The 60,948-nt window shown below is 38.0% G+C and overlaps 2 protein-coding genes and 1 pseudogene across 4 annotated transcripts; all 3 read left to right on the forward strand.

Moving 5' to 3' along the window:
* Positions 1–16,115: 16,115 nt before the first annotated feature.
* LOC148584472 (uncharacterized) lies at positions 16,116–21,046 on the forward strand (annotated as a pseudogene).
* Positions 21,047–28,783: 7,737 nt separating this feature from the next.
* Positions 28,784–33,411, forward strand: CAS (calcium sensing receptor). Its single transcript, XM_059597797.2, has 6 exons — positions 28,784–29,120; positions 30,428–30,673; positions 31,928–32,120; positions 32,277–32,418; positions 32,782–32,913; positions 33,055–33,411. The coding sequence occupies exons 1-6, from the start codon at positions 28,899–28,901 to the stop codon at positions 33,293–33,295; spliced, it is 1,176 nt and encodes a 391-aa protein (XP_059453780.2). The 5' UTR covers positions 28,784–28,898; the 3' UTR covers positions 33,296–33,411.
* Positions 33,412–36,933: 3,522 nt separating this feature from the next.
* On the forward strand, positions 36,934–58,482 carry LOC132185776 (hexanoyl-CoA synthase). Of its 3 annotated transcripts, XM_059599561.2 has the most exons (14): positions 36,939–37,244; positions 41,770–41,899; positions 42,009–42,277; positions 48,817–49,021; positions 49,494–49,534; positions 49,633–49,758; positions 50,610–50,683; positions 53,806–54,026; positions 55,501–55,595; positions 55,759–55,975; positions 56,234–56,359; positions 56,438–56,536; positions 57,935–58,147; positions 58,237–58,482. In XM_059599561.2, exons 1-14 carry the CDS (start codon positions 36,991–36,993, stop codon positions 58,336–58,338), a joined length of 2,172 nt encoding a protein of 723 aa, XP_059455544.2. In that variant the 5' UTR covers positions 36,939–36,990; the 3' UTR covers positions 58,339–58,482. The 3 variants fall into 3 exon arrangements, with proteins under 3 accessions (XP_059455545.2, XP_059455546.2, XP_059455544.2); XM_059599562.2 differs by lacking the exon at positions 58,237–58,482 and having other exon boundaries at positions 36,934–37,244; positions 57,900–58,028; XM_059599563.2 differs by lacking the exon at positions 58,237–58,482 and having other exon boundaries at positions 36,934–37,244; positions 57,873–57,962.
* The last annotated feature ends 2,466 nt before the right edge of the window (positions 58,483–60,948 follow it).

Genomic DNA, 60,948 nt, shown 5'->3' on the forward strand with positions numbered 1-60,948 from the left:
ATTGACTGCCCTTTTGGAATTTTTGGTGTTTGAATGGGTTTTGCCGTTTTGGATGTGGGATTGATTGCTTTGGGTGTGTCATTGTAAGATTTTGTTATGATCGATTTCTCTTTTATTGATTTTTTGTTTTTTGTTTTTTCTGTACTTTTGGTGGGTGTTGTGGAAGTGGAAGAAATTTTTCTTTGGTTTAGATGGTGTTTGGATGAAAAAAAAAAAAAAAAAAAAAAAAAAAAAAAAAAAAGGTTGATTCTTTGTGTTTATGTTTTTGCATTATATGTTTGATGAAATTTCCATGAGAAAATAGCTTATCAATTTTCAGGTGCAATTTACTATAATTTTGCATTATCATTTGCAACCCAAGGATTCGTAGCAAGGATTTGAAAGATACGATGCTGCCACCCAGGGATCAAATCACATACAAATTAAATAAGCCTTGCAAGGAAAGATCCATTACTAAGAAGGAAATCATCTTAGCAAAGGACTATGACACAAACAAGGAAGGCAACTCACACTCTGCAAGAAAATTAGACTAGAATTTTGTGTCTGTAAAATAGGACTGTGACACAAACAAGGAAGGCAACTCACACTCTGTAAGAAAATTAGACTAGAATTTTGTGTCTGTAAAATCTGTAATTGACAGCACATTACTTGTAGACATTTAACGTCTCCTTCATGTATATATATCATGTACTCCTTTGTGAATAAGATACAATAATCTTTTGTTGTTTTCATGGTTTTTGGTGTTGTTTGTTATTTGTGTTGCACTTACTAAATGACCATTGTATAATTATGTACTTTGACGTATGTAATGGAATTATATACTAAAAACCACGCAAAGAATTATCTCTATTGGGTCACTTGTTTATAGCCATTTAGAACACTTCCATCACAATGATGCTTGCAACTGCTAGCGAGCCCGCATATGACAACTACAAAAGATTATATAGATTTAAGATACAATTGCCAAAAGACAACCGCATAAGTCAGCAAACTAGAAATAATTTTGAAAAGAAACACCTTCAAACAAAGAAAGACAAAGAACACCACTGAATACTGAGGAATTTTCTGAAGTCGAAGAGTGACTTTTGTCCCACCTACTTATGTAAGGTTAATAGCATGCCTTGCTAAGGGTTGCATTTTTGTCCCACCAACTTTCTCATTCTGATAGCAAAAGGCATTTGTAATTATACATTACTTAACTACATAAAATACATTACTTTACTGCCTCAAACAACCCTTTAGAGTTGCTCATTACCCAAAAACTAAAATCATAAGCAACACATATACATCATGTAATTGTAGACATCATGTAATTGAAGACAAACTAAGTAATTATAACATTAATCCAAAAGTTACATCTAAAAGTAATAGCAAAAGTATCATTGCAACAGTAAACCCTTACATCCATAATGATCCAAAAAATTCAACATTGTTTGTTTCTAAGTCCCTTTTAAACATTCCAAAATATGATTTAGGATGACTTTTGGATGGTTTTCATAACCCTACGGAGTTGCACTATATTACCCTAAACGTGATCCTGTTCCTCCAACCTGCAACACAGAAGAAGAATATCACTAATTTCATTCACTTACATCCTCAAAACATAAAAACTTTACGAAAAAAAAAAAATACAATCAACTTGAAGCATTAGCCCCAGATTGTTTCTTAGTGGAACTTTTCCTGTTTTTGCTTGGTTGTGTAAATGATTGAGGGATGTCCATTGAGCCTAATGATGTCTGTTCAAGGCACAAAAGCATCAAGTTGTGTAATTTACATTATATATTTAAGCATCAAAAGAATCGAGTTAATATAATTACTCACCCGGTTGGTTGGCTAATTGGGCGTGTGTTGTGAACTGTGGTTGCGGGTTGTCCCGCCTCCGACGATCCCCCCTACCACACCATATAAACAAACAATTTCATAAATAAATAAAAAAAATGACTCACCACATGAAGTATTAAATTAATATTTTATGAAACAACTCACCACATTAGTTATGTTAGGCTCTTTCTTCACAATCCTTTTTGGCCACTTCTTTTTATTTGGATTGTCAGGTTGGCGGCAGCTCCTAGCATTGTGACCCTTCTGACCACAGTTTCCACAACGTACATCATATCCCTGACGAGTCACTTTGATGCTTTCGTTAGGTTCATTTTCATCCTCTCCTCTTCTTCTCAGCTTTTTTGGCCTACCACGTTGTTTCTTTGGTATAGGTGGTAGTATAGGCTCCACATCATGGTCAACAGGCCACGCATTAGCTCTGGGTATCGGAATAATATCTGAGGCATATGACTTCTTATAAGTGTCCATTAGATACCACTTACTAACATAACTCTCAGGGACATGCCTATGTGCATAAATTGCACAACATGCATGAGGGCATGGAATTCCATTGAATTGCCACCTACCACATCCACATGTTTTCCTCCCCAGATCTACAACCCTCCTAGGTTCATGACTATGATCTACCTCAAATTGTAACTTATTACTCCATCGAGAAATATAGTTTCTTGCAGCTAACTTGTTTCTGTCCAATTTCTTCATAATCTTAGGGCAAATCACATTTTTTGAAGTTTCTGCTCCAGCCCTTTTTTGATTGAACCTATGCATTAGTAGCAGCCTTATTGTATCCATACAGGTCATAATAGGCTTATCTCTTGCTTCCAAGACCCATGCATTAAAACACTCAGCAGTATTGTTAAGTAAAATATCACTGCAACTATTATCTTTAAAGGCATGCCTTGACCACATCCGAGGGTCTATTTTGTTAATGTAATTGAATGCACCTTCATCCATGCCTCTAATGACCAACAGGTAGTGGTTGAATTGTAACACATTAGCTGCCTGAGCTGCACCCCACAAAGCATCCTTGAAGGCCTTACCCTTGTACCCTATTCTTTTGAAGTTTGCATGTAAGTGTCTCAAGCAAAATCTATGCTCCAGGCCAGGCATCAAATTCTCCATGGCTTCAAGCAGCCCCTGTATCAATAACAAAACAAATAAAAAAAACATGTTAAAATTCATCATAGTTGTAATAATAAAACTCAACAACTTTATTACACCATTGGCAAATATAATTTCCATTAATTTGTACCTTTTGTCGATCAGACATGAATGACCACATATGTTCTCGCGGATAACCAATATCATCCAACAAAAGTTTTAGAAACCATGTCCATGTATGTCTATCTTCGCACTCACATACAGCAAATGCTATTGGGTAAATGTCATCATTTGCATCTCTTGCAATGGTTGCATGCAGCTGGCCACCATACCGGCTCTTTAAAAAACAAGCATCTACACAAATCATGGGCCTACACCCATCCAAGAAGCCCCGCTTACAAGCTGCCAGTGAAACATACATCCGTTGGAAGAACATTCCATCACGTGCTATATAAGCTGATGTGCCAGGATTCCATTCGATTAACGCACCTGCAAACTCTCGTATATGTTTATATTGTTCACCTTGTCCTCCTAACAGAATATCCAATGCCATCTTCTTCGCTCGGTGACAACTTAGCAAACTTAGCTCAACATTATAATCCCTACGGATCATTTCCTTTAATGCACTTGCTTTCAAATCCGGTTGGTCCCGAACATTGTCCATGTATCGGTGTGCAGCCCACTTTATTGTTGCCCTCTTGTTGTAGTAGTGACTGCCACAATTATGCTCTTTAATGAAAGTCTTGATCTGGAAATATTTAATGGCATTCATCCAAGATGCATGTATTCTCCACCCACACTTTGTCTTACAAGAGGCGGTTACCCGCGCTTTATCGTTTCGCAAGTAAATGTAGTCGAAACCATTTTGAACTGCGAACAGTTTCAATACTTCCTTAAACTGAGTGGGGTCAACAAACTTCATCCCAATTTTTAACTCTACCTTCTCTTTCAAGTCAGTAATTTCCCTCCATTCAGGATACCTCCTCCTAACACGTCTTGGTTCACCTTCACTGTCGTCACCCTCACTATCTAGGCTCCAAAAGCCATCACTCTCTGCAGGGTCCTCATCTGGATCGTACATATTATCCCCCATCACCTTAGATTTGGATGATTCATCCCATGTCTGAAACCATTTCATTGATGCTTCTCTAGCATCACGTATACATTCATCATACTTGTGTAAGAAAATGTCTTCCTCCTCACCATCAGTTACTTCAAAATCACTTAGTTCACTCTTCTCTGCCTCATCTTGTACAATATCATCTTCCTCCTCATTATGCTGCTTTTTTTTTTTAGTCACCTTTTCCTTGTTCACTTTTTGCGTGTTCACCTTTTTATCTGCATCATGCACCTTTGTAGCCTCTTGTGAAGGCTCTTGTGCAGCTTGCTAGGCAGCCTCTTGTGGAGTCTCTTGTTCAACATCTTTTTGAGTAGGTGAATGAGAAAGCATCAGCAAGGGTTCTAATACTTCAATCGGGGCTAGTTCAACATGGTCAACAAATATGTGCAATTTGTTTCTCCTACCATTACCCACTTGTTTTAGCCTGGTGACGATATCTTCGTCTTCACTAAATATATGTACATACTCATTGCTCTCGTCATCAAACTTGTAGTACAAAGTAGGAAGATTGTTGTATTTGTACCCCAAGTATAATTCCAATATGTTGGAAATATCTGAAAAGCATAGTAGGTCCGCATCCAACTCTTCTACAGTCATCACTTCACCTCCTAGATATTCCATTCGCAGTCCACTCAAGGATCCATGATGGTAAATGGCGAGATCAATAAGAGTTGCAGTCATTTCTGTATAATGACAATAAACATGTGTAGTTTAGACAAATGCATGTATTAACAAAACACAAAATACTCCACAAAATACATGTGTAGTTGCAGCCATTACTGTTATGATAAATTGGGTATATATATATATATATATGGCGAGATCAATAAGAGTTGCAGCCATTTTCTGTATAATGACAATAAACGTGTGTCGTTTAGACAAATGCATATATTAACAAAACACAAAATACATGTGTAGTTGCAGCCATTACTGTTATGATAAATTGGGTATATATATATATATATAAAGAGTATTTTTGGGCACCCAAAAACCCTAAATTGCAGCCACAGTGACATAGTTAACATCAACCCAAGTATTATGGGGATCCACGACTAAATGCAGCATCAAAGGGAGCAATTATTAACAACTGAAAACCAATTGAAAACCAACTAAAAACCTGACAACACTAAACCCAAAATTCAAGATAACAACAAAAGTTTTTAACACTTATGACACATGGAATAAATTCCTTTCAAAAAAAAAAAAAAAAAAAGACACATGGAATAAATTATTTATAAAAGTTCAATATTAGTGGATGTGGACAACCAACTAAACAAAAATCCAATAAAGTATTCTATGGGAAGGAAGTAGACACTTTATTGTTTGCCTAACAACCGACAATATCACGTGCAGTAGATTACTACAAAATCATCCATGTACAACTAACATCTCTCTCCCTATCAACGATATATAAGTGGCTCAAAATCAGTACTTTCCCCCCAACCTTCAATAACTTTATTCTTTAGAGGCTTGAAAAAAGGACACTGGACATACCTCTTTTGCTTTAGAGAATGGGCTTCGACTACTTAAAACATTAACATTATCAGCATTAGGAGAGCTTCGCCGGTGGAGGAAAAGCAACGACAAGAGAGAGTGGTCTAAACCTTACGCCGGAGTGATAGATACAAGAGCGAGGGAGGGAGGGAGAGCTTCGCCGGTGGCCGGAGACGTGCCGGAGTGAGTGAAAGGGTGAGCGAGGGAGGGAGAGCAGCGGGAGAGAAAATTAGGTTTCTGAAGGGTTTTTTCTTTTCTTTTCTTTTCTTTTTTTAAGAGATTCTGAATGGTCTTGAATTTGGGGAAAACCACTGTATTAGATTTCCTTCTTTTTTTTTCTTTTTTTTTTTAAATTGACAGGTAGGAAATAAGTTGGGCAATTATTTTGTTTTTTATTACGTGGCAATTATTTTGTCCAGTCAGACGTGTCTATTTGGCAGTGACGTGATTTTCCGTTAATTTTTTTAACGGCAAACTAACGGAAGTACTATTTCAGTTTTTATTCATAACCCAGGTACCATTTATGATACGATTTAAAACTGACAGGGCAAAAAATAAAGTAGCTAAACCACAGGGAGCTAAAAGGTATTTAACCCTTTATTTTAATAGAGAAAATATGCATATTTAAGCTATTATTAGTTTTTTTTTTTTTTTTTTTTTTGTTATAAGAACAGCTTCATTAGTTAAGTTTGCACACAATCAAACACTAAACATTAATCTTAGGCCGCGTTTGCACACAAACAAACACTATATATATATATATATATATATATATATATATAATTCACTCATTAAATTTTAAATTACAATAATGTCCGAGGGTGTCTCAATCTAGTCCTAGTAAATTCTTGACTAGGTCCTTGTTAGGTCCCAATCGAGTCTCGACGGAGACCCAATAGGGTCACGAGGAGTCCCGATCGGGTCGTGGCAAGGTCCTGACGATGTCTCGGCTAACTCTGGGTGATGGCCAAACCGGTTCTCAGCATGTTTTGATTGGAACTCACGAAGGGAGGAAATAAGAAGAAAGACCCCTAGCTAGTCACCCTCTAAAAGACTAAAATTTTATTGATCTCCAAAATTGAATTGGAAAATAATACCTACCATATGCCTTTATATAAATTGAGTTTTAGTAATTTCAAGCAAAATACTTGGAGAAAAAGAAAGAAATAAAAATACAAAAGTATCTCTAAACTTAGAGACAAAGCAAAATTCTTGTAAACAAAGAAAAAAAATTATTCTATTAATAATCTTCAAATATTATGTCTGATTCTTTATATTATTGTGTTGATCGTATTCCAAAAATAATCTTCAAATATTTTGGCTGATACTTGCTATTCTTGTTCTGATTTTTTGTCAAGATATTTAAATTCCATTGATTTAGTATCTGATAACTCAACTATTGATTTTCATTCACCAATGTCTCTCGAATTGAATAGAACTCTCGACTTTAAATTCAAGTCATCACTATTAACATCAACAAAATAGGGAATTGTCAATTGAACTGAATACCTCTCAATGTGAGGGTTGCTTGTATTATATAGGAATTGTATAGTTAATCACAGGCTGTATCTCAACGATTACAACAATCTAGGAGAACAAATAAGGTAACTAAAATCCACCTATTAATTGCAAGATACAATAGCTATAATACAAAAACATGCCATAACTAGAGAGACTAATTATGGCTAAATATATGTGATATATATGCCGTATCTGACTAACATCCCCCCTCAAATTGATGATGGTCGATCAAGAAGCATCAATTTGCCCACAAGGAACTGATGACGCTGTCGTGTCATGGCCTTCGTGAAAACGTTAGCTATCTGGAGATTAGTGGGAACATGAGGAAGAGAGATAACACGAGTGTCAAAGGCTTCTCGAATAGAATAACAGTCTACCTCAATATGCTTTGTACGTTCATGGTAAACAGGATTAGCAGCTATTTGAATGGCACTATTATTATTAGCATGAAGGGAAGTCGAATCATATTGAGAAAAACCAAGCTCAGCCAGAAGCCCACGAAGCCAGACAATCTCAGAACAAGTAGCAGACATTGCCCGGTATTCGGATTCAATATATGATTTAGAAACGCGAGCTTGTTTCTTACTCTTCCAAGAAATCAAAGACTCACCAAGAAACATACATCAACCTGTGACAGCCTGCCAAGTATCAGGACATCCAGCCCAATCTGCATCACTATAAGCAACAAGGCAAAGAGGAGAGCCAGTTGGAAAGAACAACCCACGGCCAGGTGACCCCCGAAGATATCGAATGATACGGCGAACAGCAGCTAAATGAAGATGGCGTGGAGTTTGCATACACTGGCTAACCTGCTCGACAGCAAAGGAAATATCAGGCCGAGTAATAGCCAAATAGTTCAAGCTGCCTATCAACTGTCAGAACACAGTAAGATTAGAAAGAAGATCACCCTCCTCACTTCGATATTTCACATTAACCTCCATAGGAGTATTCACCGAAGAAGAATCCTGAAGACCAGACAGGCTAATCAAGTCCTGGGTATATTTGTGTTGATTCAAGAATATACCTGGAGAATCAGTGTGCACCTCCAACCCCAAAAAATATGTAAGAAGACCAAGGTCTTTCATACGAAAAGAAGCTTGAAGATTCTGCTTGAGATGGGCAATCAAACTGGAGTCAGTGCCAATAATGACAATATCATCCACATACACAAGTAAAAGAATGAGACTAGTCGGAGTCTTGCAAAGGAACAAAGAGGAGTCATATTGGCTTTAAACAAAGGAGAAGCGAAGCAGAGTAGACCTGAATTTTTCAAACTATACCCGGGGAGCCTGTTTTAAGCCATAGAGAGACTGCTTTAACTTACACACAGCGGTAGATGGAGAAGAAAACAAACTCGGAGGAGGAGTCATGTAAATATCCTCTTTGAGATCACTTTGAAGAAAAGCATTTTTTACGTCCATCTGGTGAAGTGGCCATCCTTGAGAGGCGGCAATAGAAATAACTGTATGCACTGTGGTCATCTTTGCCACTGGAGCAAAAGTCTCCTCATAGTCCACCCCATATTCTTGCATGTTCCCAAGAGTAACTAATCGTGCCTTATACCAATCCAGAGTCCCATCAGAGTGAAGCTTAATCGAGTAAACCTATTTACAACCCATGGCTTTAACATTAGAGGGGCAAGAAACCACGTCCCATGTATGATTGTCTAGGAGAGCCCGAAGTTCCTCATCCATCCATTTCTGCCAACATTCATATTTAACAGCCTCGGAAAAAGCATGTAGGGATGGAAATAGAAGACAAAGTAGCATTAAAAGAAGTGTGGGAAAAACCATACCGATCAGAAGGACGTGATACTTGGGCAGATTGTCGAGGACTAGACTCAGGAACTGTCTCAAATGGCGGGTCAATTTAAGGAGAAGTTGTCGGAATAGTTTCAAATGAAGGGTCAATCTCGGGAAGGGGCAAAGTCGGTAGACATTGAGTATACACAATTCCAGGTTTGAACCATTCAGGCAGAGGAGGCAATTCATCAAAACAAGGTAGAATACTAATCTCAGGCAATGATGCAACATGTGTAGAAAAGAAACATTGATTCTCAAAGAAAACAACATTACCATATATACAAAATTTGTTAGAACAAGGATCATAGCAAACATAACCTTTGTGAGAAATACTATAACCCATAAAGGCACATTTAACAGACTGAGCAGAAAGGTTGTGACGTTCATGAGGAGGTAAACGAACAAAACAAACACATCCAAAAGTATGCAGATTAAGATAGCTAGGATGCTAATGCTACAAACAATAATAAGGAGAATCAAAATTCAAGATTTGAGAGGAAAGTCTATTAATTAAGTAAATTGCAGTAGATAATGCCTCAACCCAGAATTTAAAAGGAACAGAGGACTCAAGCAATAAGGTGCGAACAATGTCCAAGAGATGTCGGTTCTTTCGTTCTGCCACCCCATTTTACTAAGTATAAGAACAAGAGCACTGAAAGACAATTCCTTTGTGGTGTAAGAAATCATAAACTCGTGGGACATGTATTCTCCACCAGAATCAGACCTCAAAATCTTAATACCTGTAGAAAATTGGTTCTCAATATATGCTATGAAGGTCTGAAAAACAGACAGGACCTCAAATTTGGCCTGAAGAAAATAGACCCAAGTATACCGACTGAAATCATCTATGAATGTCACAAAATATTTATATCAAGCATGAAAAATTATAGGAGAAATGCCCCATACATCACTATGCACAGTATCAAAGCATTTTGAAGCACGACTACCATGAGAAGAAAATGAAAGAGTCTTACTCTTACCAAGTTTGCATACAGAACAGTCAAATGACAAATTTTTAGAAACTCGTTCTTTACTGCCTAACAAACCAGAATTTAACATATGCGATAGAATAACAGAGTTTGGATGACCAAAACGTTTGTGCCATACTTTGTTCGAAGTGTTAACTGTCCTACAAGCCAAAGATAAACAACTAGGAATTGAAAAGTGCAGTGGAAATAGTCTGCCAACTTTAGGCCCCTTCGCGAGTGTCTTCTCGAACACCTAACCCTGCACAAGACAACCATCACGAAAGAAATGGACATCACAGTTTTTTTCAACTAACTGACCAACTGAAAGAAGACTATTAGAAAGTCCAGGAGATACATAAACATCTTTGAATGAATGATTAATATCTCATACTTCATTAATAGCTAAATGACTCTCATTAGCTACTTGAATATGGGATGAACCATGATATGGACGAACATTGCAAAGAGTATCAGACGATCTGGTCATGTGATTGGATGCAACAGAATCAATAAGCCAAGACTTATATGAAATAGTACCATTACCTTTGAGTCCTAAGGCGGAAAAGGCTAACATAATCATCTGCTAGACCATTTCAGGAGTAAGAGTAGCTAATCTGGCCATAGAAGAAGAAACTGACATCACTGGAGCAGAAGTGTTCACTGCAACTTGATAGGTAGTAGCTTGACGATTCTGAGGCCGAGTGAGACATTCTTTGATAAAGTGGCCCTGTTTCTTACAGTAGTTGCAAGATTTCTTTGCACAGTTAGCGGCAATATGACCATACTCCTTGCAGCTGAAACACTGGACCTTGCACATATCCTTACCCTTCCATTTCCCATAAGCTACTGGATTCGAGTTGAAATCTTGTTGGAATGTAGCCTGTATGAGAAGACGCCGCTCCTGACGAAGTAATTCTACAAAACAAACATCCAAAGATGGAGAAGGATCCCGGTTCATTAAATTTGAGCGAGTTACCTCAAACTCAGAGAGCAATTTCATCAGGAATTGATCTCTCTTGCTCTGTTCATGAACAGCCTGAACAGCAGAGAGAGATGCAGCAGGTACCTTCACATAAACCATATCAGAAAATTCTCCACACAAATTCTGAAAACCAAAAAAATACTCTAGAATTGAGAGATTGCCTTGAGTGTAACTAGCAATCTCATATTCCAATTGAAAACGGCATGTAGTATTGTCCTGGTGATAAACCTTCAGCAAATACTCCCACATGGTCTTAGCAGTCTTATAGGGCTTCAGATTGAACACAATAAGAGGATCAACAGAGCCTAAGATCCAGGACATCACACGTGCATCCTTGACCCTCCACTTAGCCAATTCCTTAGTCTCCGTAGGAGCTGGATCACTACCATCAATATGGCCCCACAACTCTTTTCCTATGACAAACAATTGAAACTGGAATTCCCAAGCAGAATAATGTTTTACAGTAAAACGGATCCCAAAAGTCTCGCTAGAAGACATGATGAAATAAAAAATTAGAAAGTATAACACCTGATAAAGGAGTAACAGGCCCACCAGATATATTGAACAGCAAGCCCAAGTCCACGCAAGTCAAACAGCACCAAACAGCAACCAGCCCAAGCCCAGCAAGTCCAAGTCCACGCAGCACCAAACAACAAGCCCAAGTCCACGCAGCCCAAGCCCAGCAAGCCCAAAGTCCACACTCATCGCACCAAACAACACCAAATACCAAGTCCACGCAATCAGCAACCCACCCAGAAATCCCCGAACAGTAACCCAAGTCCTCCAGAAATCACTGGCAACCCCAAAGCCTCCACATGCAATAGCCCCAACTCCTCTAGAAATCGCCAGCAGCCCCAAAACCTCCACGCCAACAGCCCCAACTCCTACAGAGATCACTGGCAGCCCCAAAGTCTCCATGCTGACAGGTCAAACTCCTCTAAAAATCACTGATAGCCATTCCAAGACTGCTCTAGCAAGGAATAGCAACCACAAGACCTACCAACAACCTCTACAGAGTCTGCCAACAGCCACTAAGGAGAAATTCTGATAAGAATAAATTCCCTACCTTCAACAGAAACTGCTAAATAGCAGTTTAGACCCTCACTAGAATTATCTACAACTTCCCCTGAAATTATCGATAGCCAAAGAGACCAATAACTCAGTCCTGACCCAACTCAAAAAACTCGAATCACAACCCTAATTTAGATGATTTTGGCTCTGATACCATGTCAATTGAATTAAATACCTCTCAATGTGAGGGTTGCTCGTATTATATAGGAATTGTATAGTTAATTACAAGTTGTATCTCAGTGATTACAACAATCTAGAAGAACAAATAAGGTAATTAAAATCCACCTATTAATTACAAGATACTATAGCTATAATACAAAAACATGCCATAACTAGAGAGACTAATTATGGTTAAATATATATGATATATATGTCGTATCTGACTAACAGGAGTCAGGTGCTTTACGTTGAACACATCAAAGGTCTTCAAATGACTTAGAAGATGTAGTCCCCACAAAAGACGAAATAAAAACACAAAACAAAACAAAACTCCATTGTAGACAATTTGTCAACAATGTATGAATGTTTATTATCTAGATGGGTGTGCTCTAATAGATGCATCAAGGAAGATGAGGTAGGTGGTATTTCTTTTGGTAAGGATCAAATGAATGTTTGGATTGATGCATATGCCTTATCTTCATCATTGTTGACTAGCTAAGAGGCTCAATTCTTTCAATAATCCCTACAATGTAGGTAGTAAGCCACATATTTGTATTACATAGGCAATTAAGCGCATTTCAAACCATGTTTAATTGAACAACAATAAAAATTCAAATAAGATTGCAATGCTTACATAAATTATACCAAGGACAATGATCCTAGTGATTCTTGACTGGGTCATGGCCAATTCCCAATCGAGTCCCGGGAAGGTCTCAACCAGGCCTCGGCAAGTTTCGACCGAGTCTTGGCAGGTCCCGACCAGGTATCGGCGAACTTTGGGCAGTGGCCCAATCTGTTTTCAACATGTCCCGATTGGGTCTCATTGCAGTCCTAAACGGGTCCTAGTAGTGTCCAAACTAGGTCCTAGATAAGTCCCAATGTGATAAGCGCCGAATGTTGCACATTCAAGCCCCTTAATTTGCATATGTTAATTCCTTAGCATTGTTATTTGTTTGATTTTTATTTTGTTTTTGTGTTTTCAGGTTATAAATAAAGATGCAATTAATTCCATTGATTTTGGGCTTAAAAGCACACGTTGAGATGATTAAGCGTAGCCAATCATAACAGAGGACTTATATGTTGTGGTTAAGTTTAATCAAATAAAGGAAGGGATTAATTCGGAATTGCTCAAATTTGAGTGAAAATCGGATTGGATTCAATTTTGGATTCTGCATATATCTCGGTATTTTGGCCATAAGTTTCAGTTCAAATATCTGATTGAGGTGATTCAAGCGGTACTGGAAAGCTAACTCAAATGTCTACAAATCATTGTGAAATAGTATTTTCCTAATTCGGAGCGCCGCATTGCCAAAATCGCCCCGTAAGATAGGCACGCAATTCTGGGCGAATCCTATTCCGATTTGGACTTAGGTTTTCTTTATCCTAATTGGACTTGGACTTAAATCTCCGAAATTTATAGGATTACTAGGGCTTCTAGGACTCTCCTAAGCCCTATAAATAGGCCTCTAAGCATTGAGAAAAGACACACCGCTTCTAGAGCAAAAATTCAGTAAAATAGTCTGTGGAGCTTAGGAGATCATGAGTAGCTAAACCCAATTGTGGGGTATTGATGTAGCCCTTTCCAAGCACAATGGTTTGATTGTATTTAATTTCTAGTCTTTCAATTTATGCATGTTGATTGTATAACCCTGAGGATTGCTACAGTTGATTTCTGTTCTTCATATTAAATGCAGTTGTTCTTTAAATTCCAAATCAATATTAGTAGAATTCTTATCTTGTCTTAGAAATTATTTTACTATTATTGAACTCAAATCATTCTTATTTTCTGTGATCATAAGAATGATGGTTATACAATGGTATTTAATTGGCATGCAATCAATAGCGTTAGATAGACCATACCTAGGGAAGACGGATCGTACTACACCTTAGTTTAGTGTAATTTAGGTAGACGGTCCGTACCAACCGAAGATGGGTTATGCTATTCCATTGATTGTATGAGATTATTTTCTTGTTAAAATTATAACATGCATAGAATGAATTACTAGAGTTAATTATGGTTAAACATTTATGTGCGGATCGTGGTGAAGTCAATACCCTACTCTCTCTTTCATAGATTTACTCCCTTTTATTTCCGTTTATTTTATGCACTTTAAATTCTCACAACCAATTCACTCTCTTTTAATTAAGTTAATTTTGATCTTTTGATTTTGATAATTAAACCCCTGCAGTCCTTGAGGTTCGACACCCTCAATATAGCCCTATCCTACGGGATTCGTTCTATTGCGAGTGGTAATTTTATTATTGATATTTTTGGTCACAAAAACACCACATCAATTTTTGGCGCCGTTGCCGGGGACTGCTTAACGGTTTTATTGTCAAATTTTAGAGATTAACTTTAGCTTAATAAATTATTTTCCTGTTTTAAGTTGCTAAATTTTAATTCTGTTTTGCGTTGATTTTATTCTTTTTCAGAAACTGCAAACAGGTCCATAAGATGCCTTCTCTATGACTGCGATCGAACGCACCCTACCGTGCAATCGAGCGCACTTGCGGCATTCTGCATCCAGACCCTAAGTGCACACTAAGGCCGTTTGTGAGCTTGTTTGTTTTCTGTTTTAGCTTAATTTTTTTTTTCTGTTTTCTTTTAAATTTCTGTGTAGTTTATGCTAGGTCGTCGTTCTTTATCTTTTCCATTAATTTCTTGCGACCTTGAAATTGAACGCACTCTTAGACGAATTAGATCCCAAAAGAACTCTAATTTGCTAGAAGAGCGTTCCACTGAGACCATGGGGGACGGTAACCACGTAGCATTGCAAGATCATTATCTTCCTACCACTTACACTACTCCCACATGTCTTCGGTTGCCGGAAATTACGGCAACCCATTATGAAATTAAGCCTAGCACTATACGCAGTTTACCCTCCTTTTTAGGGCTTAGCACTGAAAATCCTTATGAATTCCTCGGTGATTTCGAATCAATCTGCGAGACCACTAAAATGAATGGATTCACTGAGGATGCCCTAAGGATGCGTCTTTTTCCTTTCTCCCTCAAGGAAAAAGCCAAACATTGGTTCCAGTCCTTAACACCCAATTCTATCACTTCTTGGGCACAATTGCAACAAGAATTTCTTAAGAAATACTTTCCCATAGGCATGACCAATGATACTAGGAGAGCCATCACTACATTCTCCCAGTACGAGGGAGAGGATTTTCATGAGACTTGGGATAGGTTGCAGACCTTGCTTAGATCATGTCCACACCACGCTGTCCCAAAATGGCAGCTAGTGCAGTGTTTTTAAGATGGCCTGACTGAGTCCAATAGAAAAATGGTAGATGCATCCTGTGGGGGGACATTCATGTTGAAAAGTGAAGATGAAGCATGGTCTATGTTTGAAAACTTAAGTAACAATTCTCTTCAGCAAGTTTCCGCAAGACGAAGGGCACCAGCACCTAAGGCACCCAAGACGGAGAGTTTGTATGAAGCCGGCCATTCTCCAAACATGGCCAACCAAGTAGTCGAGGCTATCACCAAGAAGTTGGATCAAGTTCTGTTGACTGCTGGTTTTGCTCCTAATACTGCTCACACACACACTGAAGCATGTTCATTCTGTTCCAGTCCTATGCATCATGTCAATAACTGCCCTGTTACTGGAAATTATACTGATATTTCTAATGAGCAGGTTAATGCAACTTTCTCCAGGCCGGGTAATGATCCGTACTCCAATACCTACAACCCCGAGTGGCGAAATCATCCAAATTTCTCATGGAAGAATTCAAGCAACTCATCCTCAGGGCCACACAATCACTCTCAATCCAACAGGCAGCCCTACCAACCTCAGTCCACTTACCGGCCTCCACAGCAGCACTACCAAGCTCCCTCCGAGTCTAATTTTGAGGATCGGATTGTAAAAGCAGTAACTGAGCTGACCAGCGAGATCAAGCAGTCAATTAAATCTCAAGAGGAAATAGTCAACTCACATTCTCAATCCATTGCCAAGCTAGAAGCTCAAGTTGGACAACTTGCCAACACCATCAACAGAAGAGATGAAGGAAAGCTTCCAAGTCAGCCAGTGGTAAACCCTAAGGGGCACTATATGGTCGATGAGGGCACTTCATACCATCAGCAAGTTCAAGCCATCACTACCTTAAGAAGCGGCAAAATAGTTGACAATCATGTGGAGGAGAAGAAAGATGAACACAAGGAGGTTGCACAGAATTTGCAGAATGATAAAAGCAAGCCAGTAAGCAATGAGGCTTCGTCATCAGCAGTATCCACTCCAGAGATCCCCTATGAGCCACCAGCCCCCTTCCCAGAACGTCTCAAGGCACCTTCTCACTTTGGGAAACAAGGCGAGAAAATACAAGGAATGATGGAGATGTTCAAACAGGTAAAGATCAATCTTCCCCTTCTTGATGCCATTGCACAAGTACCTGCCTATGCCAAGTTCCTCAAGGACTTGTGTACTCAAAAGCGGAAGACCAGAAACCACATCCCCAAGAAAGTTCTTCTGACTGAGCAAGTAAGTTCTCTGATTAAACACAACACCCCTCCGAAGTTCAAGGACCCCGGGGCTCCTACAATTTCATGCATCATCGGAAAAAGAGAGATTGATAAGGCACTCTTAGATTTGGGAGCTGGAGTGAATTTACTTCCCTATTCAGTATATCAGCAGTTGGGCCTTGGGGAGCTGAAGCCCACCACAGTGATTCTGCAACTAGCTGATCGGTCAATCAAGAAGCCTAGAGGGATTGTAGAAGATGTGATCATCCAAGTGGATAAATTTTTCTTCCCAGTCGACTTTATCGTGCTGGATACCGAGCCTGTGCCCAATCCTGAGAAGCTGGTTCCTGTCATCCTTGGGCGTCCATTCTTAGCCACAGCAAATGCATGCATCAACTGTCGAACTGGAGTCATGGAAATCTCATTTGGCAATATGAAAGTTCGGTTGAATATCTTTACTGCGTTTCAGCATGCTCCTGATCAGAATGAGTGTTTCTTTTTGGACAACATTGAAGAATATATAGAAGACTCACTACCCAGTCTCCTGACAAAGGACCCTGTAGAAGCTTGCCTAAATTTTTCAACTTTGAAGAATTCAACACCGACCAGTACATTCAAGAGGTCCATGAATTGTTAGAAACAGCCGCCAGTGCAGATTTCCATCCATGGAGAGTAGTAAAGGAGCCCTTACCTGTGACATCAAGCACTCTTCCTGTTCCATCCCTACTGTCTCCACCAAAGCTTGAGTTGAAGCCCCTGCCAGAAAAGCTCAAATACGCATTTCTGGGGTCCAACAACACCCTGCCGGTCATCATTGCTTCCGACTTACAAAAAGACCAAGAAGACAGTCTGCTCGCAGTGTTAAAAGAATATAAAGAGGCTATTGGTTGGACTGTGGCAGATTTGAAAGGCATTGACCCCTCCATCTGTATGCACCGGATCCATTTGGAAGAAGATGCTTGACCCTCCCGTCAGGCACAGCGCCGGTTGAATCCCAACATGAAGGAGGTAGTAATGAAAGAGGTCGTCAAGTTACTTGATGCAGGCATCATCTACCCCATCTCAGATAGCAAATGGGTGAGCCCCACTCAAGTGGTTCCAAAGAAATCAGGCATCACCGTTGTTGAGAATTCTGCTGGCGAATTGGTGCCACAGCGCACAACCACGGGGTGGCGTGTCTGCATTGACTACCGGAAGCTCAATTCTCATACCCGAAAGGATCACTTCCCGCTCCCATTCATTGATCAAATTTTGGAGCGTCTTGCTGGCCAGGCTACTATTGCTTCTTAGATGGCTATTCCGGGTATAATCAGGTAGCAGTTGATCCCCAAGACCAAGAGAAGACGACGTTCACATGTCCATTCGGCACCTTTGCTTACCAACGCATGCCCTTCGGCCTATGCAATGCACCTGCCACATTCCAGAGATGTATGATGTCTATATTCTCCGACATGGTGGAAAAATTTTTGGAGGTATTTATGGATGACTTTTCTGTTTTTGGATCTTCTTTTGATAAATGCCTCCATAATCTGTCACTTGTGCTTCAACGTTGCAAAGAAACTAACCTGATTTTGAGCTGGGAGAAAAGCCACTTCATGGTCCAGGAAGGTATAGTTTTGGGCCATATAGTGTCCAAACGAGTATTGAGGTGGACCGGGCCAAAGTTGAGCTCATTGAAAATTTACCACCACCCACTTCAGTGAAGCAGATCCGTTCTTTCCTAGGGCACGCCGGCTTCTATCGTCGTTTCATCAAAGATTTCAGCAAAATTTCAAGGCCCTTATGTCACTTGCTTGCTAAGGACACCCCTTTTCACTTTGATGAAGCCTGTCACCAGGCATTCAAGCAGCTCCGGTCCCTATTATCCTCTGCTCCAATCATGCAGCAGCCTAACTGGTCATTGCCCTTTGAGATCATGTGTGATGCATCTGATTATGCTGTGGGTGCAGTTTTGGGACAACGGGTAGGCAAGCTTCCTCATGTCATTTATTATGCTAGCAAGACGTTGATAGATGCTCAAGTCAATTACACAACCACTGAGAAAGAATTGCTAGCTGTGGTATTTGCTCTGGATAAATTCCGCTCATATCTTCTGGGATCAAAGGTTATAATTTTTTCTGATCATGCTGCTCTACGACACCTGCTGGCCAAGAAGGAAACAAAGCCTCGGTTGATCCGCTGGATTCTACTTCTACAAGAGTTTGACATTGAGATTCGGGACAAGAAGGGTACTGAAAATGTTGTTGCTGACCATTTGTCACGGATTTCATTTGCGACACCCCAGCCGGTTCCAGTTCATGACTCGTTCCCAGATGAGCAACTCTTAGAAATCACCCCGAGAAATTCGCCGTGGTATGCCGATATTGTCAATTATCTAGCAACAGGCCGGATTCCCTCTCAGTGGTCTAAGCAAGATAAGGACCGCTTCTTCAAGCAAGTCCGATTCTATTATTGGGAAGATCCAGAGTTGTTCAAGTATTGTGCTGACCAGATCATCCGACGATGTGTTCCTGAGAGTGAATTTTCCAGCATTCTTACCTTTTATCATTCTCTAGCTTGTGGGGGACATTTCAGTGCTAAGAAGACAGCAGCCAAGGTTCTACAATGCGGATTCACATGGCCCACCTTGTTCAAAGATGCCTATGACTTCTGCCGAGCTTGTGAGAGATGTCAGCGCCTAGGAGCTCTGTCTCGGAGGGACATGATGCCATTGAACCCCATCCTTATTGTCGAGATTTTTGATGTCTGGGGTATCGACTTCATGGGACCCTTCCCACCATCTTGTGGACATGAGTATATTTTGGTAGGAGTGGATTATGTCTCTAAATGGGTCGAAGTTATCGCCACAAAAACCAATGATCACAAGGTTGTAGTGAAGTTCCTCCAAGCCAACATTTTTAGCAGATTTGGTACCCCTCGGGCTATCATCAGTGATGGAGGTAGACACTTTTGCAACCAGTTTTTCAAGGCCTTGCTTCTCAAGTATTCTGTCACACATAAGGTCGCCACTCCTTACCATCCTCAAACAAGTGGCCAAGTGGAAGTGTCTAACCGGGAGATTAAGCATATTCTGGAGAAAACGGTTAAGCCGGACCGCAAGGATTGGTCCTTGCGCCTCAATGATGCATTATGGGCCTACCGCACAGCTTACAAAACCCCCATTGGAATGTCTCCCTATCGGCTGGTTTATGGCAAGGCGTGTCACCTCCCTGTGGAATTAGAACACAAGGCTATGTGGGCCATCAAGCAGTTCAATTTCGACATGCAAGCTGCCGGTCCGCACCGGAAACTTCAGTTGACAGAATTGGAGGAGCTGCGGCGAGATGCCTATGATAGTGCTTGCCTTTATAAGGAGCGGACTAAGGCTTTTCATGACAAACATATCTTGCCTAAGCAATTTGTTCGGGATCAGAAAGTATGGCTCTTCAATTCCAGACTCCGGCTTTTCCCTGGGAAGCTCCGTTCAAGATGGGACAGCCTCTTCATAGTCACCTCAGTGTCACCCCATGGAGCCATTGAATTGCGGGACCCAAAGGATGGCACTCTATTCAAGGTCAACGGTCAAAGGTTGAAGCCTTGCATCCAGAACCTCGAGCCAGGTACAGATGTGGAATCCGTCGATTTGACGGATCCCGTCTATCTTTGTGATTAAGGCACTGACACCCTGGGCTCGAGCGCACCCACTGTGCGCTCGATCCCAGTACACGGGCCTGCGCTCTAGACCCTGCATGGGATTGAGCGCAGCCGCTCTCAACCAAGCACACACATGCACGCGTACGCTCACGCGCACCTTCAGTGCCGCTCGAGCGTACCCCTGCACTCCACTCCATCCTCTGCACGAGTCCGATCGAACGCACTCGTCCAGAGACCTCACGTGACCTTTTTAGGTCACAAAATCCCCTCTTTCTCCCCCATTTTTCCCCCCTCCCCCACCACTGCGCCCACCCAACACCACCACCCAATACCACCACCAAACACCACCAACCTCCACCCCGTCGCCGCCGCACTCCCCTACCACCGCCGAAACCCCAACGTCGCCCCACGTTCCCCCTCTCCGACCACTTTAACCACCCCCATTTCCCATTCTTCCCAATACCCCACTGCCCCAGTTTTCTCCATTTTTTTTGTAGAAATCAGCAGTCCGTGGGTCCACGGACTACTCTGTGTTGGTTTTTTTCGTTGTTTGCAGGGGGTTGGGCAGCCTAGTAAGGTGGTTCTTCACCACCTCAATTTTGTGGTGCACACCAAGTGTTCGAGCAATTGCCTCAACAAAGCCCAGCCATTGAGCCACCTCCAGCAGCGCCGATCGATAGCATGGGAGCACCAGCTACAGTCACTCTGACCATGTCACAATATGAGTCCTTACATAAAGAATTGCAAGACCTCCGCGCTGAGCTTGCAAACCAGAGAGCGGAAGACAGGTGCCAGGCAGATGAACGATTTGAAGCGCAGCAAGAACTGCTGCGTGCCATTGTAGCTCGGCTGCCACCTGCTCCAGGGGCATCGTCTTCTGCGCCACAGTGACAGGTTCGGTGTTTCTTTTTCCCCTGCATTGTTTTATTTTTATTTTCCACACACTGAGGACATTGTGCACTTTAAGTTGGGGGGTGTGGGCATATACATCATAGTTCTGAGCATGCAATTGATTTTCCTATTGTGGTTTGAAATTCATTGATGGGCTTAATATGACGAACACATGATCACGTGATTAAGAAATTAAAACTGGGTTACTCTCATTGGAAGCATGAAATATTACTTGTTTCAATTTAATTTTCACAAGCACACTTGCATATAGTCTGTGGGGTATAAAATCTGGAATCAAGAATGTTTGGTTTTAATATTCGGAATGTAGTTGGGTAACTTATTGGGAAAACAACTTTGGCATAAAGTATAAAAATAATAATAATAAAATAAAAAATAAATAAATAAAAATGATCATTTTAAACTTTCCACCAAGTAACCGGACCTCTTGCCTCACTAAGTAGTGAGTGTTCGCGTCAAAAAGTGAAAAGTTTGGATTGGTTGGTAGCTTAGCTTTGTAGCCTTTTTTACCCGAGTTAGTAAGTCCTTAGGGGTGTTTTTACACCTAATGCCCTAAAACCATCTGGTTTGGGAGTCATTGGCCTAACACTCGATAAATGGGTCAATCAGAAAGCTTAAGGGAGCTAAGTAAAAAGACAAACAAAAAAACAAAAAAAAAAACAAAACAAAACAAAAAGTTGCCTTGGTTGTTTGTCCGATGGGGAGTCCAATAAATTTTAAGTATTGATCCATGCATGATTGAGATTAGTTTTGAAATCCCTTGATTATGTGTTGAGTTCACATACACTAATTGAATTTTGTAATATCTCATAATTGCCATGATTGGAGCTAAGTTGTGATTGCCTGAAATTGTGAAGATAGTGTTTGTTTTATTAAGCCTGCTAATGACTGAAAACCATGATGGTCATGAGATTGCATTCTTAGAAATTACATGGTTAGAAAATGTTAGTGGGTATCATTCCTGGAAAACCCTCACGAGACTTCACTCGTCCTCTAGGGAACTCCTAGGGGTTTAAAAGGCTTGTTGCATATGCTAAATGCAACCGTACGTCCCACGAAAGCTGGACTTATCTTTTTTGTTTTTCAGTTTATTTTTTGTTATATATTGCTAAGGGGCTAGCAATATGTAAGTTGGGGGGTGTGATAAGCGCCGAATGTTGCACATTCAAGGCCCTTAATTTGCATATGTTAATTCCTTAGCATTGTTATTTGTTTGATTTTTGTTTTATTTTTGTGTTTTCAGGTTATAAATAAAGATGCAATTAATTCCATTGATTTTGGGCTTAAAAGCACACGTTGAGATGATTAAGCGTAGCCAATCATAACAGAGGACTTATATGTTGTGGTTAAGTTTAATCAAATAAAGGAAGGGATTAATTCGGAATTGCTCAAATTGGAGTGAAAATCGGATTGGATTCAATTTTGGATTCTGCATATGTCTCGGTATTTTGGCCATAAGTTTCAGTTCAAATATCCGATTGAGGTGATTCAAGCAGAACTGGAAAGCTGACTCAAATGTCTACAAATCATTGTGAAATAGCATTTTCCTAATTCGGAGCGTCGCATTGCCAAAATCGCCCCGCAAGATAGGAACGCAATTCTGGGCGAATCCTATTCCGATTTAGACTTAGGTTTTCTTTATCCTAATTGGACTTGGACTTAAATCTCCGAAATTTATAGGATTACTAGGGCTTCTAGGACTCTCCTAAGCCCTATAAATAGGCCTCTAAGCATTGAGAAAAGACACACCGCTTCTAGAGCAAAAATTCAGTAAAATAGTCTGTGGAGCTTAGGAGATCATGAGCAGCTAAACCCAATTGTGAGGTATTGATGTAGCCCTTTCCAAGCACAATGGTTTGATTGTATTTAATTTCTAGTCTTTCAATTTATGCATGTTGATTGTATAACCCTGAGGATTGCTATAGTTGATTTCTGTTCTTCATATTAAATGCAGTTGTTCTTTAAATTCCAAATCAATATTAGTAGAATTCTTATCTTGTCTTAAAAATTATTTTACTATTATTGAACTCAAATCATTCTTATTTTCTGTGATCATAAGAATGATGGTTATACAATGGTATTTAATTGGCATGCAATCAATAGCGTTAGATAGACCATACCTAGGGAAGACGGATCGTACTACACCTTAGTTTAGTGTAATTTAGGTAGACGGTCCGTGCCAACCGAAGATGGGTTATGCTATTCCATTGATTGTATGAGATTATTTTCTTGTTAAAATTATAACATGCATAGAATGAATTACTAGAGTTAATTATGGTTAACCATTGATGTGCGGATCGTGGTGAAGTCAATACCCTACTCTCTCTTTCATAGATTTACTCCCTTTTATTTCCGTTTATTTTATGCACTTTAAATTCTCACAACCAATTCACTCTCTTTTAATTAAGTTAATTTTGATCTTTTGATTTTGATAATTAAACCCCTGCAGTCCTTGAGGTTCGACACCCTCAATATAGCCCTATCCTACGGGATTCGTTCTATTGCGAGTGGTAATTTTATTATTGATATTTTTGGTCACAAAAACACCACATCAAGTCCCAACGTTGTTTGGGCAATGAACCGGAGGTGGCTTGGTTGGGTCCCAGCGAGTCCTGAAGGGGTCTCAGTGGTGTCCCGGTCAGGACCTAAAGTTGACTATTATTTTCCGTCACACCAAACACCGAAAAATACGAAAAACATTTTCCAAAATTGTTTTCAGCCCAAACAAACGAGGCCTTACAGAAAATTGCATAGGCAACTACATACCATTAAGATTTACACACGGGTTGAGTACATATTTTTCAAGTGTTTTTCTACTAAACAGGAAAATGCTCATTTATTCTAGATTAATGGGACCATACGACTCATAACAAAATTATGACTATTCTGACAGCATATGACAATAAACAAAAACTAAGATTAAATGTTGTAAAAGGAGCTCACGAAGAGAGGAAATAACAATTAGTTAAGAGAAAGACCCTAGCTAGTCACCCTCTAAAAGACTAAAATTTTATTCATCTCCAAAATTGAATTGGAAAATAATACGCACAATATGCCTTTATATAAATTGAGTTTGAATACTTTTAAGCAAAATGCTTGGAGAAAAAAAGAAAGAAATAGAAATACAAAAATATCCATAAACTTTGAAACAAAGCAGAATTCTTGCAAATAAAAAAATATATTATTCTATAAATAATTTTCAAATATTATGTCTGATTCTTTTTGTTATTGTGTTGATCTTATTTCAAAAGTAATCTTCAAAAATTATGTATGATACTTGCCATTCTTGTTTTGATTTTTTTCTCAAGACATTTCAGTACCATTAATCCAGTATCTTACAACTCAACTATTGATTTTCATGCATGCGTCTCTCCCAGACTGAAAATAACTTGACTTTAAATTCAAGTCGCCTCTTTTAGTATCAACAAAACATGGAGTCAAGTGCTTTTATGTTAAATACATTAGAGATCTTCAAATGAGTTAGAAGGCGTAGCCGCCACTTGACTCAAACTCCATAAATTTTGAGTCAAGTGCTTTATGTATGATTGTTGACAAATTCATACATAATTTGTCAACAATGTATGAATGTTTAGTACCCAGATATGTATGCTCTAATAGATCATTAAGAAAAACAAGGGAAGTAGTAATTCTTATTGTAAGCATCAAATGGATGTTTGACAGTAAGCACCAAGTGAATCTCGGGTCAACTTGCTTTAACCCAAGGGTGATCCACGAACCAGTAAAATTAAAATTCATTTAAATTCAATTTTTCAAATTCATAAAAAAAAAAAAAAAAAAAAAAAAATTCTTTCTTTTTAAAAAAGAAAAAAAAATTAATTCATATACATGTCAAACAGGCCGTGTTTAAGTCAACCTAATATGACATGTAGCAACCCAGATTTTTAAAGTCTTATTTTAGAGATATTAAATTGATGCTATGATTATATTAATATTCATATTAGGTAATGGCATTTACTTTGAGGTTGAGATATTTATTGATGATATTAGGTAATAATATTTATTCTTGAGGAACTTATTAGATCTTATGAATATTATTGGAATGAATATTGATTTGAGGTTATTATATCATGATGATGATTTTATATTGATTATTTTATTGGGAGATTTAAGAGATATGATAATTGATGATTGATTGGTATAATTTGGAGTATGATTGTAATAATTGGTGATATAATAGGATAGTAAATGGTAGGTATAAGGATGGTAGAATAAGAAGGTAGAATAGTATAGGGTTGGTGAAATAGTATAGGGTTGGTAGAATAGTATAGGGTTGGTGGAATAGTATAGGGTTGGTGAAATAGTAAAATGAGGGTATAATTGTAAATTGAAGGTAGAATAGTGTTTGATTTTCTCCTATAAATAGAACTCTTCTCCTTCACAATTTTCACCACTCATCTCCTCTCCCATCTCTTGCATATATTCTTCCTTCTTCCGCTTTTTACTCGGTCTTTCTTCTTTCTAAGAGTGTTTACTCAGAACAGAGAGAGAAAGGGCGAGACCAAGCGCTACAAGAAAGAAAGAACACAAGAGAAACCGAGAGTGAGATGAGAAATTTAAGACAGAGAGCTGAAGAGGAAGAAAGAGAGTTTAGGCGAGAGAGAGAGAGAGAGAGAAAGTCAGTGAAGGGATTGTTATGGGTATGGACCAACTGCAGCAGAACGGGTTTCAAGTAATTACCTTTGATGATCCATTCATGTAATCCACAGTAAGTATTCTTACTTACTGAGTATGATATTGATATCCAATAATACGGATTTTTGTGGTTTTATAACTTGTCTAGCATTTTGCTATATATGATTCAACAATGATTTATATTATCGGAAATCAATTGACTCACTACTTCACAGTTTTGTGTAGTGCTTGCAGGAATGGAAAATCAAGGTAATTATGCAGTTGTGATTAGAGATTCATATTGAGATGTACAGAGATTCCAAGTTGGTTAAGTTTTGTCTAGAGTTTAGACTGTCGGATAGATTTGTATAAATGCCTTGTACGACATAGCTTTGGGTATTTTTGTATAAAGAAAAGTATTTTAACAGTATTTTTTTTGTATTGATAATTACAGTTTTCCGCTATATGAGATGAGGTTGTTACAAAAATAGTATCAGAGCCACCTAGTAACGCCAGGTCATGTGGTATTGAAGCACTGCATGATGAGAAGAAGCCCACATTGAGTGGGTAGTTTATAGAGATAGTCATGGGTGCTAAGTCCCACATTGCCTAGTTACTAGGTGAAACTGGGCTTTATAATGAATTCTAGGGAAGCTCCAAATTGACTAGTCCTTTTGGGGTAATAGCGCAGATGTGGCTAGCGCTTTTCCCTGGGATGTTACAAATGGTATCAAAGCATTACCTAGCCTGAGATGGTGGGAGTGTGCACAAGCCTATGAGGGTCGCTAGTGGATACACGTTGGTGATGCCAAAAGTGGGTTATATTATAATGGTGTCAGTTAAGACACAATGAGATGTATAAGGGCCAAAAGTTAAGGGCCGAGAATGAAGAAATTCCCTGAGGATTGCCAACGGTGACACTGGTGCCCAAGAAGAGTGCTTGTAGAGTCTCACATCGCCTGGGTATGGAATATGTTATGATATTTATTTATGAACAGATTGAATTTAAAAAAAAAAAAAAAATTTAGTAACTTGAGTAAGTTATGGTTCAAGTGTGATTTGTTTTTAATTTGGGTTGCTCAATTTGGAGATAGGTGGTAATTTATGGGCTTTAATTTCGAGGACGAAATTCTAATAAGGAGGGAAGATTGTAGCAACCCAGATTTTTAAAGTCTTATTTTAGAGATATTAAATTGATGCTATGATTATATTAATATTCATATTAGGTAATGGCATTTACTTTGAGGTTGAGATATTTATTGATGATATTAGGTAATAATATTTATTCTTGAGGAACTTATTAGATCTTATGAATATTATTGGAATGAATATTGATTTGAGGTTATTATATCATGATGATGATTTTATATTGATTATTTTATTGGGAGATTTAAGAGATATGATAATTGATGATTGATTGGTATAATTTGGAGTATGATTGTAATAATTGGTGATATAATAGGATAGTAAATGGTAGGTATAAGGATGGTAGAATAAGAAGGTAGAATAGTATAGGGTTGGTGAAATAGTATAGGGTTGGTAGAATAGTATAGGGTTGGTGGAATAGTATAGGGTTGGTGAAATAGTAAAATGAGGGTATAATTGTAAATTGAAGGTAGAATAGTGTTTGATTTTCTCCTATAAATAGAACTCTTCTCCTTCACAATTTTCACCACTCATCTCCTCTCCCATCTCTTGCATATATTCTTCCTTCTTCCGCTTTTTACTCGGTCTTTCTTCTTTCTAAGAGTGTTTACTCAGAACAGAGAGAGAAAGGGCGAGACCAAGCGCTACAAGAAAGAAAGAACACAAGAGAAACCGAGAGTGAGATGAGAAATTTAAGACAGAGAGCTGAAGAGGAAGAAAGAGAGTTTAGGCGAGAGAGAGAGAGAGAGAGAAAGTCAGTGAAGGGATTGTTATGGGTATGGACCAACTGCAGCAGAACGGGTTTCAAGTAATTACCTTTGATGATCCATTCATGTAATCCACAGTAAGTATTCTTACTTACTGAGTATGATATTGATATCCAATAATACGGATTTTTGTGGTTTTATAACTTGTCTAGCATTTTGCTATATATGATTCAACAATGATTTATATTATCGGAAATCAATTGACTCACTACTTCACAGTTTTGTGTAGTGCTTGCAGGAATGGAAAATCAAGGTAATTATGCAGTTGTGATTAGAGATTCATATTGAGATGTACAGAGATTCCAAGTTGGTTAAGTTTTGTCTAGAGTTTAGACTGTCGGATAGATTTGTATAAATGCCTTGTACGACATAGCTTTGGGTATTTTTGTATAAAGAAAAGTATTTTAACAGTATTTTTTTTGTATTGATAATTACAGTTTTCCGCTATATGAGATCAGATTGTTACATGACATGTTTATTAAGTGGGTTCTACGAGTCAGCTAAACCTAACACAAACTATTTATTAAATATGTTATATGAATCGGGTAATGTCACTCACTTGTTTTAATGGGTCATGTTAGAGTTGAAGGATTTAACCAAATTAACTATATAGGACACATTCGGGTTAACACATATGAGGTTAACCTGTGAGTCAACCTGGCATGCCAAATGAATTGCCAATTGTAAATTGTACCCAATAGGAAATGAGATTGAGATCTAAAACAATTATCTATCCAAATTGATGAGTAATTCTAGAAGTCACTCTTATGTCCATTTTATACCACTCTAAAAATGATGTGACTTTTAAAATCACAATTTGATCAAAAGTCAATAATAATCAATCACAAGGCCAATGTGATTTTAGAAGTCACATCATTTTTTGAGTGAAAAAAAAAAAGGGACATAAAAGTGACTTCTAACATTACTCCAAATTAATAGTAATTTGAATAAATAATGTAAGAGATTTAATATGAGATTTATCTTTATAGTAAGTAGTCTAGTAATCTAAAATTTATTTAAGCAAGTAAATCTTATTATACGATATTCACATCCAAATTACAAGCCAGTCGAACAGAGTAAAAGAATTATTATTATTATTATTATTATTATTATTATTGCCAACATTAGGTAAATTTCGTCCATTTTTAATTTCCTGAGCAACTACGTTTCCTCCACTTATTTCTCACCACACAATCCTTTCCTTTGTGATCCTTCAAGTAGAGAAACATATTCACAGGCTGACGCACGCTTTAGTATCCGACTCTGAGTGAGCTGTGGCACGAACGGCTATGGAGTTGGCCATCCGAGCTTCAGCCACCCCCAGGCTTTCTCTTCCCACTCCTTCCTCACCATCTTCCACTCCCAGAGCCTCTTTCAGACAACAATTCAGACCCATTTCTGTATCATTACCAACATCAACCACCATATCTCTGTTGGCTCTATTTACTCCTTCCCATGAAGCGAAGGCTCTCACCCTCTCCAAGGATCAGATAGTCTCTACTCTCACTGATGTAAGTTCACATATATTTTTCTTTCTTATTCTTTCTCAGGTAGATTCAAACAAAGTTTGCATATTTGTAAAGGAATCATTGGTGAATGTTTTGGAAGTACTTTTCTTGCTTTTGGTGATCGAAACTTTAAGCAATTTTGAGGGTCAGAAGCATCAATTTTTTTTTTTTTTTTTCCCTCAAATTGCTAGCCAGAAGACTGCTAAGTTGTTTTCTCCAAGTTCGGTCAATACCCATTTATCATGATGTTGTTTTACTAGGATTTCTCTTTGTCATGAGAGGAGATATCTAAGCAACTTGTTAATTTCAAACAGAGGAAAATGCACCAGAAATGCTGGGCAAATGTAACAAGGCTCTTGAATTTTTGTATGAAATTCATGTAATTTCGTTGTTAAAAATGTGGTAGTGGAATTGTATGAATGAAATTGTTGATAGGAGTGACTGATTCGAGATGGTCAATCTCCAAACAAAGAAAGAAAGGTTTTGATGGGCTAAACTACTCAACAAACCTAACAATGGAAAAAGGATATATGGATAATGATGAAAGAAGGCATTGGATGTGGTAATTGTAATGGATTTGACTGCATTGAAATGGATATGGTTCCTCACCATTTTGTTCTTGATTGTGTTCTTTAATGAATTTCATTTGTTTTAGTTGCTGCTCCATGCTATCACTTTGCTGTTGCTATTGTTCTTTTTCTTTTTTTCTTCTGGCAATTCAACAAGTTCTTGGCTCTCCATCTCTACAATCTCCATAAGATTGTTCAATTGGCTCAAAATTTCGCTGGATTGAGTTGAAATCTTTTAGGAATTATCTACTAAAAGCTTCATACCTTCCTGCAATTTGGATCAGTTTTAGAGCCAACTCATCTAATACTTCTGATGTATCGAAAGGATCTGATGCCATTTGTACCAAGCCTCTTGAATTTTTGTATGAAATTGATGTAATTTCGTTGTAAAAAATTTGGTAGTGGAGTTGTGTGAATGAAATTGGTTATAAAGGTGATTGATTTGAGATAGTCAATCTCCAATGAAAGAAAGGTTTTCAAATTATTCTCCAAAGATAGCTTCGACAATATACTTCTACAGATTTATACAATTGAACTCAAATCTAACAATCTACTGAAATGGGCTTAACTACTCAACTAACTATTGAAATTGGCCTAACTACTCAACTAACAAAATGGGATACAACCGTTCAGCCCAACTACCCATATTAGACCTGTTATGCCAAATGAAGCCTTAGTAGCGTTCTTCAATTCAGTTCATACCCTGTTCTTGAAATTGATTTGAGTTTTCTCAATCAATAGGTGGAGAAAACAGTTGATAAGGTTCAGGAAGTGGGTTCGAGTTTCTTGGATACCACTCGGCATATTCTTGAAGTTGTGGGAAATGCTTTGAAGCCTGGCATCGAGGTGGCATTGCCAATTGTTAGTCAGGCAGGAGAACAGGCCTTGAAGATTGCTTCCCCGGCAGTTTCCGAGGCTTCAAAGAAGGCCCAAGAAGTAATTCAAAGCTCTGGCTTCGACACACAGCCTGTTCTCAGTGCTGCTAAGGTTTCTTCTTTTTATTCATTTCCTTCTTTTTTCTTTTTCTTTTTTTCAATATGGTGTTTAGGTTTGTTGTAATAGCTATGAATTCCAAGTACATGCACACCATGTGTTTCTATCAAAGTATGTATTGCTTGACATTGATATAAAAATGAACATAATTGTTGGAAGTGTTAGAATATGAATTAAATGATTAAATCCACAATTTTTTATCAGCTTAAACTTTAAAGATAATAGCTACTTTAATTTTTAGGGGAAACTTCACTAAGGACCCCCAAACTTCCACCCGTTTTGAAATACCCTCCTACTTCAAAATCTCTCAATTTAGTCCCCTAAATTTCAATTGCTTTCAATTTGGATCCCTCCGTCAGATTTTAAATGTCACATGACGTTTATACCCTTGACTTTTGTATAAAATTCCAACTTCTAAAACGTTTTTTTATTTTTAAAAAATAAAAATCAGGGATATTTTGGTCTTTTTTTAAATTTTTAACAGCTAAAATTAACGGAATGGTCCAAATTGAGAGCAATTGAAAGTTCAAGGGACTAAATTGAGAGATTTTGAAGTTCATGAGGGGTATTTCAAAACGGGTGGAAGTTTGGGGGTCCTTAGTGAAGTTTCCCCTAATTTTTAAGAATATTTGCTCTTGTTCTTGAAATAACTAGTTTGTGCAATGAATGTTGTGGAAAATTGCTTTAGTATTTTTAGTTTAAATGAGGAATGCAGTGCTTGTAATTAAAAGTTTTACTGTGACAATCTTGGTCTTATCAGTGTTCTCAATTTTGACTTAATTGAAAATGATGGTTGTAAAGTAATTAATTGTCACGGAATTTTGCTTGTTTCTAGTGACTACTTCGTTAATGTAGTTTAACAAGTCCAAATTTCAGTAAATGATTTGGACACTGGACTAGCCCATGAATGTAGTAGCCTGGGTTCTGAAGAGGTCTTCTTGCTCTTGGAAACATTAGAATTGTTAATCCTTGCATGTTTTTATGACTTCAATAAAATGAATTCGTCTCCATTTCGTGTCGTCATTTCTGGGATTGTCCCATATTTGACAACTAATTTGTGTGTTCAAACTTTTTATATAACCGTATATAAGGCCTCCATATACCTTTTATTATTTTTATCTCAAGCAACACATTAATTTTTGTTAGATATTTTGAGATGGATGTTTGCTCTGAGCATGAGTATCTTTTGATTACATTCAGTTCCAAAATGAATTCATATTCTTAAAATGAATTATATATTGGTTGCAGACGGTCGCAGATGCAGCTCAGCAGACCACAAAGGTAATTGAAGGGGCCAAGCCTATAGCTTCATCAACTATTGAAAAAATCTCGACAACAGATCCTGTTGTGATTGTAGGAACTGCAGGAGCATTATTTCTCACATACCTCCTCCTTCCTCCCATTTGGTCTATCATCTCTTTTGGCCTTCGAGGTTATCAAGGTGAGTTAATTGACTTCTGATATTAAGTTGCTTCATTTATACCTAGAAGTTTGGAAGATAGTGAATATTCCTGGTCCTGTCCTTTCAAATTTATGTCACACCAAGCTAATGCTGCGCAGTGGAGCTAAGGTTTTGATGATTCTGTTACTCTTTTAGGTGATCTTACTCCTGCGCAAACTCTTGATCTAATATCTAGTAAAAACCACTTTATGATCGATATTCGATTAGAGAAGGACAAGGACAAGGCTGGAATTCCCCGTCTTCCCTCTAGTGCTAAGAACAGGATGATTGCAATTCCGTAAGTAATCCTTCAGCTTCATTATATTTATTTTAAACTCCCCATCTTCGCTGATCAAACAATAAACAATATCTAAGCGGACTATACCTCCATTGAAACCTTGCTTCTAAGTAATTTTGTCTGACTAAACACACATGATGTTTTAGGTGGTTAAACTGAAATGTCACATCATATTTGAGTCTAAAATCAGTCTTGAAAACCCATATTAGACCTCTCCTGTAACAACTCTTCAACCAAACAAAATCCAGTAATGAAGTGTTATTAGTAAGAACATCCCTCTGGAATTTTCTGCACGCCAAAGGGTCTAGACACCTCCATCTGTCGGCTACCTTGATGTATCTAGTATTGTCTTTAACGTTTCAGTTTGGAAGAATTACCAAGCAAGTTAAGAGGCCTTGTCAGAAATGCAAAGAAAGTGGAAGCAGAAATAGCTGCTTTGAAGATTTCTTATCTCAAGAAAATCAACAAAGGCTCCAGAATTGTTATCATGGACTCGTAAGCTTTTCATCCTCATGATCTCTTATAACATTATATATAGGCTGTGTTGTGTGCCTGTGCATTCCAGATTCAGCACATGGAAATTGAGTGAAATAGACTGTTTGATTACATTGATGTTGAATTTTTGAGATAATTCAGGTACTCCGACTCGGCAAAAATAGTTGCCAGAGCACTAACAAGCCTTGGCTTCAAGAACTGCTGGGTTGTAGCTGATGGGTTTTCTGGAAGCAGGGGATGGTTGCAGAGTCGGTTAGGAACAGAGACATATAAGTTCTCTTTTGCAGAGGTGCTCTCACCATCCCGGGTCATCCCTGCTTCACTCAGACGCTTTGGCACCACCAGCTCAAGTGGCCAAAAATTACTTCCTGGGTCCGATTGACAACTCTGGGTAAAAATGCTTCTGATGTGCATATAAAAATGGTTTAGATTAGACCCCCTTGGAACAAATTTTGTGTAATTCTTTGATCAATGTCAATCAGTTGGTCTTCTTTTTTTTTTTCCTGAGTTCCTTGCCTCTATTCTAGTCTCTGTTCTAAAGAATATTTAGAAGAGAAAGTAGTGCCATGCTGAAAGGCACGACTCATTGTTTCCAAAGAGATAAGAAAAAGGGAAAAGTGAATGTACCCCATAAAATATCATCTAATTGGTTAATGTACCGTATAAACTTTTAATTGCGATAATTACTTACCAAACTGCTAAAAATTGTCGATATCCTCCTTAATGACGAAAATACTTTTAATAAAATAAAATAAATAAATAAATAAAAAGGGAGAGAAGGAGTAGAAAATTTATAAATTTGTTTTTTTTTTTCCGAATTTATAAGGGTATTTTTGTCTTTTAACAAAAATTTATGGTCATTTTTGTTTTTTAGCTGGCTTTTGGGTGGAGAGGAACATTGTCGCAATTAAAAGTTTGAAAAAATACTGTCAATTTAGTAGTAATTTGAGGAGTTATATATGGAAACTTTTCAAAAAAAAAAAAAAAAGGTGACATTGAATTAGACCCCAATGCTAGCAAGCAATAATTATGCTTTTATAAAGAAATACTAAAAAAAAATTGGTTCTCAAATGAAACGGGGCATGTGTATATACCGCGAAGCTTTCTTCTGTGTCAAACTATGAAATTTTCTTTCATTATCAAATATTTTACATGCTTCTTTCACTTTAGAAATACATAATTCTTTCACAATTTTCATGAAAAATATTTTTCGCATGGGAGTTATAAGATTTATAACTATTGATAAATAAAACTAACAAATATTGATAACATTCAATAACATTACATATATATCATCATATAAAATTCAATTTAAATTGCAGAGTTTCTTACGTGCGGACATAAACATAAAAGTGCTCGACCTTTATTTGTAAAAGTTGGATAGAAGTACGATTTCTATTTCTAGCCATACGCGAGATATACCATCTTTAATACGGTACGAAATGAAATTGAAGTGAAAAAAAAAAAAAAAAAATGTCGTTAAAACTCACAAGATAATGAGTATTTAACCCTCACAATAATACAATACAAAATAATAATAACAAAGTTATACGAGTCCAGTTAAGTATAACTCGTTTAATAATTGATTCTAATTATGTGTTCATGATCGGCTTATTTATTAAACGTTTCAAATTTGAGTTTAGTTTATAAGATTATCAAACAATAGACTTATTCATTTACCGCCCTAATAATCTTATGTTAGTAAAAAACAATTTGGAGAAAACTTCATTTTAGATCCTTGAACTACCACACGTTTTGAAAAGACTTTCAAATTTTAAAAACACTCAATTTTACTCCCTGAACTTTTAATTTGATGCAAATTAGCCCCTCCGTTAGTTTTTAAACGTTAAAACTTAAAAGTGATAAATGATCATTATGACTTTTTTATAAAATTTTAAATAGGAAAATACATTTTACCCTACTGAAGTATCTACACATTTACGTTTTGGCGCCCAATATTTAAAAAGTGACAAAAGACTCCAACAAAAAGTTTCAGACGTTAACAAAAAAACTCATCCGTTTATTTTGGCCATCACTTTCGACGGAAACCAAGTCACGTGTGTGGCATGTGACACTTTCCAACTAAAAAGTTCGAAAATGCCATCGGGGTAATGTGTAAACATAAATTACTTCGGGGGTAAAGTGTAAACATAAAAAAAAATAATAATAATAAAAAAAAGAGCTTATTTAAGAAATTATTATTATTATTATTATTATTATTATTATTTAAAATAAAAAACAAACAAACTAAACTAAAACAAAAAACTCGGGTTAATTACCTTTTTAATATCAAGGTTCTCACTTTTTTTTTTTTTTTTTTTTTTTTTTTTCACCTAAGTTACAAATCGTATCACAAATTGTAACTGAGTTATAGAAAAAGACCAACTTAGTACCTCCGTCACATTCTATTAGTCCAAACTAACGGATTGCCATGTGTCACCCCCCACATGTCCTTAACAAAAATAAAATAAATATTTAAAATAATTACAAAAATTATTATTTTTTTAATGCAACATGTCCTTACAAAAAATTAAAAATTAAAAATAATTACAAAAATAATAATAATTAAAAAAAAACAATTACAAAAGCTAAACCTAAAAAAAAAAAAAACTGAAAACAAATTATGGGGTAGTCGGGCCACCCTATTTTGGCTATTAGGGATGGTTGAGCCACCCTTAAGGATGGTTTGGGGGTGACGGAAACCACCCCTAAAGGCCAAAATGGGGTGACCTGGCCAGTGGCTACCCCATAATTTTCAATTTTGTTTTTAGGGTTCGTCTTTTTTTAATTATTTTTATTTTTTTAGGACATGTTGCATTTTTTTGGGATGACACGTGCCAGTCTGTTAGTTTGAGCTAACATAATGTGACAAAAGTACTAAGTAAATCTTTTCCCATATGTTATGTACCTTATGTTATACGATTTGTAATCTAGGTGAGAAAAAAAAAAGTGAGAACCTTGATACTAAAAAAGTAATTAACCTGAGTTTTTTGTTTTAGTTTTTTTATTTTTTATGTTTACACTTTATCCCCTGAAGTAATTTATATTTACACTTTACCCCTGAAGTAATTTATGTATACAATTTATCCCTGAGGGCATTTTTGAATTTTTTGGTTGAAATGTACATGACTTGGTCTTCATCCAAAGTGACGGCCAAAATAAACAGATGAGTTTTTTTGTTAACGTCTGAATCTTTGTGGGGGTCTTTTGTCACTTTTTAAACATTGAGTGCTAATACACAAATGCGTGGATTCTTGAAGGGATAAAGTGTATTGTCCCAATTCTAAATTTACACTTAATTTTAAATTTAAAAAAATTAAAGTTGTTATAAAAAAAAAAAAATCACAAAGGTGAATTTTTTTTTTTAATTAAAAAAAAAACGAAAATCGAAGAATAATTCGGTCTTTTTAAGAGCTTCCTTTAAGATTGAATTACAAAAATTGCCACAGTGGATAAATTACACCAAATTAAAAGTTTAAAAAGGTAAAACTGAGTGTCTTTGAAATTTAAGTATGTTACGTAGTTTATGATTTTTTTGTGAAGTTTTTTAAAATATTTAAATAATATGAAATTATGTTGACGTCGGATAAAGCAAATGTTTTGACGATGAAATGATTCGAAATCCATTTCACAGAGCAGCTCATGGCACTGCAACTTTAACACAAGCTATGTTTGGGGAGAGCCAGGCCCGGCACTGTAGCTGGAACGGCATTGTTCCAGCTACAGTGCCAACTGACACGTGGCGTCAAAAATTAATTTTTTATCTTAATTTTTTTTTTTAAAAAATCAAAATATTAAAAAAAAAAAAAAAAAGGGGTGGGGAACGCTGGGGGTGGTTCCAGCCACCCCTTGGCCAAAATGGGGTGGCCGGACCACCCCATTTTTGGCCAAGGGGTGGTTATTTTTTTTTTTTTTAATATTTTGATTTAAAAAAAAATAATAATAATAATAATTTTTGACGCCACGTGTCAGTTGGCACCGTAGCTGGAACGGTGCTGTTCCAGTTACAGTGCCGGGCCTGGCTCTCCCCAAACATAGCTACAGAGTCTCTGAAAGTTGTGAGGGAGAGAGATAAGAATGGCTTACAAAGCCTTAGACAGCATCAGGAGGTCGGACATCGAAGGGCTGGGGATTCCGGCGGAGCTCGCAGAAGGTCTCCATGAAAGGCTCACCGAAATCGTCCGAACTTACGGACCTGCCACTCCCGACACGTGGCGGAATATCTCCAAGCGCCTGCTCACCCCGGACTTGCCCTTCTCCTTCCACCAGATGATGTACTACGGTTGCTACAGGGATTACGGCTCTGACCCGCCCGCTTGGATACCCGACCCGTATGCTCTCCTAATGCTTAATTATTACTCATTAAGCTCTGTTTGTTTTCGCTGAAAATTGTTATGGAAAACTTTTCAGAGGAATTGAGATTTACTTGATTGTGTTGGCGCGTTTTGAAACCAATTTAATGAAAAATCGTCAAGTTCTTAATCTTAGCCATGTATCATCTTTGCATTTGTGAAGCTTCTCATCTTAGCAAGCACCACCGTGTTTCTTTTATGTCAAGAGTTGTTAGCAGGGTTTCTAGTCCTTTTGAGTTAGTTCATTATGATGTATGGGGACCAATTCATGGAGCTTCTAATAAATTTCACTATTTTGTGACCTTTGTGGATGATTTTTCTTGTATGAAGTGGTTATTTTTAATGAAAAATCGTTTTCAATTATTTTCCCCCTTTTCAATCTTTAGTAATACCATTAAAACTCATTCTGGTTACAAAATTCGTATCTTGTGTTGTGATAATGCACAAGGAATATAGCTTTAGTTCTTTTGCATCTTATCTTTCTGAGAAAGACATTATCTATCAAACCTCTTGCGTTCACACTCCACAACAAAATGGTGTGCCTAAACGCAAGAATTGTCATTTATTAGATGTTACGCCTGCTCACTTATTTTGTATGCATGTCCCCCAAACAATTTTGGATTGATATTGTTCTTACTGTTTGCTTTCTCATTATTCGGATGCTTTCCTCTGTCTTAGAGGGTGTCTCTCTTCATTCTCTCTTATTTTCTCTTACATCGGGTGATAGGTCCCAAGTACAGAATAGAAACACAACTAATATTTAATACAATAGAAAGATAATACATGTTACAAATCTCCACTTATGGCTGGAGTTCTACCACAATACAAATACATAAACACACCTTACGTACTGATACCCCTAGTCGGTCCCAATTAGAGTCACACGATAAAATAGAACTATATTAAGGATAAAACTCCACTTCAGGTGAGAGTTGGAACCACATACACAAGACAATAGAAATTCACCACGCTCATAACATAACACATACCCTTAAATACTCTACCACTAATAGTTACCTAAACTCCCATGATAACATGTCTTAACACTATAACACGTCTCACACTACAACATGTAACTAAACTAACTCCTATTATAAGATAACACCACTAACTCCACGCCTGCCCCTATTAACCAAGCCACGTTGCCACATCATGGGTAATTAACATACATACGTGGCTTATCATTGGGAAGTAGTCACCCGTATCATTCGATATCTAAAGAGAGCTCTTGGGCTTGGGATACTGTTTAGACCAAATGGACATTGTTTTACTGATGTAGATTAGGCAAATTCTCCATCAGATAGATGGTCTATGACAGGATATTATACATTCTTGGGCAGAAATTTAGTTAGTTGGAAGATTAAGAAATAGATGGTGGTGATGTGATCCAGTGCCGAAGCAGAGTACAAGGAAATGGCTCATACCACTAGTGAATTGACATGGTTACAACATTTTCTTCAAGAGATTGAACTTTCAGCTCCTCCTATCCCATTGTTTTGTGATAACCAAGCTATGTTACATATTGCACCTAACCCAGTTTACCATGAAATAACCAAGAACATTGAGGTTGATTGTCATTTCATTTGAGACAATATACTCAATGGCGATATATTTGCACCATTCATGTGGTCATGGGACTAGTTAGTTGACAATTGATGTGTACAAAATCTTTGGGCCGTAATCGGTTAGAGTTTATTTGTTCTAAGTTGGGTTTATATGATATATATGCTCTAGCTTGAGGGGAAGTGTTGGAAGAATGTGTTGGGATTTTGTTATATGGACATATGGTAAGTTTGGTGTACATGGGCATTTTATTCAGCCTGATATATTTTTCAACATATATAATAAAATCTGTGAGGTAGGCTATGTGTCATTGACACGACGCTCCTCTTTCTCTCGATATTTTCTCATGCGAACTGATCCTTCCAGCAGCAGAGAGAAATCCCTTCTCTTGGGTAGTGTGCAACGTGATGGGCAGGTGAGAAATAGGACATTTGCTGAAAATGAAAAATTTGTCTGGTTACTCTCACTTCGTCTTAGTTCCTGAAATGTGTAAGTTACCGAAGAAGGGATTTAGATTCTCCAAGGTGCAGTATTCGCCGAAAGTACGGGAGGGAGAGTGATTAGTCAAGGCTCAAGAAACTAAGATGAGGTTTAGTCAACTGATCAGCAGCATACCGCCTCTTTCTCAAGATTTCCCAAGGCCCATTGATTGTGCCAAGCCACACAATGCATGGTCCTGGTCTGATGATAGAGTTGCTGGGTCATGTCCTAGCCTTTCAAACGACAAATTTCCCTTCTTCCCCCGTTAGACAACTCATGAGCTAAGTTATGGTTGAAGAAAAACCAGTCAAGAGCTGAAATAAGCCATGGGTAGTTGGATGTTTGCAAAAAATTTCTGTTTTGGTGCAAACCGCATGAACCTGTGTGTGTTGCCATGTTTATAAATGACATTGCAGAAGCTTGAAGGATAAGACAGAAGAATCAACGTCTTCTGATTGTGTGTTTGACAAAGTGTCTGAGCAAAAAATTCAAATTGTATTTGATTCAAAAAGTGATTAAACAAACGTGTTCTACAATACATATTACAAGACTTGAAACCTCAGAAGGCAAGTAAACTCTCTAAAGAAAGACGATCCAACAAAGTTCACAAATTCTAATCTAATAAGTTAATCATGCTGAAATTGGAATAAAATTTGGATGGAAATCAGGTAGGGACTTTTCGCTGCTTGAAGATTTCTTTCCCTTTTAAACCAGCTGTTGTAGATCGCTTGAGTAGAAGCTCAAGGGTGTTTTTTAGGGTTTGGAGCTTGAGCAGAGCACATTGTCCAGCTGTCACTCGAGCAGAGCATTTAGCTTCGGCTCCCCTCAAGCGCCCATCAAGCAGAGTCTGCTCCTGCTCATACCATTGCTCGATTGATGGGCGCTCAAGCGGTGCAAAGAGTTTGAGAATCAATGTCTTCTGATCGCGTGTTTGACAAAGAGTTTGAGAGAGAACTTCAAATTGTATTTGATTCAAAAACTGATTAAACAAATGTGTTCTGTAGTACATACTACAAGACTTCAAACATTAGAAGGCAAGCAAACTTTCTAAAGAAGGAAAACTCAACAAAATCAACAAATTCTAATCTTGTAAGGAAGTTAATCGGGCTGAAATTGGGATAAAATATGGATGGAAAACGAGTGGGGTCTTTTGGTTGCATGGAGATTCTTTCCTTTTTAAACCAGCTGCTAAAGACCGCTCGAGTAGAAGCTCAAGTGGTGTTTTCTTGGTTGCTTCACTTGTGCGGCCCTTGAGCAGTGCTCGAGGAGAGCACACTGTCTGGCACATTGTCTGCTCCAGCTTGCAACACCACTCGAGCGCCCATTGAGCGGTGCAAAGAGTCTGACACTCAATGTCTTTTGATTGTGTGTTTGACAAAGAGTCTGTTAAAACATCTCAAATTGTACTTGATTCAAAAACTGATTAAACTAACTTGTTCTGCAGTACCTATTACAAGACTTAAAACCCCGAAAGGCAATTGAACTTTCTAAAGAAAGACGACTTAATAAAATCAACTAATTCTAATCTAATAAGGAAGTTAATCATGCTGAAATTGGATGGAAATCATGTGGTGACTTTTGGCCTCCGTCCACTCAAGTAGAAGCTCAAGCGATGTTTTCCATGTTGCTCTACTTGAGTGCCCCTCGAGTGGAGCACACAGTTTGCCTGCCGTTCTCGCGGAGCATTTTGCTTCGACTCCACTCGCCCATCAAGTGGGCCTCGAGTGGAGCACATTTTCTACTCCAGGTCGCGCTAGCGCTTGATTGCCCATTGAACAGTACAATCTGTCTGCAATGAATGAAGGCTGCCGCTCGAGCGTGGACTGTCCTACATCAATAGGACGTGCTGCAGCTTTGACTTTCTAGGGAAGAAGATGACTTGGTCTCTTTAGGCTGGATTGGGTTACATTCTTCCCTTTGCAAATTTACACTTCAATTGGGCCCTTTTGGGTGGAGCTCTATATTGACCAAATAGAATAAAAGACCTTGAAATGAGCTGATGTGAACTTACTGGATGTCCAACACGTGTGTGTTGGTCATGTAAGCTTCCCTTTGCTGCTAGGCCTTTATGGGTTATTCATTATAGGTGTTGGTTCACTGCTGGGTAGTTGAGGTTGACCAAATAGAATAAAAGACGTTGAAATGAGCTGATGTGGACTTACTTGATGTCCAACATGTGTGTGTTGGTCATGGAAGCTCCCCTTTGCTGCTAGGCCTCTATGGGTTATTCATTATAGGTGCTGGTTTACTGCTGGGCAGCTGAAGAATATTTGCCTCTTCCATTAAATGAGATCTTGCCACATGGATTGAGAGCAAAAAATCAGCCCTCAACTAAGGCTTATATGTGGGTGGTCAATTGTTAAAATGTATATGTATACGTGACATGTATAATTGTTATTGATATTTCTAGTGAGAAACAAATTTTATGGGTCTAGAGTTCCTTATATACTTGCATCACCAGGGAAAATGCGATCTTAACAAATATTGGCCAGCTATTAGAGAGGCGGGGAAAAGAGTTTTTGGGTTCAAAATATAAGGATCCCATGTCAAGCTTCTCTGACTTCCAGGAATTTTCAGTCTCAAACCCTGAGGTAGTCGTAATATCATATCAAGGTTGTCTTCATGTATTACTTTTAAGTTTTGTATAATTTGGATGGTAAGCCTTTTCATATATCTGGCTTCTTGTCTGTTTTTTGTTAGGTTTATTGGAAAGCTCTACTGGATGAAATGAGCATATCCTTTTCTGTAGCCCCCCGATGCATCTTATGTGAGAGTCCATTTGGAGAAAGCCATTCATCTTACCCAGGAGGTCAGTGGCTTCCTGGAGCTTTTGTGAATCCGGCTAGGAATTGCTTGAGTTTAAACTGCAAGAGAGGTTTAGATGATATGGTGGTAATATGGCGTGATGAAGGGGATGATGATCTTCCTTTACACAGGATGACACTCCGGGAATTTTGTGCGGAGGTTTGGTAAGCTACTTTTCATCCAATTCTGTTTGTCTTCTTGAAGTCTCTTCTAATATGTTACAATTAGGTGGCATTGCTAATTTGATTCTCTTGAACATGTATTTGATGCTACAGTATTTGTATGGCTTTTAATATATATAGTTTTTTGCATGCAAACTATTGTGTAGTGCATAAATATATGCTTTCAGATTTGTTCAGATAAACTTATTATGTATCATATGGAATCATATGATTTCATTGTAATAGCCTCTTCTTGCAGCCTAGCGGCATGCAATTTGTCTATGTAGGTGGTTTTTGTGGTTTTATTTCTATCTAAGGTCCCATTAGTATTTTTCTACAACAATATATATATTTTTTTTTGTCTATTTTTTGGTCAGTCAGATGTGAAACTGTCAGGATTACTGTTGAGACACTTATTAACCCTAGTAGTAACTTGATTCAAAGCCTGCTAAGAACAAAAAATGATCAGTAGTGACAGACCGCGAGATGGGGAGTGTGGCGGTCGTGCCACCTCCGATGCCTGAGTGAGAGTTTGATTATGACAAGAATAATAAAATAAGGAAATAATGAGCAATAATAACTGAGAATAATGAGAGTAAGAGAATGAGTACATATCTGTATCATAAGATGACTCCTCCTTTTATAGAGGCTGTGAGTGGGTGAACTCTAGTGGGACTCTCGCTTGACTCCCTTGATTCATGGGAGTGGTTGAAACCGATATTATCCTTTGAGATAATATGGGAGATTTAAGTGGATAGGATATTATGTATTTAAACTCCTTTTGGGAGATATTTAGTTGATTGCTGTCTGATTTGAGTTGCAACTCCCAGGTTGGGTCGTTTGGAGAGTGATCATGCTCCCTTGATTATAGGGGTACGTGATTCTGCATGCAACCATTTCGATATGGTGCATATCCGCATGCTTGAGTGCAGACCTAATACGATAGAGTTATCGTGTTAGGATTTCCTGGGCTTTGGGCTTTAATGCTTTGTTGTCTTGGCAAGCCATGAGCCTCTTATTCGAAGTGGGCCTGTTGGTTTGGGCTTCGGGATATATTTTGTATCAACAGTACCCCACCATTCCGTGCGGTCACTATAGTGGCCTAATGGTAATAAATGGATTTCTATCTTTTCTCAGGCTCACTATGGCAAAATTGGGCTTTCGAAACTTTCCGCCCATCTTATCTCTCCAATTTACTTTGGTGCCCCCCCTCTTTTTTTCAATCATCCACAAACGCCACGTTTTGAGGTGTGGCATGCTTTTTCTTGAGGAACGTGACCATGGCCATAATGACAAACTATGGCGCACGTTTTCTGTCACCTGTGATTGACGCATGTCGACGCAAGGTTTGCTGGTATTCGGGCGATTGTGAGGCGATGGTACGTCTTCCCTGCCATCGTTTTCTCCAAGATACTTTCTAAATTATTTTGAGGGTCGCTCGAACCCTTTGGAGACATGTGGCAGGTTTTAGCGTGCGAGTGGATAAAAACGTTCCATCCAGCGGCGTTCCTTTTGAGATGTTTTTAAGTCTGCCGTGAAACACTTAAACTTCTGGTCGACACTTGGCAAAGTAGGTTGCAATATTAATTGCGGGGACGTCTTAAAACTAGGGTTGTTTCTCTTCTTTCTTTAATGCCGTCAAGTATCTTGCTCTCCCTTCGCTTCAAATTTGTCTTTCTTCTTCTTTTATGCTCCTTGTTTTGCGATGGAATTCAGTGGAGCTACTCTTCGTTCCCGACTCAGATCTTCAGACTTGGAGGTTTGCAAGGAAGTATATAAGTTTCTCGAAGGTGTCCGAATCTGAGTCCCTACCGTCGGCGAAGGTGCCACCGGTCCAAAAAATGGAGACGAGATCTGTTTATCGCTTCAAATTCTGGAAGCCGGTTTCAAATTACCGGTTCCCTGGGTGATTAGGGAGATTTTGCACATACTAAACTTGGAGATTTTGCACACTAAAACCTGCCATGTGTCCCCTCAAAATAATTTAAAAAGTATCTTGGAGAAAACGATGGCAGGAAAGACGTACCATCGCCTCATAATCGCCCGAATACAAGCAAACCCTAGGTTGACACGCGTCAACCGTAGGTGATAGAAAACGTGCGCCGTATTTTGTCATTATGGCCATGGTCACGTTCCTCAAGAAAATGCGTGCCACGCCTCAAGACGTGGTGTTTGTGGATGATTGAAAAGAAGAGGGTGGGCGCCAAAGTAAATTGGAGAGATAAGATGGGCGGAAAGTTTCGAAAGCCCAATTTTGCCATAGTGAGCCTGAGAAAAGATAGAAATCCATTTATTCTCATTAGGCCACTATAGTGACCTCAGGGAATGGTGGGGTACTGTTGATACAAAATATGTCCCAAAGCCCAAACCAAAAGGCCCACTTCGAATAAGAGGCCCATGGCTCGCCAGGACGTCAAAGCATTAAAGCCCAAAGCCCAGGAAATCCTAACACGATCACTCTATCATATTAGGTCCGCACTCAAGCATGCTTGCATGTAGAATCATGTACCCTTATAATCAATGGAGCATGATCACTCTCCAAACGACCCAATCTGGGAGTTACAACCCAAATCAGACAGCAATAAACTAAATATCTCCCAAAAGGAGTCTAAATACATAATATCCTATCTCTTTAAGTCTCCCATATTATCTCAAAGGATAATATCGGTTTCAACCACTCCCACGAATTATGGGAGTCAAGTGAGAGTCCCACTAGAGTTCACCCACTCAGAGCCTCTATAAAAGGAGGAGTCATCTTATGATACAGATACATACTCATTCTCTTACTTTTATTATTCTCAATTACTATTGCTCATTATTTCCTTATTTTATTACTCTTGTCATAATCAAACTCTCATTCAGGCATCAAAGGTGGCACGAGCCAGAAAACGTCAATTAACACGATGCTGACAATCACGAAACTAAAGAGGTTCCCACAGACTGCGCCAACTGTTGAGACAGTTATCAACCCTGGTAGCAACTTGATTCGAAGCCTGCTAAGAACAAAAAATGATTAGTAGTGACGGACCACGAGATAGGGGGTGTGGCTGTCGTGCCACCTCCAATGCTTGAGTGAGAGTTTGATTATGACAAGAGTAATCAAATAATGAGCAATAATAACTGAGACTAATAAGAGTAAGAGAATGAGTACGTATCTTTATCATAAGATGACTCATCCTTTTATAGAGGCTGTGAGTGGGTGAACTCTAGTGGGACTCTCACTTGACTTCCTTGATTCATGGGAGTGGTTGAAACCGATATTATCCTTTGAGATAATATGAGAGATTTAAGTAGATAGGATATTATGTATTTAGACTTCTTTTAGGAGATATTTAGTTGATTGCTGTCTGATTTGGGTTGTAACTCCTAGATTGGGTCATTTGAAGAGTGATTATAGGGGTACGTGATTCTGCATGCAACCTTTTTGATATGGTGCATATCCGCATGCTTGAGTGCGGACCTAATACGATAGAGTGATCGTGTTAGGATTTCCTAGGCTTTGGGCTTTAATGCTTTGGTGTCCTGGCGAGCCATGGGCCTCTTATTCGAAGTGGGCCTTTTGGTTTGGGCTTCGGGATATATTTTGTTTCAACAATTACCAATATACTATTGTTAATTTTTGTTTTGTAATGATGCTTTTCTAGGAGATTCTTACCCTGCCCTCGCATCCGATTTTTGCTATCCTTGGAGTTTGGATAGTATTACCTGTGATGGTATTGGGGTTCTGTTCCAAATTTGGCGTTGAAAAGTATATGAAGGTCACTTTTTTTGTAACAATATGAAGGTCACTTTAATTTCAATAACAGGTGTTGATTCAAATAATGCCATGTTGCTTTTGTGGAAACTTGGATGATAATTAACATCACCAAACATACAACTTGATTATCTTGTGGCATGGTTGCTTTAAGCATGCTTTGATTAGGTAATTCTGAAAGCTTATATTTATCCATAGTTATGAAGTTTGTCAAGTTATGTAAATATATATTCCTCTAGTTAATGAGCTTTAAGTGTTTGAATGAAAGATTTCTGGCTTTGGGAATATTTAACTAGAGTACGTCAGAAGGTTTAGATGGTTAACTTCCATTTTCAAATTCTTCCATATCTACTCCATGGAAGAGTAGTGTTTTACTATTATGAGGTTTTGACATATTTTCATTTTATTTACCTTCAGCCTTAATCTTGTTCCAAGTTCTGATAAATTTGATCCTCGTGCTGCAAATGTCTTTCTTGGTAACTCAAGTCCGCTCTCTTTCTCTCTTTCTCTCTCGCTAACTCAAGTCCGATCTCGCCAGCAAGGTAGCTTTCTGCCCTAGCGGCGGCGCTGTTTAGGCACTGTGCGCTAGGCTCTGGTCAGCCGCTATGGAACGGCGCTTCTCCATAGAAGCGAAATCCTTTTGCCTGTCAGCGAAGGAAGGGTGTCCTGATCTTCGGTTGGAGGAAAAGAGAAAAGGGTTCGTAGGGGTAATTTTCGTGAGCCAACCTTGTGCTTCATGGATGGTGGATATGGTCGAGGAGGCGAGTCAATCTCTGTTGAAGGTTGATATCGCCAAGTCATACCGTGAGGGCGACAAGGCTTTGATGGTGCATGGGGGTGTTAATAAGGCAGGTAGTTTCCTGGAGGTGGCCGTCTTTGCTGAGGGAGGTCGTAAAGGAATCATTTGGCTACCTGCGGGCCGTGGAGGGAGGGGATGGCGTCGGTTTGCAAATGAATTGCGGAGGTTGTTGGGTCCAACAGCCTCTACGCATCATGTTCCGGGGACGCAGCTCAAGCTTGGTTTGGGAGAATCCTTCTCTGGATGTCACCCTGGGCGCTCCTTTGCGGAGGTTCTTCGACTGGCGGCTGGTTCTGAGGAGCCTTTCGTTGGGAGGAGGGTTAGATCTTCGCAACACATTGATCTCTTCCGGGTGAAAGACTCTTTCGAGACCGGGTACGGTGAGTATGAGTCGCGGGTGAGGGTGGACTGGGTGGAGTTGGAGTCGCCGGATTCTGCTAATCTGGCTACATGTTTCAGCCCGACGGCGGATCTTACGAAGAAGAAGAAAAAGAACAATAAGACGTTGCTAGGTTTTTTGCGTTCTGTTTTGGGCCGGGTCCTAGCTGGGTTAGTTAAAGAACTTTTAGGTGGGCTGGGTGTTCGCGAGTTTGGGTCTTTCCTTAAGCCCAAACACGCTTGGTATTTCAAGACAGCTTGGCGCAGGGGATTGAAGCGTCGTGGTAAGTTTTTGCCTAAATCGCAACTATGTGGTTCTGCCTCGCCGGGAGAGATTGATGTTCCGGCCGATCGTAGGGAAGCGTGCGAATCTGAGGTTTTTGCGCCGGTCGCCGGTGGTCTCGCCGGGGTCTCTAGTGATGATTCCAAGCTTGCGTTGGTGGGGCTGTCGTTGGCGGAGGTGCATCCGGAGTCAAATCAACTGGTTTGTGCGGCAGGGTCTGTTTCTCTTGGAACGGCGATGGTCCCTGCTTTTCCGACGAAGGCTGCTCTGTTGCCGGAGAATACCCAGAACTGGTTGTTGACTCCGGTGAGTACCCAGGTCTCTCCTTTATCTCCGGTGGTGGTCTCTGCTCCTCCGGTGGGAGCTGGTTCTGTTCCGGCGAAGGAGGTTGAACCCGTTAAGACTGCTCCGGCGAAAGGATTGCTACGTCGGGGGTTTTTAGGGTCTAGAATTGTCTCCTCTTCCTCTCTGCCTGGGATGAAGGAGGCTTCGTCGTCGTTAAAGGGCTCTAAGGTTGTAGTCGAAGATTCACTGACCTGTTCTATCTCGGGAAAGCATGCGGCTGAGCTGGGTTTGAGATTAAGCGAACCTTTTCCTCGAATGTCGGAGAGCGGTGCTCCGATTTATTCCTCTGTTTCCAAATCTCAAATAGGGTATGCCCGGAGGGTGAAGGAGAAGCTTGCCAAGCAGTTGCAGAAGAACAAGGAGCTGTTTGCCGACGTTGTAGCGGAACCCTCCGAGAAGGGGGCAGGGAACTATTCGGAGGTGGTTATAGATGCGGCGAATTTCGCCTCCAGTGTGGGATTGTCTAATGGTGAAGGAGGTGATGAGAAGAGTCTTTTGAATCTCTTTTCGAATATTGAAGGGCAGCGGGAACCCTTTACCTCTAAGGCAAAAGGGAAGCGAGAAATCAAGAATTTAGAATGCTCCATCAACTATGAGGTTAGAGAGAGACTTTCTCCGAAGCGGTACTATCGCCGTCGGGGTTGTGTTGGAACCAAAGATGCATTCTCCTTTCCTCCAGAGGTGCATTAGGGTTCTGGTTTTTTTAGGGCTGGTGGTGGGTTCTGTGGGCTTCAGTGTTTGGGTTTTTTGGGTTCTTGCTTTGGTTTTTTCGCTTGGTGGTGGTTATAGTTGGGTTGGGTTTCTTTGGGGTCTGTTTTTTGGGGTTTTTTGGGCTACCTATGTATACTTCTTTTGTGTACTTAGAGGCGCATTGCGCTTTTTTTGATATATACAATTTACTTATCAAAAAAAAAAATTTACCTTCAGCCTTTCTATCCCTGAATATTTTTAACTCAAACATTATGTTGGCACTGTAATTTCAGGTTAGTTGCCCACGCAATCAAAACACTGGGCTTGGACAAAGGATCTGCAATTGCAATTGATATGCCAATGGATGTCAATTCTGTGGTTATCTACCTAGCTATCGTTCTTGCAGGCTATTTAGTTGTGTCCATAGCTGATAGTTTTGCTGCAGTTGAAATATCAACCAGGCTGAAAATATCAGAAGCAAAAGCCATTTTTACTCAGGTTATTTCTCTTTTTTCTTTTCCTTTTGGATGGACATGCAACATTTTATCTTGATTTTTTTTTTTGTTTTTGTGTATTTGTCTATGCTGCACAATATAAAAGATCATACTTATGGAACTTTATGCCCTTATTCCATTTTCAAATGAGTATTTTACTTGAAGAATTTCTCTGCTACTCAAGGCACTATATTTATGCATTTTGCATTATGATATTGCAGAGTTCAGTAAGATGACATGCTTAAGGGTTATTCCACTTATCACTCCATGATAAAGAATGAATCTCTTGTTGAACTGCTGCTTCTTTTCTTTCTAATCTGTAAGATTTATAGCTTCTACGAGCTTGTTGCTTAGTTCAACAGGTTAAAATTAGTTTTTATAACTTGGGACTTTAGGTTATTGCATCCTACCCCAATTAAGTGTGTTTCACTTGCGTAGTTGTCATCTTTCTTCAGACTGTTTTTTCTTTTCATCAGGATTTTATTATTCGTGGTGACAAAAGTCTACCATTGTACAGGTGAATTTGTTATTTTCCTTACCTTATGGGCAAACTTTTCTTTTTACTATTTGCTTTTCCATGACAACTTAGCTAACACTGTATTTTCTGTCCTGCAGTAGAATTGTAGAGGCTCAGTCACCTATGGCAATTGTTATTCCCTCGAGAGGTTCTAGCTTTAGCATGAGATTGCGGGATGGTGACATATCTTGGCATGATTTTCTAGGAAGAGTCGAAGATCTCAGGTATGCACTTCATATTGATATCTGATTCTGCTATCTTTTTAACCTATAATTTTATCTCCATGATCATTTCCATCCCCTATCAACCATACTTATGAAGCACATATTGCTTGTACTTGAGCATAATTCTTTTGTCTTGAAGTATTATAATACTACTTGCCTTACAGTTTGGATAGGGAAAATTTTATACATATACATCATTTAAGAAACTGTAGCATATTATTTTGATACTTGAACCAGGATGAGTCTGGATGACACAGGACACTTGAATGAATTGCGGTTTTGTGCCATACTTTTTTTTCTCTCCTTTCACTAGGCATAAAATCTAGATATCTAAATGAAAACAAAAAGGAATTTTGGTCATATGTGGAATATTGATGTGCTGAATCCAACACTACAAGCTATCATGTTCCTTGTAATATTCTTACCTGGGATAGGAGAAGGTTATTGAAGTGATGTTGAGCTTTATAGATTTGAAATAGACATGAAAATTTTGAGTTCTGAAGTCCTGTCCCACTTTGTATAGAAGGCAAAACAAAGGAGAACCCATCCTGTACATTGAGATACTAAAAGCAATCTTGAATACTTGCCTTTTCAAGTAGCTTTCTTGAAACTATGTGAGTTAGTAGTTGCTAACTCTGGGCACATAAATTGTAAGATGTTATAAGTTAGGTTAATATGTAGAAGACTTGGTAGCAACAATTTCTTGTTCCCTTCTCCATTAATTGTTTAGCCAACCAGTTTAACTTTTGGATATTAATGTACTAGATATGTTCCACATCGTAATTGTCATCTTTTTTTTTTTTTTTTCTAAAAATTTTTTTTTTATTCATGTTTCACATCAAAATATGCAGGGAACGTGAATTTGCTGCAGTAGAACAATCAGTAGAAGCATTTACAAACATCCTTTTCTCATCTGGAACTACAGGTAACTTAAAATTCAAGCTAATCCTCACAAAGCTTTATTTATCTTTTCATTTCATTTTTAATATTGCAAAGTTACTTTTCTGGAAGGACCAATAGTTTACTTTCGAAAATTCTAAGATTTCAAATTTAATCTGAGTGCCAATCGTCATACTTCTTAAAATAAGAGTCAAAAGTTGGTTCCGTAACTTGAAAATATTATGAACATTTAGATAGTCAAAATTTCTTGATGGTTCATAGCTGAGAGGCATTTTTTCATACTGGATGTCATCACCTCCAAGCAAGTGCCTGACATGATCTCTTGATTAGCGGAGTATCATAAATATATGGTACTGTTATCTTTGACTTATTCTGGGAATCTTGACTGCAATTAATCTTGATTAATTACTTTTTAGGTTGGGCATACATCAGAAAGGAATGAATGGTTAGTATATAAGATTTGGTAGAGAAAATATGAAAAGGAATTTGTTGGAGTAACTTTAATATGAATGATTTCTGAAGTTGTGGCAAATATTCTCTGAAGTTCTGGAGATTTCCACCAGTTGCTTGTAATCTGATGGACATGGTCGTTTGTTGATGTAAGTTTGCTCCTGTCTCAAGTGGGTTTTCTGCGAATTTATTGATGATTTGTTTAGCTGCCTGTCTTTGACTTGTGGCATTTGATATTCTTGGTACAATTCATGCCTTTTGGGCTACTGAATGTTATCAGTGGAATCCAAGGATAACAAAGAGTCCTGTTTGTTTCAAAGTGGAAGTGATGTGGAAAGCAGCCGCCATTAATTTTATTTAGGTTTTTATTTCAGTGTATTAATTAAGTTTTATTTAGGAGTTATTTATTTATTTTTGTAATTCCATAAATGAGCATTTGTTGCCCTAGGTTATGTTAGGCAAGAGAATAAAGTTATGTTAGGTAAGGGCGTTCCCTAGGGTTAGGGTTTAGGTCATAGTCTATTTAAGCATCTTTTATTGATGTAATCGGCTTTTTGATGAATTAAAAAATGGTGTGACAGTTTGTTAACTACCCCCCTTGTGTTTCACTTTATTTCGTCTCTTCGTCAACTTAATTTCATCTCTTCTTCAACCCAATTTCTTCTATTTCTTAATTTGTTAATTTTTGCGGATTTGTGCATCAGGAAGGGAAAAACAAAAAACTTAAAAGAACATAAAAGGAAGAGGGGGGAGAGAGGGAGAGAGGGAGAGAAAGAGAAGAAAGGGATAGTGCTATCTATATATGGTGTTGGACAACTTTTAAGGTTGTAGAAACCAAGGAGTGGTATGGGAATGAGAAAAATTTATACAGTAATCACAAGTCTAAAAGATTAATGGTGAAATTGGATGTTAAGGAGTTTGTACGTTCTTAAAGCTGTCACTTGAAACGGCACTTTAGAAGCAAAAAAAAAAAAAGATTAAAAAAAAATGCGATCTTGATAGTGTGGAATAAAGGTTGTGTAGCTCTTCTGGTCATGGCTAATCTAGAGGATTAAGAACTGGAAGGAAATACCTACCATCTGGTTAGTTGGCCCAAGGTTTGTTTCCCTATCTCCGAGGGTGGTTAGGGATTCAGGTCTTGAGAGTGTTCAATCGAGCTCTATTAGGGAAGTTGCTATGGCGCTATGTGCATGAGAGAGAAGCCTGGTGGACAAATGTTTTGGATGCCAAGTATGGTTCTGAGTGGGGTGAGTGGCGTTCCATAGATACATATGGGCCACATGGGGTGGGGCTTTGGAAGTATATTACTAGGGGTGGCTGTTGTTTTCTTGCCACACCAAATTTGATCCGGGAGACGGGTCCAAGATTAGATTTTGGGATGATGTGTGGTGTGGAGCTTCAACTCTCGAGGAAGCTTGATGCGGATTAGCAAGAGCAAGGATTTATTGGGTCTTTTAATTTTAGTTAGTAAGATCTTTGATTTAGGTTTTAATTGTAGCAGGTTAATTTAGCCTTTTAATTTTTATATATTATTTTATTACGGTTGTCTTAAATAGGTAAGCATTAAATGGGCATTGTCCTAGGGTTAGGGTTTAAGTCTTAGTCTATTTAAGCGTCTTTTTCAATTGTAATAAGGAGACCTTATCGTGGTCAATAGATGTTGCCTGCACAAATCGAATGGGGAGTCCGTCGATCATCTTCTCCTACACTGTGAGACTGCTAGTGCATTATGGCATGTTATCTTCAGTTGTTTTGGGTTGTCTTGGGTTATGCCTAATCGTGTGGCAGATTTGTTTGCTTGTTGGTGGACAGGAGGACATCCTAGGAGTGCTATTGTGTGGAAGATGGTTCCCTCTACCATATGTGGTGTTTATGGAGGGAAAGAAATGCGAGTTTCTTTGAGGACCTTGGAGGAGCTCACATCCTTTTTCTTTTTTACTCTTTTCACTTGGACAACTGCTTAGTTAGCTCCGTTAGTGATTAGTTTTTTCGATTTTCTTCTTCTCTTTTCTTCTCCTAATTTGGTGTTCTTTTGTATACGTCCTATGTACTAGGGTTGCGCCCCTTTGTGCCCCTTCGTGCTTTTTGATATATACAACATTACTTATATATATATATAGAAAAAAAAAAAAAAAAAAAAAAAAAAGAAAAAAACTGGGAGGAAAACCCTGTGCTGGATTTGGCTAATTAATGAAGATTCTGACAGAGAAGGTTAGCTATGGGAGTCTCACATTTCCATATAGCCTGAAGAACTCATGCTTGCAATCCATAATCCAATTTCAAACATGAACATGCTTGGAAATACTCTTCCAGCCTAAAGGTCACTATTGATAATGAACCTATTACAATTGCTTGCAATCCATAATCCAATTTCAAAAATGAACATGCATGGAATTACTCTTCCAGCCTAAAGAACTATTGATAATGAACCTTTTACAACTGAAATTTTCAACTGGACCTCCCCTTTGAATATCTTCTTTGCTAAGTAATAAATGTAGAATGGACGCAAAGTTTAGTGTTGAGCCCGCAGAAACAGGTAACTAGTGTTTTCTTCGGTTTTCCCCTTAAAGCACAAGGGAGGGCATTGCTACCAGTTAAGCAAAATTTGGGAGAGGATTGATTCATTTTATAACATACTACACTTTCACTGCCTTCAATACTGGCAACAGGTCATATAGCAGTTATTTCCTGGTGTAGGGGAGCCAAAGGCTATTCCATGGACCAATGCAACTCCTTTCAAAGCTGCTGCAGACGCATGGTGCCACATGGATATTCATAAAGGTGATATTGTCGCTTGGCCTACTAATCTTGGGTGGATGATGGGTCCTTGGCTAATATATGCTTCATTGTTAAATGGGGCTTCTATGGCTTTGTATAATGGGTCTCCCCTTGGTTCTGGATTTGCGAAGTTTGTTCAGGTGAACAATCGTTCTAGTTAATATGCTATTTTTAGTACTTTTTTTCTTTTCTTTGGATTTTTGTACCTCTATTACTTCTCACCCTATGTTACCAAAAACATTGTGTATGTCAAAGTACAGTCGACTCATACTACAACAGTCTAGAGATGTGCAACTTGTTGGAAAATATAAAGAAAATACAGGGAAAATATATGAAGGCAAAAACTAAAAAATAAGTCCTCAAGGCTCGATCGTAAAAACGATATCTTTAGAACGTATTTATCCCCTTTCACTATATGACAAAATAGTTCCCAGAATACAATGAAGCCTAAATGTTGCTCTAGAATAACAAGAAATCACTCTTATGGAGAATTGCACAAAAGAAATTGTTGAAGACAAAAAAGAAGCTATATGCTTGTGTGTCTTTGCATATGACCCAAGGGTCATATTTATGGTAATTTTGGACACATCCAATGGTCCAAAATCTTTTGATCCAGTGGTCACAAATTGTAACCACCAAATCCAACTTAATAGACACCTTAATAGCATATTAATGTCTTTTGTAACCACCTAAACCTTAAATATCATATTTATCTCTTTTGAAATTTAAAAATTTGAAAGGTGTGTAACTCTTTCAGTTAAATGAACATTAACCTCAAAATGAGCTTGTAATTCTGTGTTTGCCTCTGTAACAAAATGATCACTCCATACAAATTACGGTAATTTTCCTGACATAGGCCTTTGAAATTACGGTCATTCTTCTTCTTCTTCTTCCACTTCTTCTGTTGTGCTTCAGTGTGTTTGGAGAGCTTTTTTTCCTTGTCTGTGCCTTTACCAATTCTTTTATCTCAAATTCTGCTTCCCATTGTCATGACATGTGTGTGAATCTCCTGGTGTAATAGTAGTTGTTCGTATACTCTTAATTGAGCCAATATTAACTAGATCTTCACCTGTCCATGATCATGAATGCCAAATGTTCAAGCCAGTGACCTTTTGGCCAAATGGTATTTCCACTCCCATAAGCCTGTTTTGGTGGGTGAGGTAGGTGGTTTGAGTCTCCTTGGGTGTTGAATAAATTCACTACAGAAAAAAAGAAAAAGAAAAAAAGCAAATTGCCAAATGTCCAAGTGAGTACTTTTTGACTGCCCCCCAGTCCATTGAAGCAAGATGTGAATGCTGCACCAAGCTTTTAAGGGGTGTAAGAGAGGCAACTTGTACCACTCCTTAGTCTTAACTGTCTATATCGTATATACCTTCAATTTGTTCCTACTTTTGTACCTTAAAACTGCTTCTTTTGACTTCTCCAAAAAATCAAAAACTAATCACACGAGGACTTCGAAAGGAAATTTATGTTACACCTAGGATGTTGAAGTAGCATTTATTGCACCATGTTTAGAGATTCCTGACATTTTTGTGACATGTTTTATTACTAGAGTATTCAAGATTTTATTTTTTCAAATATTTTCTTCAATGGAAATACTCTCACTGTGTCCAGGATGCTAAAGTTACTATGCTTGGCGTAATCCCAAGTATTGTTCGGGCATGGAAAAGTACAAATTGTACAGCTGGCTGTGATTGGTCTGCCATCCGGTAGGTGTAAGTCATAGTTATTACCCTTCACCTTGTTAAAGTAACATGCGTGTGTGTCCAGTTGTGTATTTTATCTGATTGAAAGTAGGATGCATCCTAACTATGGATTTTTCATCCAATTTTGGCTGTTTCAAGTGTTATTTGTTATTTTGAAATCTGGCAGTTGCTTTGGATCCACTGGTGAGGCATCTAATGTTGATGAATACCTATGGCTGATGGGGAGAGCTAACTACAAGCCTGTCATTGAAATTTGTGGTGGTACGGAGATTGGCGGTGGATTTATTAGTGGCTTATTATTGCAGGCTCAGTCATTGGCTGCTTTTAGCACACCAGCTATGGGTTGCCGTTTATTTATCCTTGGCAACAATGGTTACCCCATTGTAAGAACTAAATAACCTTACATTTGAGGGAAAGAAAGGTTAATCTGGCCATAGTTGTCTTGATGAATTTCTTTAATAAATTATGTAATATGCAAGCTAACATTGACTTTCAACCCTTTGAAGGGCTTCTCATTGAGATTTGCCTAACATTTCATTTAAAAATCAACTTGACTAATTTATATTATAATTTATCTGTCTTTCTCAACATATTTTGATATAAGGTACTTGGAATGATCTTTTCATTTTCTTCTACTATAGCCAGAGAATGTACCGGGGATTGGTGAATTGGCACTTTATCCCCTCATGTTTGGGGCTTCTAATACACTGCTGAATGCTGACCACCATGATGTCTACTTTAAGGGAATGCCCTTCTGGAAAGGAAGGGTAAGTAAATTCTTATCTATCTTTTTAATAGTTTGGCATCTGGCTTCTCGAATTTTGCTTTTGAGTTTCCTAATGCAGGTTCTGCGGAGGCATGGGGATGTGTTTGAGCGTACTTCTAGAGGATACTATCATGCGCATGGTCGTGCAGATGATACAATGAATCTTGGAGGTATCAAGGTATGCATTTTGCCTAGTGTAATATGATCCACTTACCTGTGCAATTCCATTGTCATATCTAATTTGACACTTATTTGGATACTTGGGAAAACAATACACATTGATGAACTCAGAAAGTGTGCAGGACAAGTGCATCATGCCTCTGATAAGAGAAATTTTTAAAAGTTACTAGATATGTTTGATAATGCTTTTGAAAAGTGTATTTTGTTTTTGGTTTGAAAGAGTGTTGATGTGATACAAAGGTGACAACACTAACAAGTGTTTTTGGGTGGGTAAGAAGTGTTTTTTTTTTTTTTTTTTTTTTTTTTTTCCTTTTTTTTTTTGGGGGGGGTCCAAATTTGAGAAAATGTTGATACCTGTTTATTTTGAGAAAATACAAGCAGATATAGAGTTAGACTTCTCACTCATTAAAAAAAAAAAAAAAAAAGAAAAAAGAAATTATTATTTTTTTTTAAAAAAAGAGTGGCTACAATGGAGGAGAGGCGTGGTTGTGTGGCACCGATCTAGTTGGGTTGGCTGTGCGGCCACTCCTATTTGGTCAGGTTGGCTGTGCAGTCACCTCTCTTCTCCGCTAAGAGTCGCCACACAACCATTCTTTTTTAAAAAAGATAAAAAATTAAAAATTAAAGTAATAAGCTAGCCCATTACACTTACAAAAATTAAGCACTTGTTTTGTTAAAATATTCCTATAAGAAGGTATGAAACGTTTTCTAAAAAGTATTTTGTGTTCCGACTTGTTTGTTAATGATTTTGAGAAAAATATGATTGCTCCAGAGACATTACCAAACTAGGCCGTTGTTTTCCTTGCAATTTTGTTCTCGAGATAGGAAGGGAGTGAATTGCAGCTGACGCTCACATTAGGTTTGTCTGCGGAACTATACTTCACATGTTACATGTTAAACTATACAAGAACTCACTTCTGCATGATCCGAATATTATGGTTTTTTAAATTTAATATGAAGACTTGCTTTGAGCTTGTTCATTATTTTAAAAAGAAGATCATTCTGTTGTGTAATCTATAGTGGTGTTTTGTTGAGCCTATTTTTCCTTAAAGTATATATATATATATATATATATATATATATATATATATATATATTTTCCTTTTCTTTCTCTGGGTTGTGTTTACATCTAAATTACTGCTTTTGCTAGCATCATGCACAAAGAATGGGTTGCTTGTAAAGTAGTCAAATTGGTTTTTCTCAAATAACTATGGTGCTTACATATCTGCACGAGTGCAGTTTTTTCTTTTCTATCTCTAGAAATAATGATGCTTGACCCACATGTGCATTGTTGTTACATTATATGATATATATTGGTGATCATGTTTTTTCAGACTTTGTTAATGCAATTATATGTGTAGTCTGCTCCAACCACAATTCCCATGGATTTGGGCAGGTGAGTTCTGTTGAAATAGAACGCATTTGTAATGGAGTCGATAAGAAAGTGGTTGAGACAGCTGCCATTGGCGTGCCATCTCCTGGAGGAGGACCCGAGCAGTTGGTAATTGCTGTTGTACTCAAGGATTCAGATAACATGAAGGCAGACTTAAATCAGTTGAAGATATCTTTCAATTCAGCAGTGCAGAAGAAACTAAATCCTTTGTTCAGGGTATTGATGTTTGATGCGCACACGGTTGCTGTTTGTGTCAAAACTTTTTTGCACAGACAACATGCTAACTTGTATACTCAATTGCGTAGGTTTCTTGGGTCTTTCCTCTCTCATCTCTTCCAAGAACAGCAACAAATAAGGTTATGAGAAGGGTTCTGCGGGAGCAGTTTGACCAAAATTCTAGGTTGTGAATGGACGTATGTTATTCTTGATCACCCAATATTCAGATTTGAGAGACATATGTTATTCTTTATCCCATAAATTGTGGTAAAATAAACCCTACTGAGTGATGTTAAATGACAGCCTTATTTATATACTGCATTTTATTTTCTTCATTTTTTGGTGGTTCAAAATCATCAGATTTACTCTCAAAAGCTTCCTGAATAATTGTATTAAGTATTTAAATATTTGATCAGCTTAATGGAAATTATCAATTACAGAGTATTGGAGGGTTTTCTTTATTTTCCAATTTCAGTTTACAAGTCAAATTACCTAGGCCCAAAACAAAAAGTGGAAAGCAAAACAAAGTTTCATATGTTCTTTTTCCTTGTACCTTTGTAGTCCTGCCATTGTGGAAGAACTTTTGGTCAAAATGAAAATTTTAGCACTTGGAAAGTGATTGTAGAATAAAGTAGGATTGAAAAGTCTTTCTAACTCGATTATTAATCGTGAAAGATGCCGTCAAAGTTGATGCAAATTATGCAATGCAATGAATGATATGATATGACATGACGAATTGAATTTAGCTAGAAACATACATCTTTATTCATAATTTGATGTCCTTTTATATACTAAGCTTCTCAACTATTTCTAATCTAATAACGATCAATTAATAATGGTCCTGCAATCGTAATCGAATAATATACTTTATTTCAACAACCTTTTCTTTAAACTGATAAAAACCTGATAAGTGATAAGGTTATAAACATTCCCTGTCCCTTAATTTTGGTCCTTGGACATAATCAAGAGTGGTTCTTTTTTTGTCAAGAGCACCAGCACCTTTTGATTTAGAAATCATACTCTCTATGAATGTGCAAGAGTTGGAACAGCTTTGCGATCCATTCCTTAATTTGTTGTTTTTTTTTTGTCGATGCTCTAATCGGATTCGGATTCACGGCAATTTTATTGTTTAAATTGCTAATGAGAAACTCTGTTTTAAATTTATCTATCTAAGCAAAGAGACGAGTTGTTAGAGATCTGCTCTGACATGCAACTGATTATATAATTATATAAGTTGTAACATCCCCAGCCCGTTAGGGTTAGGTTTGTTAGTCCTTTTTCTTACTCACAAAGATCCATAAGGTTTACCCCAGCCCGTTAGGGTTAGGTTTGTTAGTCCTTTTTCTTACTCACAAAGATCCATAAGGTTTATTAATTTTAAAAGACTAGTATAAAATGAATGCATGAAACTTTAGAATATCACGTCCTTAAAATAAACTGAAATATTTATGCTTAACAAAAATATATCTCGTAAATGATAATAATGTTCCTTATTAAAATAAATTCATCAATCTTTGAAAGAAAACTGTGCCAATGCACTTATTAACTTGACTAATATGAAATCACATGAAATTCCTAAGTACGCCTGCCCCCATTCCAGCCTCCTAATGCAACCTAATCACCACCTGAAACAAGAAACGAAACTGATGAGCCCAAAGGGAGCCCAGTAAGTGAAATCCACAACCATAAGCAGTTTTACTTCTTGTCCCGTTTTGAAAATTAGAACTCATAACTACATATGTTTCAAGTATATTTTTAAGAAAAACAGAAAGCACATAAAATATGTTATCATCAATAAAATTGTTTATAGTCCTTATCTCATACTAGGGCCCATATATACTGTTACCCATGTATACTAGGGTTGTGCGGTCCTTGCGACCTGGGATGAGATACTGTGGCTGCAGCCCCGTCCCCTGGCTAGCCGATTAACGCTGGGTGCACTCAGCATAGCAAAAAATATATGATGGAACCACCTTCTGGAATAGCCTCTTTCAGCAGTTGCGCCTCCATCCTTAGCATTAGAACCAAGCTTCTCTCTTGTTTCTCTTGGGGCCAAAAATACACTCCTCCCTATATGTGCCCTCATTTTATAACACTATTTTCTCACTTCTTGTACTTTCTTTGTAGTTCTCTAGGTACATTTTATGGCAACATGTAGAAGCGTTTATCATTGTTTTCTCAAAATCTCTTATAAACATCATTATTTTCACGAAGTTTCTTTTTCTCAAACTTGTCATGCATGTAGCATAATTCTATAATATAAACAAAATGATCATTTACAGTTTGAAACAAAATTGCATCACAGTAGAGCATGCTATTACTACTATGAGTTGGCTTGCTAATCAATTGAGAATGAACTTATTGAAATATTTAGGTATGCTTCCCAATAAATTCCAGAATTTATCTTGTTACTTGGGATTCATACACATATATTTATATAATATAACTTAATGTACTTTAAATTATTTTGTTTTATAAAAATTACTCTCATTTATTCTATATCATCTATATAGATAGATAAGTATACTTTAACCCTACTGTACACATATATATACTCCGAGATACCACCTATATCTCTATACTTTAAAGTATTCTTCATGTATATGAATATTTATAAATCCTTCAAATCACCATATATATATATATATATATATATATATATATATATGGATGGCAGTGAGCGTTTGTAGATCTACGGCTAGAGTAAAAGAAATACATTAGGAGAACCCTACTTAAGTGCTAACAGAGAAGGCTTGGGTGCAATATGTATGCATGGCACTTGATAATAGTTTATTCCCACA

This window comes from Corylus avellana, chromosome 7 (genome assembly GCF_965113065.1).
Source record: "Corylus avellana chromosome 7, dhCorAvel1.hap1.2, whole genome shotgun sequence".
Classification (NCBI taxonomy): domain Eukaryota; kingdom Viridiplantae; phylum Streptophyta; class Magnoliopsida; order Fagales; family Betulaceae; genus Corylus; species Corylus avellana.

Bases quoted from the DNA above. Each gene is read 5' to 3' on its own strand.
- CAS (XM_059597797.2), top strand. From the start codon at position 28,899: ATGGAGTTGGCCATCCGAGCTTCAGCCACCCCCAGGCTTTCTCTTCCC. The intron at 29,121-30,427 runs GTAAGTTCACAT...CTCAATCAATAG, and splicing joins TAGTCTCTACTCTCACTGAT to GTGGAGAAAACAGTTGATAA. The intron at 30,674-31,927 runs GTTTCTTCTTTT...TATTGGTTGCAG, and splicing joins CTGTTCTCAGTGCTGCTAAG to ACGGTCGCAGATGCAGCTCA.
- LOC132185776 (XM_059599561.2), top strand. From the start codon at position 36,991: ATGGCTTACAAAGCCTTAGACAGCATCAGGAGGTCGGACATCGAAGGG. The intron at 49,022-49,493 runs GTTATTTCTCTT...TCTTTTCATCAG, and splicing joins CAAAAGCCATTTTTACTCAG to GATTTTATTATTCGTGGTGA. The intron at 58,148-58,236 runs GTATTGATGTTT...TCAATTGCGTAG, and splicing joins AACTAAATCCTTTGTTCAGG to GTTTCTTGGGTCTTTCCTCT.